This window comes from Hevea brasiliensis, chromosome 3, assembly GCF_030052815.1.
Source record: "Hevea brasiliensis isolate MT/VB/25A 57/8 chromosome 3, ASM3005281v1, whole genome shotgun sequence".
Classification (NCBI taxonomy): Eukaryota; Viridiplantae; Streptophyta; class Magnoliopsida; order Malpighiales; family Euphorbiaceae; genus Hevea; species Hevea brasiliensis.
The window spans coordinates 26088539-26160627 of record NC_079495.1 but is presented as its reverse complement, the minus strand read 5'-3'; the positions used below and the strand labels follow the sequence as shown (position 1 = coordinate 26160627).

Sequence of the window (72089 nt, the reverse complement as noted above, 5' to 3'; positions counted from 1 at the left end):
AAACATCAAGAATAATTAAATGAACATAGGATTTTATCTCTATTTACTTAGAGGAACAGATTCCATCTTGATCAACACCTACCTCCATATATAACTAGTAGTGTAACACCCCTGATTTTTTATATATTATTATTGGGCTTCGTGTAGGTATCCTCAATTCGCGGAAATTCGACAGTTGTCCGGATCTGTGAATTTCCGGCGAACAGCACTACCATCAAAAGTCTCCGAATTGGATCGAGGTTTTGGCTACCCCACCATTGTCAGGCATCCCGAGCGCGTTCCCGAAGTCGGAATCGGCAAAGGTAAACCCGAACCTTGCTTTTTCGTAATTTTCTAGTGTTTAAATAGGATTGAAAATCCATAAAATATTCATGGTAGCTTAGAAAATTACGATTCTTTTGCAATAGCTTAGTAATATTTCTAAGGATCGCAGGCGTAGTTTTATAATTTTAGAGCTTATTTGAGCGCTTTTGCAAAAATGATCAATTATAAGGACTAAATTGAAATTTTACATATTGTGATGAATGATTGATTTGATGGGCCGGGAGGGGTGTGTGATGTGATTGAGTTGTGGATATATGGATTGTGGATATAGAAGTGTGTTTTGAGCCCTTTGCGAGTTGGGTAGGTCCTAGGTATAGGGAGACTCTGCGGATTTTACACGACTTAGGACGTATTGGGTCTTTTCTTGATTTGTATTGAGTCATTTGTATTAAATAATTGCAATATAATTGTCAGGTGAGCCGGGACAGCCTTCTTCCTCCGCCCAGCCGCCACAGTGATTGCCGTCAAGTCTGTGAGTAAAATATTAATTTTAACTGTAATTTCGATATTATTATATGTTCAGCATGCCCATGCATCACTTATATGCATATATTTATGTAGTTAAACTCTAGGCACGAATTATGTTGCATTGATAACTGTTAATGTGCCATGAGTGTTGTTGTGGTAATTTGGAGCAGTGTGCGTGCGTTGGCGTGCGTGTGATGTGGTGTGGACTATGGATAGGACGGGTAGACACGGCTTGAGTTCTTCGCTGGGACCCGGTCCTTCGGGGTAGACACGGCTTGAGTTCTTCGCTGGGACCCCGATTTGGTATTTAAGTGGAAGTCAAGTGAGTTCTTCGCTGGCACCAGATTGGATTTAAGAGAGCTGTATAGGGGATCAGCTCCCATATACTATGAATGATGTTACAGGGTGTGTGAGTGCTCCAAATTACCTTTTTGATGCTAAGATGTGAATATGGTGTTGATGTTGCATTTCACTCTACAGGTTGCATTAGTTTCAGATAGTTATAGAGATTATAGTTAAGATTGATATTTTACTCTCTGAGTCGAACGCTCACCTGCTCAAAAATTTTTACACAGCCAGGAGGATATTTTATTACGATTAACACCTTTTCTACTTGCAGGTGTTTATCAATATTTGTGTAATTTTATTTACTCCTAGAATTTCCGCATGTGTTAGAAGTATTTATTGATTATGGTCTGTAATATTATTATCATGTTGGACCTGTAAACGTATAATGATATGCATGTTTGATGGATTGGATGAGGGAGCTGAGCTCCCATTTATTATTATGAGGATATGAGTATGTGGAGGGTGAGCTGAGCTCCCCAATTGAGTATTTATTGTGTTTACAGGTCGGGTGAGTCGAAAACTCCCCGTTGGAAAGTCCATTTTATGGCGGACTCTGTCCGCTTGTTTTCTTGATCGGGCCCAAATGGGCCTTAGAGTTGGGTTAATGAACAGTTAGGCTTACTACGGGCCTCGGGGCTTTAGGGCCAGTCCTAGTCTTGGTCCGGCCCATAGGTTGGGTCACGACAAATGTGGTATCGAGCTTAGGCTCCATTCTTAGGGAATGTTTGTCTAAAATGTTGGGAAGAGTCTACTAGGAGTCACATGCGGAGTATAGGATTACATTTTGTCTTTTCTGTAATTCTTTGTTTCTAGATTCTACGTTATACCTCGGGAAATATAAGATTACCTCGATTAGTGTCTTGATTTTCGTGAGTACAGAAATGTGAAATAGAGTTAGTAGACATGTGAGATCTATCATGAGGATACGTACTCCAAGAAATGTTATATTTTTGTCAGTATGGGTTTAAATGGTGTGCCCATTTCGTGTAAGACACGAGTACATAAAAGTGAGTCTTAAAAATGCAGTTGCCCTAGATAAGGATGAGGATACCACTCTGGCGGTCATCGTTAGATGACCCAAGAATAAGTTTGTGATAATAGAAGATTCGGGAGAGATAAGAAATTAGGAGACCTAGTGCATCGGGGCGTATCGTAGTAACTATACAATGTTCTCGATGTCGCTCTGTAAGTGCAGACATTCTGATCGACATGAGATTATTGTGTAGAGCTGCGTGCATCCCCGTGGTGCTCCATAATGAGGGTGTTTGAGATGGCTTCGCTTTGGTACGTTATGCTGCAGCAGTTCTATATTTGCAGAGGAGTTGGGAACTCTGGCAAGAGTCTAGAGTTAGAATATTGAAAGGTCACGGTTGGGTGATAACTAGAGTCGGTGACTCGATTACTGACATGAGCTAGAGTTACATCAAGAGTTGCCATCGGACTGCAGGTTTGGACTAGTTGCAAAGTAAAGGTGACACTTATAGAGTGAGAATAGTATACCTTGTGTGTATCAAGATGGAATAAAGTACAACTCTACTACCTAGAGAAGGTCGAAACTATGAATTGATGATTTATAGAGCTATGATATGATAAAAGAGTCATTAACTTGACATGGTTACGGCAAGGTGGTAGATGTAGTACCTTTGTTGCAGCAAGTTAGGATATAGTCCTATCTTTTGGAATGGATCGAAGGTTATTACCGATAATGATGACTTATGGAATAGTGTCCCGGATGGACCGTAGAGTGTGGTAGAGTAGTTGGCTCGGGTATCACGGAGAGGATACAAGTTCCATTATAGGAATCATATATAATCGGATCACGATGGATGTAAATCCTTTGAATTGGATGACGGGTTTGGGTGCGAAATCTTAAGTTTTGGAATTGAGTAAACATGGAAAATAATAATAATAATAATAGTGTTAAGAGTAATAAATTAGCGAAGATAAATCACGAAGGCCAATGGATAAAGAAAGTGCAGAATGAAAGTTTGGGCAATTGATTGCAGATGCAATATAATCTAAATGCTAGTGGAAGTACTAGCTAGAGTGGTCAAAGGACCAAACTGAGTAGCAAGACATATGATAACGCTGAAACTCGAAGATATAGTTAGCAAAGTACAGCTATTATGTTAGGAAGAAGAATGGAACCAGGATAGAATAGTCAAGTTCTATTTTGGGTAAGACAAAGGAAATAAATGAAAGGACAACCTAAAGCGCATAATAAAAGGAACAAAGTTAAGATATAGGATAGGCTAAGTGTTATTCTTGGCAAGGAGAATGACAAGGATGGAAAACCCAAAATGGGACCACATTAGTGAGAAAAGTGATGGAGGTATGGAATACAATAATAATGAGTAAATGTTAGAAGGTGTGCGATGGTATTGCGGACTACCTAAATAGGTAGAGAAAGAGAAGTTAGTAAGCGATAAGTTGAATAAAAGTCGGTCTAAGGGATCAAATAGGTATGATGAGAGGAAAAGAATGATAGATAATGACACATAGGTTTTAGGTTAGACTTTTGAGATAGTGAGAAGGTAGTTAGAGGTTAGTTATGAATGTCGGCAAACATTTTTAGTGTGATCAACGAATCACTTTGTAGTGAAGCAATAACAGAAGGACAATAGTAGGGGTAGAGCGAAAAGTGACAAGTCCGGATGGTTATAAATCAGTAGAAAGTTCAAGGATCAAATTAATGACCCTAGATAAGGGTGGAATTAGTGTTGGAATAATTTATTAGTGAGAGAAATCTTTCAGAATCAACAAAAGTTAATGGCACAATAAAAACGATGATAGATATGAATCATAGGTCGAGTATAAGTAAAGTTAATAAATTATAAAATATTATGTCAAGAAGGAAAATGGTACGGTAAAAGGGTTCATGCAGATGATACCTTATAGGTAGAGCATAATTGTGCTAGGAGATGATGAAATTTGGAGAGAAAGACCAAGAAACTTAGGTGAAACGTTATAATATGACAATCGGGTGTAGTTGAATATAAGAGGATATTTTCTTTCTTTTCAAGTTTATCTTGTGCTTTTGGTTCTAGAAGGTTAGATAAGGAGCAATGAGTCAAGGAGACCTAGTTATTGAGAGTTTAGTAGGCACAAATTCATACATAATTTCTGATATGAGAATGACAGTAAGTGCATACCTAGTATTAAGTATGAAAGGATGAGCAGTAATGAGAGTTAAATTGAGTTAGCTACTAAGGCTTGCAAGCTGTTTTAAACTATGAAATTTGGAGGAAGTACTATTTATGGTTGAGATTCAATAGATGAAATTGTTGCTGATGGGTAATTTGAGGTTGAAGTTTAGAAAGCTATGGGCAGTATATATGATTATATTAAGGAGAATGAACACGTGAAGTATCTTGTTTGGAATTAAGGCATGACACATATTTCCTACAGCCGTGTTAGTTCAGATGGAACTTATAGTTTATGGGGCTCATATTCATCCAGGATAAGCAATTTCCTACTAAGGCTGATAGGGAATGATAATGTTCTGATAGTTAAGTTGGAAAAAAAAAAAGGGGATACAAGAAAAAAAAAAAAAAAAAAAATTTCTATGGGTAATTATAAGTGTTACATAAGGTGAAGAATGTGCTGGTAGGAGTAAATCATAGGGTTAGAATTCTTGAAGTAATGAAACTAGTATTCAAGATAAGACTAAGAAATAAAAAGAAAGTTAAAGTTGATGATGGGATAGACATCTTTGAAGGAAAAGGTGTAAGGATGAGATAGGACTAAAATTAAGGAATAAGTACAGCAGGTTGAAATGATACCAACAATACCAAAAATAGGAAAAGGGAAGTGGATAAGATGCAAAGGACAGGAAGAGAGCTCGATAGAGTCAGTTATAATGATGAGGATAAGGAGTGTCTAACCATTGCCCCTGTGTTAACACTACCTATGAGCGGTGAAGGATACAGGTGTCTTGTGGCGCCTCAGAGTTGGCCTAGGGTGTGTTTTGATGCGGAATGGAAAAGTAGTGGCTTATGCTTCAAGGCGGTGAAGAGGCATGAGCGTAACTATCCCACCCATGATTTGGAAATGGCGGTGTATTCTTTGCACTAAAAATGCGGAGACACTACGTATGGTGAAGTGTGCGAGATATACACCGACCATAAGAGTTTGAAGTACATCTTCCAACAGAGGATTTAAACTTGAGACAGAGGAGATGGATGAAGCTTACGGAAGACTATGATTGCCCCATCAGTACCACCACAGGAAGGCCAATGTAGTAGCAGATGCTTTAAGCGAGAAAATCTTACAGCGGTTTGGCGCACATTTGTGAGAGAAGAGGCTGATTCAGGAGGTACATGAGTTGATGGATCAAGGTTTAATCCTAGATCTTTCGATGATGGGGTATTGTTGGCTCACTTTTGGTGAGGCGGACTTGAGGACAGAGTTAGAGTTTCCCGGCCAGAGACCAACAATTGATGAAGATCATAGAAAGAGTACAAAGGTGAAGGTGGTGAGTTTGGGTTTGCCAATGATGGCGCCCTAGTGCAAGGTTCTAGGATATGTGTGCCCGATGTGGACAACCTCGGGAATGAAATCATGCGAGAGGCACACTATACAATCATGCTGATATCCACCTGTGTTCCACCAAGATGTACCATGATGTGAAAGATAGCTATTGGTGGAATGGCATGAAGAGAGACATAGCGACTTTGTGTCCAAGTGCTTGACTTGTCGGAAGGTGAAGTTTGAACACGAGACCGTCAAGGAAGGCTGCAAGAGCTCCCTATCCCGTAATGGAAGTGGGAAATGAGTACTATGGATTTTGTGATGGGTTGCCTCGTACCACGCGAGGATATGATTCGATATGGGTAATTGTAGACCGCTTGACCAAATCGGCTCACTTCTTACCTTAAAGACTACATACTCGTGGCACGGTATGCGGCTCTACATTCGAGAAATAGTCGATTGCATGGAGTTCCGGTTCCATAATATCGGCAGAGGGTCCCGATTCACTTCTCGGTTTTGGAGAAAGTTGCGGGAGGCACTTGGCACACTGATTGAACTTGATGCGGCTTTCCACCCTCAGACAGACGGATTGAAGGGCGATCCAAACACTGGAAGACATGCATCGCAAGAGTGTTTTGGATTTTGGAGGTCAATGTGATGATCAGCAAGAATTATTGGAGTTTGCATACAACAACAGTTATCACTCCAGCATAGGGTTGTCACCCTATGAGTCACAATATGGAAGAAAGTTTATGTCTCCTGCGTGTTGACAGAAATGGGGGCGAAGGTGCATGATGTAAACCTAGTGCGGTACACTTGAGAGATAGTTTCTTTAATTGAGAGCAGAAACGACTTTCGATGGCGAGAAGAGTTATCACGGACCAGACGGAGGATGTGGAGTTTGCGATGGCGTATGTATTCTGAAGGTTTCTCCAATGAAGGAGTCATGAGATTTGGAAAGAAGGGCAAGTTGACACCTCGGTATATTGGACCTTTGAGGTTCTTGATAGAGTTGGAGCGATTGCCTCACGGTTGGAGCTACCACCCAACCTCTCTCACGTTCATCCCGTGTTTCACATCTCCATGCTCGGAAATACATTCCGATCTTTCTCATGTCTTTGCAATGGATGTGATAGAGCTAAAGAGAACTTGACATTTGAGGAAGCACTGTAGCCATAGTGAACTACCAAGTGAGACAGTGAGATCAAAGCAGATCCCTATGGTTAAGGTTTTGTGGAGAGTCGATCGGTGGAAGAGTGCACTGGGAGTTAGAACGGGACATGCGTAGCAAGTACCATATCTGCTCAATGTATAATCATGTGCTTTATTACGCCTTGTGTAAAATTCGAGGGCGAATTTTACGTAAGAGGAAGAATGTAACACCTCGATTTTTATATATTATTATTGGGCCGTGTAGTTATCCTCAATTCGGAAATTCGGCGGTTGTCCGGATGCGTGAATTTCCGGCGAACAGACCGACTACGAAAAAGTCTCGGGTGGATCGAGGTTTTGGCTACCCCACCATTGTCGGGCATCCCGAGCGCGTTCGAAGTCGGAATCGGCAAAGGTAAACACGAACCTTGCTATTTCGTAATTTTCTAGTGTTTAAATAGGATTGAAAATCCATAAAATATTCATGGTAGCTTAGAAAATTACGATTCTTTTTGCAATAGCTTAGTAATATTTCTAAGGATCGCAGGGCAGAGTTTTATAATTTTTAGAGCTTATTTGAGCAGTTTTTGCAAAAATGATCAATTATAAGGACTAAATTGAAATTTTACATATTGTGATGAATGATTGATTTGATGGGCCCAGGAGGGGCTGTGTGATGTGATTGAGTTGTGGATATATGGATTGTGGATATAGAAGTGTGTTTTGAGCCCTTTTGCAGGTTGGGTAGGTCCTAGGTATAGGGGAGACTCTGCCGGATTTTCGGCACGACTTAGGACGTATTGGGTCTTTTCTTGATTTGTATTGAGTCATTTGTATTAAATAATTGCAATATAATTGTCAGGTGAGCCGGGACAGCCTTCTTCCTCCGCCCAGCCGCCACAGTGATTGCCGTCAAGTCTGTGAGTAAAATATTAATTTTAACTGTAATTTCGATATTATTATATGTTCAGCATGCCCATGCATCACTTATATGCATATATTTATGTAGTTAAACTCTAGGCACGAATTATGTTGCATTGATAACTGTTAATGTGCCATGAGTGTTGTTGTGGTAATTTGGAGCAGTGTGCGTGCGTTGGCGTGCGTGTGATGTGGTGTGGACTATGGATAGGACGGGTAGACACGGCAGGTTCTTCGCTGGGACCGGTCCTTGGGGTAGACTTGGCAGGTTCTTGGGACCCGATTTGGTATTTAAGTGGAAGTCAAATTTGAGTTCTTATTGGCACAGTTTGATTTAAGAGAGTCAGAGGATCAGCTCCCATATACTATGAATGATGTTACAGGGTGTGTGAGTGCTCCAAATTACCTTTTTGATGCTAAGATGTGAATATGGTGTTGATGTTGCATTTCACTCTACAGGTTGCATTAGTTTCAGATAGTTATAGAGATTATAGTTAAGATTGATATTTTACTCTCTGAGTCGAACGCTCACTCCTGTTCAAAAATTTTCTGAGCCACAGGAGGATATTTTATTACGGATTAACACCTTTTCTACTTGCGAGTTGTTTATCAATATTTGTGTAATTTTATTTACTCCTAGAATTTCCGCATGTGTTAGAAGTATTTATTGATTATGGTCTGTAATATTATTATCATGTTGGACCTGTAAACGTATAATGATATGCATGTTTGATGGATTGGATGAGGGAGCTGAGCTCCCATTTATTATTATGAGGATATGAGTATGTGGAGGGTGAGCTGAGCTCCCCAATTGAGTATTTATTGTGTTTACAGGTCGGGTGAGTTGAAAACTCCCCGTTGGAAAGTCCATTTATGGCGGACTCTGTCCGTTTGTTTTCTTGATCTGGGCCCAAATGGGCCTTAGAGTTGGGTTAATGAACAGTTAGGCTTACTACGGGCCTCGGGGGCTTTAGGCTGGCCCAGGTCCTAGTGCCGGTCCGGCCCATAGGTTGGGTCCTGACAAGTAGGAGCCAACACATGCCCATATACCCATACACAGTACAAATATGAAAGCAATATCAAACTCAAACTACCTATATACAAGATAACTGTGCTATCTCAGGTCTAAATATTATATGCACTGATATGATTTATGACAAAATATTGACAAGAGTAAACTCCATGTGCTTTTCATAAGTATCACTGGTTCGGACTACTTATCATTTATAAGTGCCTATCATGTTTGTTATATGGCATGAGACTCACCATTCCATCTTATTTATATCTCATATAAATAACTTGGGAACAAATATGCATACAATTTTTCTGGATAAGTCATGTCCTTATTATGAAGTATCCTCGATTGCGAACCTATTTATGATACTTTGTGCTAGAAATATTGTCACTCATATTCTTAACAACTTAAGAATAATATTTCTAACAAAATATCAATGGACCTTTTCTATTACACATAAATATATTATGTAAACGAAAAAGTGGAAATGCCTTTTATTAATAATAATATGTACAAGATACATACTAAATTATATGCTCTAGGGCATACTACTAACACGTACATCCATACATATAGGTACAAAATACATCCAAAGGAATCACAAGGGTATACCTAACGTAAATACCCACAAACAATACCAAAATGCTGCTTTTAAGTCTCTCATTCGGCAGCCTTCTCCTTTCCCTTACCTGCGACAGCATAAAGAAGCTATCGCTGAGTATATCACTCAGTGGTGCACAACTAATAACTTTAAAACTTAAGGTAAAATATAATTTGTCAAAGCATAATAAATCACATTTTTCTCAAGCATGAAAACTTCATAATAGTTCTAAGTCCATAAGAGCCATTTATTGGAGTAACATTTCAATGAGAAATCATACTTCGTAAATCACAATTCACAAAGCATTAGTGTTGCCAACATCAACACACAGTTCAGGCCATGACACAAAATTTCATGGTCAGTGCGGTGTTATACACCACGACAAAGCAATCTCAACCTCACTAACCGTTATTAATGAGGGAAGGGCTAGCCAGCTAATGAGTGCTCATGTAGTCTTACCCCACAAACCGTTATTAATGGGAGACATAATCAATATCAATTATCAACCCTAAGTAGCCGTTACTACTGGGGAATTCCGAAAGGGACTGTCATGCTAACTGTGATTTCAAAATAGTTTCCAAAAATTTTTCACTCAACAATCACATTTATAAACCAATAAACACATTTAAATTCATCATAATATCCAAATAAAGGTGGCAACACCCAAATTTCTTAAATACAAGAGAAAAACCATATTTTAATCAAAGTAAACTTGTTCAAAGCAAACTCATTCAAATAAACACATTCCAAGCAATTTATAAGTTTAAAAATGAAGAAAACGTTAGTTGTGCACAAACCTTCAATGCTCTCCTTTCTTGTTACCTACTTCTCCTTATCCGTTCCAACTTCTTTTTCTACTGAAAATACACAAATAGAATACCTCAATACCAATCTCAATTGTTGCCAAGAACTCATTATATGCATGTCTAATGCATCCCAAGTTAGCTTTGAAAATTTTAGAATATTTTGGTTTTGGGACAGCATGGTGCCCCAATCTTTGAACCTAATTTTTACCTAGTTTCGATCGTAATTTGGTGAGGTGTTCTTCATGAAAATTGTTCATTTAGGTCTTAACTTTATTTTCCTTTTTGAATCACCTAATTCAGAGCTGTGTAGCTCAAGTTATGACCAAAATATGGTTACTGTTCACGTCACTATTCATGCTACAGAATCAGCTCTAGTAGATTTATCAATCCAACTTTGTTCAGCAATTTGATCAAGTTAAGTCCATAATTTGATCTAATGTTCTTCATACGAAATGTTCTACTATGTCTTAGATTTCCATCGGTTCAAGAATCACCTAAATCTAGAGAGAGTTATGGCCATGCAAATTTTACTGTTCATATGGTAAATATGCAGTTCAACAGATTCGATGATTCAAATTTGCTCAGCAATTTGATTGGGTTAAGTCCATAATTTGGCCTCAAGTTCTTCATATGAAATGTTCTACTATGTCTTAGGTTTCAATCGGTTTAAGAATAGCCTAAATTAGAGTTTTCTAGAGAGAGTTATGGCCATGCAAATTTTACTGTTCATATGGTCAAATTCTGTAGGTTCCAGAATTGTGTCTCTAAGTTCAAGCCAAGGTTTAGGCAATTTCTGGGCAGTTTCTGGGTGGGTCTCTTCATGAAAATTCTAGCCCTATGTCTTAAGTTTCATTTCCATTGGTTTCACACCAATTAGAGTTGTGTAGCTCAATTTATAGGCTATCAAACACACTGAACTCAGTGTGCAAATTCTGCCTTAGGTTTAAAATTTTCATTTCTTCAATTATTCCCTCTAACCAACCTCAATTCACACTTAATTCACCCAAAATGACTATAATTTAGCATTGACACATCAATGGCACTTCCTAGCACAAAACCCACAATTTTCAAACACCAAAGTTTGTAATTTTCCCTAATCCTACCATTTCGTTACTTCCATTCATCAACCCAATGTCAATTCAAACTAAATAAACCTCAAATGATCATAATTTAACACTACACACACCAATTTCACTCTTTAGCACCAAAACCCAATTTTCTCATGAACCCTAATCTCCCATAATTAAATTTATGCAATCCCATGAAATCTTACTACTTCCAATCATGCATACTACTTCACTTTAACTTAGATTTATCATCAATTTAACTAAAAATACATCAAACCCTAATTTTTCTCCCATTTGGCCAAAACCTTAGTTTAGGTTTCATACATGTTTTCTTTCATTTTCTTATGAAATTTCATCATAAATTAACTTCATTTCAAGCTTATACAACTAATCTAAAATGAAAAGAAACTTACCTCTTGTTGATTTCTTTCCAACTTCACTTTTCTTCCAATTCTTGTTCTCCTTGCTTTTAATCTCTCAATCAAAGATTTCTTTGATGTTTTCTTTTCGTGGGCTATGGAATTTATGAAGGAAATTTAAGAGAATTAAAACTTGGGAGGGAAAATCAATGAGGGGAAGAAGTGAAAGAAGAAGAGAAAAAGAGAGAGAGAGGAAGAGAGAGGAGAAGGTGGTGGCATCTTATGAAAAAAAAGAAATGAAGAAGACATCTGTCTTCTTATATATATATATATATATATATATATATATATATATATATATATATATATATATATATATATATATATATATACCCAAAATTAGCTTATTAAAATTATAAATTTTAATTGTGTCATAAGGATAATTAAACTTAAATTTTTATTTCTTTTTTTTTTACATTTACACTTAATTTTTCCTTTTAATTAAATAATTAAATTTAACCATCAAAAGCCCATAAGTCTTTCATTTTAATTTTGTCATAATGGAAATGAAAGTTTAAGTTTTTATTTCATAAATTTTTCCTTACATATTTTTACTTGAATTTTTCTTCAATTTTTACCCCATAATTCAATTCATTAATTTCATTTAATTTAATTGACATTTTGGTCAAAAGTCAACTCTTGAGGTGAATTGACCAAAATGCCCCTCATTGGGTCATAATCCTTCTTTTTATAATACTCGATGAGTCCTTAGCTTTTTTTTGTTCACTAGAATTTTTATTGTGTCTATCTCAATTAATTTTCTATTTATTTTTGGTCCTCAAGGTGTCTTTGAATAGTATTTGTCACGGACCAAAAATGGTACTATTCATAACTCCGAGGTTCGGGGTATTACAAAGTCTTCCGTCCTGGCCAGGAACTTAATCTTGTCAAGAACAGCTCAAATCCGCATAGGACTTTTAACCCTGTTTACTCAAGGCTAAGGATCCCCTCTTGACTGAACATTTGTCCCAACATATGACTAATCTGAGCCAACACACACCGAAGTATCCATACACAGTACAGATATGTAAGTGGTATCAAACTCAAACCACCCATATAAGAGACAACTGTGTCATCTTAGGTCTAAAAATTATATGCACTAGTATGACATGGATAACATTTTATTAACTCGAGTAAATGCCATGTTCATGTTATCTGAACGTAACAAGTTCGACCTACTTATCTTATAAGTGTCCACTGTATTTATCCCGATATCTCATATCAGATGGCATGAGGCCCACCATTCCATATTCAACAGTATCTCATACTGATCAATGGAGATAAAAAGAGGTAACAGCTCTTTGGATATAATGTGCCCACCAAAATATCCTTTAGCTGCGAACTCTGATTTATAACAAATGTCTCAGGTATTCTGCCACTCATATTCTTATCTCATAAGAATAAAACACATAACATATTGCTAATAGACAATTTCAAATAAATATGGTATTAAAGACACATAACATTTAAATGAAACGTTCATTACCATTATAATATTTACAATGTTATTTACGAGTTACAAGATTAGTGCATGCTCTAGGGCACACATAACTAACAATCTCCCACTTGGCCTAGAGCCATTCACTACAGTATCTAAGATCCATCTTCTCAAGATGTTTGTCTAACTGTTGTTGCGTCACGGCTTTGGTCAATGGATTAGCCGGGTTGTCAGCTGAAGCTACTTTCTGCATGGTTATATCGCCTCTTTTAACTATCTCTCTGATAATATGAAATCGTCGTTCTATGTGTTTGGATCGCTGGTGAGACCTAGCTCCTTTGCCTGTGCAATGGCTCTATTGTTGTCACAGTAGAGAGGAACTGCTAACTCAATGGAAGGAACCACTTGTAGTTCTGAAACGAACTTCTTGATCCAAATAGCCTCTTTTGCAGCATCACATGCAGCAACATACTCGGTTTTAGTCATGGAGTCTACTGTTGTTATCTGTTTGGAACTCTTCCAACAGACAGCTCCTTCATTGCACAAAAACACAAACCCTGAGATAGATGTAACACCCCAAAAATTTTAAATTTTATTATTTTATGAGTATTATTGATATTTTAATTTTATTTAAATTTTAGGAATTTTTTTGAGATTTTTCGGATTTTAAAAATCAGGTTCGATTTTCCGAAAATATAAACTTTGATGATTTTTAAAAATTTATTTAAAGACCACGTGGCAAAACTAAAAATATATTTGGAGTCTACGTATTTTTCTGAGTTTTCTGAAATTTTTTCGAAATTTTTAGACCTCATTTTCGGTCCCGAGACAGAGTAAAAATTCAAAATTTTGTATCTTGAATCGAACCGGCCGAATCGAACCGGACCGGATCGGACCGGTTGAATCGGACCGGCCTTTTCTTTTTCTTCTTCCCTTCCCCGCACGCGTCCGACCTCCTCCCCTTCTCTCTCTCTTTTCTCTCTCCTCCCTCCTCCCCTTGCCGCGCCGCCACCTCCCTTGCCTACCCACCTCGCCGGCGCCCTACCTTAGCCCTCCCCCACGGCCGGCCGCCGCCTGGAACGCCGGAAAACGGCCCCAGAAATGACGCGCAGCGCGCGCGCGACTCCTCGACTTCCAGGCCAAAATCCGGCCGATCCGGCCACCAATCGGACCGGGTCATGTGTCTAAAATCATCTACTCATCGAGAGCTTTCCATAGACACCAAGAACACCGAAATCCATCAAGCGGTTTGTCCAATTTTTGCCCGGGAAGTTTTAGCCCATTTTGATTTTCGGGCTAGATTTCTCGCAAACCGTGAATCCCATGAGAAAATCGAGAGTACCAGAGCGCTCCATTCGTCGAGAGCTTCGCGGCGACATAAATTTCGAATTTTTCCGACACCATTTTTCGGTGGGTCCCACGGAACTTCGCAGTGTCTTTCCGAGCATTAAATGAGCTTAGAAAATTCTGAAAAATTTATGTACTAACCCCCGTGTTGTGGGCTTCGTGTAGGTATCCTCAATTCGCGGAAATTGGCAGATTGACCAAGTTCGCAAATTTCGGACTGCATGCACTGCTACGGAAAAGTCTCCGAATTGGATCGAGGTTTTGGCTATCCCCCCATTGTCAGACGTTCCTAGCGCGTTCCCAAAGTCGGAATCGGCAAAGGTGAACCCGAACCTTGCTTTTTCCTAATTTTCTAGTGCTTAAATAGGATTAAAAATCCATAAAATATTCATGGTAGCACAGAAAATTATGATTCTTTTTGCAATAGCCTAGTAATATTGCTAAGGACCGCGGGCCAAAGTTTTAAAATTTTTAGAGCTTGTTTGGGTAGTTTTTACAAAAATGATCAATTATAAGGACTAAATTGAAATTTTACATATTGTGATGGATGACTGATTTGATCTGCCCAGGAGGGGATGTGTGATGAGATTTATTAGTGGAAATATGGATAGTAAATATATAAGTGTGTTTTGAGCCATTTTGCGAGTTGGGTAGGTCCTAGGTATAGGGAGACTCACTGGATTTTCGGTACGACTTAGGACGTATTTGGTCTTTTTCTTTGTTTGTATGGAGTCAAATTTATTAAATGATTGTAATAAAATTGTCAGGTGAGCCGGGACAACCTTCTTCCTCCGCCCAGCCGCCTCAGTGATCACCGTCAAGTCTGTGAGTAAAATATTAATTTTAATTGTAATTTCACTATTATTATATGTTCAAGCATACCCATGCATCACTTATATGCATATATCTATGTAGATAAACTTTAGGCACGATTTATGTTGCATTCATAACTGTGAAAGTGCCATGTATGTTGTTGTGGTAATTTGGAGCAGTGTGCGTGCGTTGGCGTGCGTGTGATGAGGTGTGGACTATGGATAGGACGGGTAGACACGGCTTGAGATCTTCGCTGGGACCCGGTCCTTCGGGGTAGACACGGCTTGAGTTCTTCGCTGGGACCCCGATTTGGTTATTAAGTGGAAGTCCGAGCTGAGTTCTTCGCTGGCACCAGGTTGGATTTAAGAGAGCTGCATAGGGGATCAGCTCCCATATATTATGATTGATATTACAGGGTGTGTGAGTGCTCCAAACTACCTTTTGCTGTTATGATGTGAAAATATTGTTGCTGTTGCATTTCACTTCACAGGTTGCATTAGTTTTAGATAGTTATAGAGATTATGGTTAAAATTGATATTTTACTCTCTGAGTCGAACGCTCACTCCCGTTCAATATTTTTCCAGGCCACAGGAGGATATTTTTGAGGTTAACCTGCTTTCTTCCTCGCAGGTCGATTATTAATGTTTGTATAAACTTGTTAAATCTTAGAATTTCCGCATGTGTTAGAAATGTTTATTTGATTTGGGTCTGTAAACTAAATTATTATTTTGGACCTGTAAACTTAATATTCTATGCATGTTTGATGGATTAGATGAGGGAGCTGAGCTCCCATTTATTTTTATGCTGATGAGTATGTGGAGGGTGAGCTGAGCTCCCCAATTGAGTATTTATTGTGTTTACAGGTCGGGTGAGTCAAAAACTCCCCGTTGGTAGGTCCATTTTATGGCCGGACTCTGTCCGGTTGATTTCTTGAAATTGGGCCCAAATGGGCCTTAGAGTTGGGCTGATGAATAGTTAGGCTTACTACGGGCCTTGGGGGCTTTAGGTTGGCCCAGGTCCTAGTGCCGGTCCGGCCCATAAGTTGGGTCGTGACAATTGTGGTATCAGAGCTTAGGCTCCAGATTCTTAGGGAATGTTTGTCTAAAGTGTTGGGAAGAGTCTACTAAGGGTCACATGCGGAAAAATAAGGTCCACATTCGTCTTGCATTGTTATCTTTGCTTCTAGTTTCTGCTTCATATAATTATGTATAAACATGAGTCTATAGAGCTGTGTAACATGCTGTTTTGAATTTTGTGGGCTAATGCTGCTGAATTTCAGGAAAATGCGTAGAAGGTGAGAGAGGCGCCATCGCACTGTAACCAGATGTGCCTGACGAGGTGTCAGCACAGGATGAGGCGCCTGCCCCGAGGAGGTGGGGTAGGAGGCCTAGAGCTGCTCAAGTAGAAGAGCAGCTGCCAACAGTTCAGGATCAGTCTTTCATGGCACAGGGTCCCATGGACCCCATGGCAGCTACTCTAGCTGGATTGCAGAGAACCATCGACATGATGGCGCAGTATATGGTCCACCCCCCACAGCAGCAGCAGTCCACCGCACCAAGAGGGGAACCTTACAAACAGATAATAAATTTCAAGAAATTGGTGCCTGGTACTTACGATGTGTCTGATGATGCATATCGGTTTTTGGATTCCTGCACAGCAGAATGTAATTCTGATTGACTGATAGGAGACTAATAGAGTGTATGCAGCATGTCATGGGGCCTATGCCTAGACAATGGATGAATGACTACATATTACATCGGATGGAGGGTTTGTCGTGGACTCAGTTTGTGGAACTGTTCATCAATCGGTTTGTGCCAGAAAGCTTCAGAGATCAGAAGCAGTGGGCCTTTGAGGCCTTAAGACAGAATGGCAGGTCTGTAGATGAATATGCTACAGAATTTCTAGAATTGAGCAGATATGCCCCTACAGCAGTAGCTACAGAAACTATGAAGGTGAAGAGATTCCTAAAGGGGCTTGACAGGAGGTATGCAAACCTGGCCATGATGTCTGATCAGTCTTTTGACGTGGTAGTTGATCGAGCCAGACAGATTGAGATTAGCTATGATGTGGATGACAGTGGAAGGGCAAAGAAAAACAGAGCAGAGGGTTCTTCAGGTGTTCCACACATGGGTACTACGGATAGTAGTGGCCAAACTAATTACAGAGGAAGAAGCAGAAATAAGAGGAGTGGATTTAGACACAAATTCCGAGGGTTCAGACCATGGTACGGATCCAGCAGTGGTCACAGTTCAGGGTACAGCAGTTCTGGGTCTGGTTCGGGATCCTCCTTGGCACCATGTGCACAGTGTGGAAGAGGACATTCAGGACCTTGTATGATGGGTTCAAGAGTATGCTTCAGGTGTGGCCAACCAGGTCACTTTGCTAGGGAATGCCCCGTGTTCAGTGAGCCACAGATGGGGTCACAAGGTTCTGTTGCAAATGTTCCTCGCCAGTTGTATCCGGGTGCTTCCAGCATGGCATGCAGTCAGTTCAGTGGCCAACAGGGTCGAGGACAAGGGGGACGTGGATTTGGAGGCAGATCAGGAGGTAGAAGTCAGTATCAGGGTTCTGCCACTCAGGGTAGGGGTCAAGCTCGGGTTTTCACCCTGACCCACCAGGATGCTTAAGCTTCAAATGCAGTGGTGGCAGGTATTCTTCTGGTCTGTTCCTATGAGGCTCGTGTTTTGATAGATCCGGGTGCTACGCACTCATTTGTCTCCCCTGTGTTTGCCATGAGGTTGGGTAGAAACCCTACAACCTTAGAATGTCCTTTGTCGGTAGCTACCCCACTTAATGACAACATAGATGTAGATATTATTTTTCCTGGTAGCCCAGTAGTATTGGATGGAAAGATCCTCCCAGCAGACTTGGTTCCTCTACCAGTGATTGATTTCGATGTAATCTTAGGGATGGATTGGTTGGCAACTCATTATGCCACCTTAGACTGCAGAAATAAAAAGGTGTATTTCCACATACCTTGTGTGGAAGAGTTTAGCTTTGATGGTGACAGGAGCGTGGCTCCATATAATTTGGTGTCAGCAATTAGCGCTAGAAAAATGTTGAGGTGTGGATGCCAAGGGTATTTGGCATTGGTGAGAGATACATCTGTAGAAGGTGCCAACATGGAAAATGTTCCTGTTGTCAGAGAATTCATGGATGTCTTCCCTAAAGAGCTTCTAGGGTTGCCACCAGAAAGGGGAATAGAGTTCTGCATTGATGTTGTTCCGGGTACAAACCCCATATCCATGCCACCTTACAGGATGGCCCCAGCAGAATTAAAAGAGTTAAAGGAGCAACTACAGGAGCTGTTGGACAAAGGTTTCATACGTCCGAGCACTTCACCCTGGGGTGCTCCTGTTCTATTCGTGAGAAAGAAGGATGGGTCATTGAGGTTGTGTATTGACTACAGACAGCTGAACAAGGTGACTGTGAAGAACAAGTATCCACTTCCTCGGATCGATGATCTGTTTGATCAGCTCCAAGGGGCTAGATTCTTTTCCAAGATAGACCTGCGATCAGGCTACCATTAGTTGAGAATCAGGGATGAGGACGTGTCCAAAACGGCATTCAGGACAAGATATGGTCATTATGAGTTCTTGGTGATGTCTTTTGGACTCACTAATGCACCAGCAGCCTTCATGGACTTGATGAACCGGATGTTCAAGCTATTTTTTGGACCGTTTTGTCATCGTATTCATAGATGACATTTTGGTATACTCTCGGACCAAGGAAGAACACGTGTGGCACTTGAGAATGGTGTTGCAGACTTTGAGGGAGCACCAGCTATATGCCAAATTTTCAAAATGTGAATTTTGGCTAGAAAGCATCTCATTCTTGGGACACGTGATTTCTAGTGATGGCATTCAAGTGGATCCCAAGAAAATTGAAGCTGTAACTGATTGGCTTAGGCCTACCACAGTCACTGAGGTGCGAAGTTTTCTGGGTCTAGCTGGCTACTATAAGCGTTTTGTGCAAGATTTTTCCAGGATAGCGGCTCCCTTAACTAAATTAACTCAGAAAAATGTTCCATTCATTTGGACAGATGACTGTGAGAGGAGCTTCCAGAAGCTTAAGGAGTGTCTAACCACTGCCCCTGTGTTGACACTACCTATGAGTGGTGAAGGATACACCGTGTACTGTGACGCCTCCAGAGTTGGCCTAGGGTGTGTTTTGATGCAGAATGGAAAAGTAGTGGCTTATGCTTCAAGACAGCTAAAGAGGCATGAGCAGAACTACCCCACCCATGATTTGGAAATGGCGGCTGTAGTATTTGCACTGAAAATCTGGAGACACTACCTGTATGGTGAAGTGTGCGAGATATACACCACCACAAGAGTTTGAAGTACATCTTCCAACAGAGGGATTTAAACTTGAGACAGAGGAGATGGATGGAGCTCCTGAAAGACTATGATTGCACCATCCAGTACCACCCTGGGAAGGCCAATATAGTAGTAGATGCTTTGAGCAGGAAATCTTCTGGCAGTTTGGCGCACATTTCAGTGGACAAGAGACCGTTGATTCGGGAAGTGCATGAGTTAATGGATCAAGGTTTAATCCTAGATCTTTCAGATGAGGGGGTATTGTTGGCTCATTTTTCAGTGAGGCCAGACTTGCGGGACAGAGTTAGAGTTTCCCAGCACATAGACCAACAATTGATGAAGATCATAGAAAGAGTACAACAAGGTGAAGGTGGTGAGTTTGGATTTGCCAATGATGGCGCCCTAGTGCAGGGTTCTAGGATATGTGTGCCCGATGTGGACAATCTCAGAAATGAAATCATGCAAGAGGCACACTATACACTGTACAATGTCCACCCAGGTTCCACCAAGATGTACCATGATGTGAAAGGTAGCTATTGGTGGAATGGCATGAAGAGAGACATAGCAGACTTTGTGTCCAAGTGCTTGACTTGTCAGAAGGTGAAGTTTGAACACCAGAGACCGTTAGGGAAGCTGCAAGAGCTCCCTATCCCAGAATGGAAGTGGGAAATGATCACTATGGATTTTGTGACTGGGTTGCCTCGTACCACACGAGGATATGATTCGATATGGGTAATTGTGGACCGTCTAACCAAATCAGCTCACTTTTTGCCTGTGAAGACTACGTATTCTGTGGCACAGTACGCCCGACTCTACATTCGAGAAATAGTCAGATTGCATGGAGTTCCAGCTTCCATAATATCTGACAGAGGGCCCCAGTTCACTTCTCGGTTTTGGAGGAAGTTGTAGGAGGCACTTGGCACACAGTTGAACTTTAGTACGGCTTTCCACCCTCAGACAGACGGACAGTCTGAAAGGACAATCCAAACACTGGAAGACATGCTTCGCATGAGTGTTTTGGATTTTGGAGGTCAATGGGATGATCAGCTAGCTTTGGTGGAGTTTGCCTACAACAACAGTTACCATTCCAGCATAGGGATGGCACCCTATGAGGCATTATATGGAAGAAAGTGTAGGTCTCCTCTGTGTTGGACGGAAATGGGAGAAGCGAAGGTGCATGATGTAGACCTAGTGCAGTACACTTCAGAGATGGTTCCTTTAATCAGGGAACGATTGAAAACAACTTTTCAGAGGCGTAAGAGTTATGCACTTGCACGGAGGGATGTGGAGTTTGCAGTGGGCGACTATGTATTCCTGAAGGTTTCTCCAATGAAGGGAGTCATGAGATTTGGAAAGAAGGGCAAGTTGGCACCTCGGTATATTGGACCTTTTGAGGTTACTGATAGAGTTGGAGCAGTTACCTACCGGTTGGAGCTACCACCCAACCTTTCTCATGTTCATCCTGTGTTTCACATCTCCATGCTCAGGAAATACATTCCAGATCCTTCTCATGTACTACAGCCGGATGTAATAGAGTTAAAAGAGAACTTGACATTTGAGGAGCAACCTGTAGCCATAGTGGACTACCAAGTGAGACAGCTAAGATCAAAACAGATCTCTATGGTTAAGGTTTTGTGGAGGAGCCAGTCAGTGGAAGAGTGCACCTGGGAGTCAGAACGGGACATGCGTAGCAAGTACCCTTATCTGTTCAATGTGTAATCCTGTACTTTATTCTGCCTTGTGTAAAAATTTGAGGACGAATTTTCTGTAAGGGGGGAAGAATTTAACACCCCAAAAATTTTAAATTTTATTATTTTATGAGTATTATTGATATTTTAATTTTATTTAAATTTTAGGAATTTTTTTGAGATTTTTCGGATTTTAAAAATCGCGTTCGATTTTCCGAAAATATAAACTTTGATGATTTTTAAAAATTTATTTAAAGACCACGTGGCAAAACTAAAAATATATTTGGAGTCTACGTATTTTCCTGAGTTTTCTGAAATTTTTTTGGAATTTTTGGACCTCGTTTTTGGTCCCGAGGCAGAGTAAAAATTCAAAATTTTGTATCCTGAATCGAACCGGCCGAATCGAACCGGACCGGATCAGACCGGTCGAATCGGACCGGCCTTTTCTTTTTCTTCTTCCCTTCCCCGCGCGCGTCCGACCTCCTCCCCTTCTCTCTCTCTTTTCTCTCTCCTCCCTCCTCCCCTTGCCGCGCTGCCACCTCCCTTGCCTACCCACCTCGCCGGCGCCCTACCTTAGCCCTCCCCCACGGCCACCGAACGCTGAAACGGCCCCAGAAATGACGCGCAGCGCGCGCGCGACTCCTCGACTTCCAGGCCAAAATCCGGCCGATCCGGCCACCAATCGGACCGGGTCATGTGTCTAAAATCATCTACTCATCGAGAGCTTTCCATAGACACCAAGAACACCGAAATCCATCAAGCGGTTTGTCCAATTTTTGCCCGGGAAGTTTTAGCCCATTTTGATTTTCGGGCTAGATTTCTCGCAAACCGTGAATCCCATGAGAAAATCGAGAGTACCAGAGCGCTCCATTCGTCGAGAGCTTCGCGGCGACATAAATTTCGAATTTTTCTGACACCATTTTTCGGTGGGTCCCACGGAACTTCGCAGTGTCTTTCCGAGCATTAAATGAGCTTAGAAAATTCTGAAAAATTTATGTACTAACCCCCGTGTTGTGGGCTTCGTGTAGGTATCCTCAATTCGCGGAAATTCGACAGTTGACCGGGTCTGCAAATTTCGGACCAGACAGACCTGTTACCGGAAAAGTCTCCGAATTGGATCGAGGTTTTGGCTATCCCCCCATTGTCAGACGTTCCTAGCGCGTTCCCGAAGTCGGAATCGGCAAAGGTGAACCCGAACCTTGCTTTTTCGTAATTTTCTAGTGCTTAAATAGGATTAAAAATCCATAAAATATTCGTGGTAGCTCAGAAAATTATGATTCTTTTTGCAATAGCCTAGTAATATTGCTAAGGACCCCGGGCCAAAGTTTTAAAATTTTTAGAGCTTGTTTGGGTAGTTTTTACAAAAATGATCAATTATAAGGACTAAATTGAAATTTTACATATTGTGATGGATGACTGATTTGATGGGCCCAGGAGGGGCTGTGTGATGTGATTGAGTTGTGGATATATGGATTGTAAATATAGAAGTGTGTTTTGAGCCATTTTGCAGGTTGGGTAGGTCCTAGGTATAGGGGAGACTCTGCCGGATTTTCGGCACGACTTAGGACGTATTTGGTCTTTTTCTTTGTTTGTATGGAGTCAAATTTATTAAATGATTGTAATAAAATTGTCAGGTGAGCCGGGACAACCTTCTTCCTCCGCCCAGCCGCCTCAGTGATCACCGTCAAGTCTGTGAGTAAAATATTAATTTTAATTGTAATTTCACTATTATTATATGTTCAAGCATGCCCATGCATCACTTATATGCATATATCTATGTAGATAAACTTTAGGCACGATTTATGTTGCATTCATAACTGTGAAAGTGCCATGTATGTTGTTGTGGTAATTTGGAGCAGTGTGCGTGCGTTGGCGTGCGTGTGATGAGGTGTGGACTATGGATAGGACGGGTAGACACGGCTTGAGATCTTCGCTGGGACCCGGTCCTTCGGGGTAGACACGGCTTGAGTTCTTCGCTGGGACCCCGATTTGGTTATTAAGTGGAAGTCCGAGCTGAGTTCTTCGCTGGCACCAGGTTGGATTTAAGAGAGCTGTATAGGGGATCAGCTCCCATATATTATGATTGATATTACAGGGTGTGTGAGTGCTCCAAACTACCTTTTGCTGTTATGATGTGAAAATATTGTTGCTGTTGCATTTCACTTCACAGGTTGCATTAGTTTTAGATAGTTATAGAGATTATGGTTAAAATTGATATTTTACTCTCTGAGTCGAACGCTCACTCCTGTTCAATATTTTTCCAGGCCACAGGAGGATATTTTTGAGGTTAACCTGCTTTCTTCCTCGCAGGTCGATTATTAATGTTTGTATAAACTTGTTAAATCTTAGAATTTCCGCATGTGTTAGAAATGTTTATTTGATTTGGGTCTGTAAACTAAATTATTATTTTGGACCTGTAAACTTAATATTCTATGCATGTTTGATGGATTGGATGAGGGAGCTGAGCTCCCATTTATTTTTATGCTGATGAGTATGTGGAGGGTGAGCTGAGCTCCCCAATTGAGTATTTATTGTGTTTACAGGTCGGGTGAGTCAAAAACTCCCCGTTGGTAGGTCCATTTTATGGCCGGACTCTGTCCGGTTGATTTCTTGAAATTGGGCCCAAATGGGCCTTAGAGTTGGGCTGATGAATAGTTAGGCTTACTACGGGCCTCGGGGGCTTTAGGCTGGCCCAGGTCCTAGTGCCGGTCCGGCCCATAGGTTGGGTCGTGACAATAGACTTTCTATCATCAATGTCTGATTGAAAATCAGAGTCTGTAAATCCTTCTAGTTGAAGTTCACCTCCTCCATATATCAAGAATAAATCCTTAGTTCTTCTCAAGTATTTAAGGATATTCTTGACAGCTTTCCAGTGTTCCATGCCTGGATTGGATTGAAACCTGCTAGTCACACTAACAACGTAGGCAATATCAGGCCTAGTACACAGCATGTCATACATTAGGCTTCCTATAGCTGAAGCATAAGGAACCTTGGCCATCTTTTCTCTTTCTTCAGGAGTCTTGGGAGATTGTTCCTTAGAAAGGTGAATCCCATGCCTAATTGGTAATAATCCCCTCTTGGAATCAAGCATGTTGAACCTCTTCAACACCTTTTCCAAGTAAAGCCTTTGGGATAAACCTATTACTCTTTTCGGTCTATCTCTATAGATCTGAATTCCCAGAATATAGGCAGCTTCTCCAAGGTCTTTCATAGAGAAAGTACTTGACAACTAAGTTTTTACAGATGTTAGCATACCAATATCATTGCCTATTAATAATATGTCATCCACATATAACACTAGAAAGGTAGTTATACTCCCACTAGTCTTTTTATACACACACAGCTCATCAATGTTTTGAATAAAACCGAAAGTTTTAACGGCTTCATCAAAACGTTTATTCCAGCTTCTAGAAGCTTGCTTAAGATCATAAATGGATCTCTTAAGCTTGCACACTTTGGAACCTTCCTTCAATTCAAAACCCTTGAGTTGTTCCATGTATATATTTTCCTTAATAACACCATTGAGAAAAGCAGTTTTGACATCCATTTGCCAAATCTCATAATCATAGTGTGCTGCAATGGCTAAAAGAATCCTTATGGATTTAAGCATGGCTATGGGAGAGAATGTTTCTTCATAATCTATTCCTTCCCTTTGGCGAAACTCTTTCGCTACAAGCCTAGCTTTGAAGGTCTCTATCTTTCCATCAGAACTAATCTTCCTCTTGAAAACCCATTTACATCCTATGGGTACAATACCCTCATGTGGGTCCATAAGATGCCAGACTTGGTTCTTTTGCATGGAATCCATCTCAGATTTTATGGCTTCTAACTATTTTGAAGAGTCTATATCTGATATAGCTTCTTCATAACTAGTAGGATCATCTCCATGATCAACTCCCTCATGAATAAATAACTTTTGTTCATTCTCATGAAGAAATTCATATCTCTCTGGTGGATGAGATATTCTACTAGATCTATGAAGTACCGGTGTTGTGGATGTATTATCTATAGGCATAGGCTCTCCCACTAGATCAATATCCATGGGTGCAGGTTGTTGGTCATTTATAAAATTCTCTAACTCTAATTCTGTCTTCCTTCCTATACCACCTTCTTGAAGAAACTCTTTCTCCAAGAAAATTGCATCTCTACTTATCACAACTCTTTGTGATTATGGAAGATAGAAATAATATCCAAAACTGTCTTTTGGATATCCAACAAATCTACCTCTTTCGGACCTAGTTTCCAATTTATCAGTTTTTAGCTTCTTGATAAAAGCTAGACAACCCCATATCTTAATATGTTTAAGGGATGGTTGTCTTCCATGCCATATCTCATAAGGTGTGGAAGAAACTGATTTAGTTAGAATCCTATTAAGAATATATAGTGCAGTTTCTAATGCATATCCCCATAAGGAAAGAGGCAAATCAATGAAGCTCATCATGCTGCGTACCATGTCCAACAAAGTACGGTTTCTTCTTTCTGACACACCATTCAACTGTGGTGTACCTAGAGGGATCAATTGTGAAATTATGCTCTGTTCCCGAAGGAACTCATCAAACTGTGTACTTAAGTATTCACCACCTCGATCAGATCGAAGGGTTTTAATACTTTTTCCTGTTTGATTTTCTACTTCAGCCTTGAATTTTTTGAACTTTTCAAAGGATTCAGATTTGTATTTCATTAAATACAAATACCCAAATCGAGATTTATCATCAGTGAAGGTAATGAAGTAGTAATATCCACCTCTAGCCATTTCTCTAAATGGCCCACACACATCACTATGTATGAGTTCTAAAATATCTTTAGCTCTTTGCCCTTGTCTCATAAAGGGAGATCTGGTCATTTTGCCCTGAAGGCAGGACTCACAAGTTGGTGATGGTTCATTTCCTAAAGTGGACAAAATCCCCATCCTTTCCAACTTAGTGATCCTATCTTCTGCTACATGACCTAATCTCAAGTGCCAAAGTTGTTTTAGATTAAGGTTGATATTTTCTGTTGCATTAATTTCATATTCAGTGCTTGGAGCTATTTTGCATTCATTATTAACATAATAAAGTCCATTTTGCAAGTAACCCAAACATACAATTTTATTACCATAATAAACTGTACATACATCATTTATGAATCTAAATTCATAACCGTCTCTAGTCAAACTAGATACAGAAACGATGTTTTTATACATGTTGGGTACATACAAAACATCCTTTAAATACAAAACATTATCATCAAAATTACTATGTACAATAAGAGAAGTAGATCCGATGGTTTTGGCATCAACACTTGATCCATCATCAATCTTCAGCCTCACTTCTCCAAGATCCAAGCTCTTATGATTTACTAGTTCCTGCACATCAAAAATCATATGTGAATTAGAACCAGTATCAATGACCCAAGCAGAATTAGTATGATAAGCAATACCAGAATCGAAGAAACAAGAAACAGCTATACCTTCAGAAGGTCTTGCCTTCTTGTTCTTTACCAACTCTAGGTATTCTAGGTAATTTATTTTCCAGTGCCCATCCTTTTGACAGTGGAAACACTTTCCCTTGTCAGCAGGAGCTGCTTTTGCCTTCTTCTTCATTGTTTGGCTCTTTTTGCCCACTCTACCAGAAGGGTCAGGGGCAGAAGATGGCTTCTTTTTATTGCTTTTCTTCTTCTTCTTGGTCTTACCAGAAGAAGAAGAAGCAACAAGTGCCACTTCCTTTCCCTTCCTACTAGGCATATTGCCTTGGGCAATCACAAGAATGTTCAGAAGACCAGCCAAAGTGCACTCCTATTTCGTCATATGAAAGTTTGTGATAAAACTTCCAAAAGACTCCGGCAAGGATTGAAGGATCAAATCCGTTTGAAGAGAAAAGTCCATGGAAAAATCCAATGTCTCCAGCTACTCTATAAGCCAGATCATGGTATGGACATATTCTCCCACATCCTGGCATTCATGCATTTTCATTCTGAACAGTTGTTTAGATATCTCATATCTAGCCAACCTACTATTTTCACCAAACAACTCTTGAAGGTGACTCAGTTTTTCAGAAGATGTTTGCATTTTCTCATGCTGCTTCTATAACTGATTAGTCATTGAAGTAAGCATATAACACTTAGCTTACATGTCATCTTCATGCCACTTTCTCAAAGTGTCATGTTTTTCTTCTGTGGCCTCAGGTGGTAGTGGACTAGGAATCTTAGAATCAAGAACGTATCCTATACGCTCAAGATTGAGAACAATTCTAAAATTCCTTAGCCAATCAGAAAAGTTAGGTCCGGTGAGCCTATTGTCATCTAGTATGCGTGATAACGGGTTGGACCTTTGTGCCATAATTATCAGATTCAATTACTACAGAAAAAGGCAAGATTCAAATTAGTTATCTTGTATCAAGTAAATTAACTACCAATATGATTATAGTCTTTTAATCAAATTGGTCCTCCTATTAACTTGGCGAATCCTACACTTCCATAGTAGAAAATAGAAATCCTAGTTGGATAGATTTCTAGTGGGTGATTGAATTCTTATATATTGTTAACCATCCTCAAATCACATTTTCTTGGATACTTTTAACAACATATAAATGAACAACACTTGCTCATCACATCTTATGTGAAATTCAATCAATAAATTTTGGCTCTTAATACTCAAAACCTCAGGTACATCCATTTTTGGCCTTTCTTACATTAGTTAAGTTGAGCCTACTAGACCAGTGAGTATGGAAGTTTGAACCTTGATGACCTCAGGTACATCCATTCTTGATCACCAAAGTACCCACATGCTCACAACATCACATGCTTTAACAATTAAATTTAGAAAATCTCTTAGACTACAAAAACCATCCCTATATAACCATAGCCAACAATCTAAGTATCTAAAATTTCTAAATTTAATTGCCCTAATGGAGAGCCATGATATAATTACCATAATTATATCATTACCAACTTAATCATTTGTTGGAAGATTTTGTGGTCGATTTAATTACTATTAAGGTCTCACTTTGTGTGACACCCCTTACCCGACTACAGTGTAGCCGAGCAAGTTATGCCACTCAGTGTGCCGGAGCACTCTATTTTATCTGATTTCATTACAGTCCTTGATTTATTTATTCAAAAACTTTATTGAAGATTTAGGCTATTTTTACTTTTATCAAAATCTAATTAAATTGGAAATTTCAAAAATTTTAACGATAATCCGACAAAGTGTCTTTGTAATTTGACTAACAGTTCTTCCAACTCGCCAAAGACAATTTCAATATATACTCAATTTCTCAAACTTAATAGTCTCAAAATTTTCAAACATAATGTATCTCAATACAAGATCCAGATTTCTAGAATCTCATTAGATTTTCAATATCTCAATATTCACAAGTATAATCTCATTATAACTCAAATTCAATTCACATACTAAAATACTTACTTTGAATAGCTTCCATAATTCATAGGTTAATTACATGAGTTTATTTTGTACAAGATATACAAATAATTTACAATGTGCTAGGAATGAACAATATACATAACATGTATAAAATGAGCCCTATCTACATGCATTCCGAGGAGGTGACAATCTTGAACTCTTCTCGACACTTCGCAGATCCGGACTCCAAAATCTTAGTCGATACCACTGGTTTTTACCTTCGCACTGCGAGGAAGCAATTCCATCGCACTAAGCATTTCTGCTTAGTGGTGCAATAATATAACAAGAAATAATATATACAAATAAAGAAAGAACAGAGCATAATTTGAATGCTTAAGAATCAATTTAATTTAATACAATGTGTCTAATGTTAATTATCTTTTGTTCTCATTTGTTTCGCTTTGGAAGCGTTTAATTCGAAATTCACGGTGATAATGTACGATATACGTAATTAATAAAAATACTCAATTTATATTCATATGGCAATAGAAGGTACATTTAAAATATTTAGTTAAGTTATACCTATTTTTGCAACTCTCTTATCATTTTACTTAACAATTTTTATGTGGTTTGGATCATTTCATAATTGTAACTAATTCTTTTGAAGTCTTATTAACTCATTTATTTGATCTCTAATGTTTTTAATTACTAATAGTCTTAATTTATTTCAATAAATTACACTGCCCAAGTGACCTACGACAGGCTGACTAAATCGATAACGGGTCGTTGGCACCGACACCGCGGTTTCGCCGTCATACCATGGGACGCAGAACGTCAACCATGTATGCAGTGAGTATGGCTAAAAAGCCATGATATCACATAATCAGGCATAAAAGCCATGAATACGGGCATAAAAGCCATGAATACAAGCATAAAGCCTTTCGCAGTACTGCTAAAACAATACCCTATTGGCATGCCAAACTATCCAATCTGACACACATGTCTAGGCAATACAAGGGCATATAATATCATCAAATATTAATATGTTGTGTTTTATGTCTTTATTATTTCACGATAAATTTCATAATTTGTACATTGATCATAATATTCATACATTCCTTACATCATTCCTATTGATCACAATTCACAATAATGGTATTCATATACCATTGTACTCAAAATATTTCTCCTCTCTACAATAATGAGAACTAATGTCTCATTCATACATTAATATGGTTCATTTATTCATTCATTATGTTATTCATATTGATCACAATTCTAAGCAATGGTTCACATGTACCATTGTATTCAAAACATTTTTCTTTTCTCATTTATACATTCAAGAATCTACTTATGTAATTACAAATTTTATATTTCAAGTTGAGTTACTAATATTGTATGAATTCCATTTGTGATGGGCATATATGCCCTAACTATCTATTCACATCAATTAGGTGACTTATTTTTCATGTTTCAAGTAATCCATGAATATTTCATGGATTTCAAATTTATGGCCTAAATTTCTTTTTAACAATTTTGACTAGGATTCATAGTCCATATTTGTCATACAATTCTAAGCATTTAAGCTTAGAATTGGTTCTAGGTTTTCATCTTAATTTACTAATCATTTTGATTACTATTCACCTTACTAGTCAACCAAAATGTTGACTTTTTCATACTTAGTGGATATATTAATTCTAATTACACCAAGATTCCACATTTTGAGTTTTACATTTACTAGTATTAATTGCCAATTGCAATTTAAAGTCCCCTAGATGCATTTCTAATTTCAAATTTTGAATTTCAAGTTTTGGTGTCACTATTCACCCCATTGGTCAACAAAAATGTTGACTTTTACATAGACAATAGGTACATTGGTTTTAACACTCCCGATGTACCACATTTTGCATTTAAAACTTGTTGGAATCAATTACCAAATCCATTTCCAAGCTTATTTCAAGTTTTCATGTCACTATTCACTTCATTAGTCAACTAAAGTGTTGACTTTAGTATAGAAAATATGTACATTGACTTTGGCACTTCAAACATACTACACTTTTCATTTAAAACTTGTTGGTTTTGGTCACTTTCTCAAAGCTTAGGTCATTTTGGCAAATTTGCCAATTTTCGGTTTTGGTGCTCCGAAGTTGCACTGTTTCATTGGTCGATTTACTGTTGGAATTTGACAAAACTTCCTTCATAGAAAATGTTCCTTATTTTGTCTAGTTGAATTTCCTTTTTTGAATCACTCCATTTGGAGTTTTGTAGCTCAAGTTATGGCCAAAATAAGTTTACTGTTCACGCACTAATCGCTCATGCTGCACTTTTGGGTTTTGGCAGATTTTGGTCCAACTTTGGTCAGTAATTTGATCAAGTTAAGTTCATAATTTGGTCTAACTTTCTTCATATGAAATGTTCTACTATGCCTTAGGTTTTCATCGGTTCAAGAATCGCCTAAATCCGAGTTTTCTAGAGAGAGTTATAGCCATCCAAACATTACTGCTCAAATGAAAATCTGCAGAGTTGCAGGTTTGAACAGTAATTGTGACTGCCATTTGGGTTAGGTTCTGGTCATAATTTGGGGTAGGTTTCTTCATGAAAGTTGTTTGTCTATGTCTTAACTTGTTGCTGTAAAAATTTCAGGTCAATTGACCAAATCTACAGTGAGTTATGGCTAAATGAACAGTTACTGTTCATTTGGTCATTTCTGCAGGGGCTGTTGCAGGGTGTCCGGATTGGGGCCAAGTTTTGGTCCTCTTGCTTTGGTCTTTTGGGCATGGTTTCTTCAGCAAAAATGTGCCATTACAAGCCTAGTTTCATGTCCAATTGGCCAAACATCAATTGGACCTACACAGCCAAAGTTATGGCTGTGCAAGTGGACTGAATTTTCAGTCCCTCTGCTGCACTAACAAGGCAGCCTACACATTCACTTGGCTATACTATTTTTCAGTCCAATTCATGGTCAACATACCTAAAATGGTCACTAATTGACCCTTATAATGTTCTTTCACAATTCCATAAGCTAAATCCAAGTTTCACTTCTCAAAACCCTAATGTCCAATTTAAATTATCCATAAACCTCAATTAGCACACTAATTCAACATCCATGCATATTCATACCTTAAACATCATTTCTATCCATTCTAAATTCATTAAAACAATCAACCTCATCCTTCCTTAGGGCTGCCAAAAATTAAAGATGCCCTAACACATATAACTTACTTCAAACTCTTACAATTTCTTAACTTAAAATGATGCTTTAACAAGGATTAAAGGAGTGAGAGTGAAAGGATAGCACTAACCTCACTTTAACCTCTTGTAGGGCAGATTTCTTCAAGCTAAAACTTCACTTTCCTTCTTCTTCTTGGCTGCCAAAAGCTTCCCCAAGTGATATGGTCAAGGTTTAATGAAAGGGGTTAGGGTTTAGTAGTGGAAACAAGAGAGAAATGAAGCTTAAAGGAGCTTTAATGGTGGAACCTCTTCTCTCTCTCTCTCTCTCAACGTTTTTTAGGCTGCCCAAGGTTGAAGATGCAGATTGGTTTTTCATATTTTTGGTCTCTTTTATCTCTTTTAATAAGTTTAACAAATTGTGATTGGTGGAGGAAATTTAAATGACATCATATGATGTCATAATTAGCATTTTCTTTCATTTTCTTTTCTTCTCTTCTCTACTCATTTTCAATTCAATTTCTAGTAATGTTTATTCATATTTTATGTCATATTAATTATTTACTCAACTGGACAAGTCGGCCAAAAATCACCTCTGAAGGCGAAATGACCAAAATGCCCTCCGTTTGGCTTAACGGGTCAAAATTATTGGTACCGATTGAAAAATTTTTCTAAATATTTTCTTGGCATTCTAATGCCATAGGAACCTTAATGACCCTTCTCTGGAGTCCCAAAAATTATTTTATAATTTTTCCCCCGGGTCTAGGGCTCCTCGTTGCGAGAACCGCAACTTCCCTCTGGTTACCCATCGCTTGGGCACTGGCTCATTTGATTTAGTTGTATTTTATTTCTAACATTTTTACTAAATTTTTCTTATTAATATTTGAGTTAATTATGGTTCCTCGCTTTAGTTCAAATATTTTTCTGGACGTTCTAGCTGTCCGGACCGACACCGGTCACCGGAACAGTAGAATGTACGGAGTTGCTACAGTGAGGGTGTTACACTTTGCACATTATCCATTTGGCATACATATATCTCATGCAAGCATCCATTCATATACATCTCATGCATACATGGATAATAAATAAAATGGTATGATCATGGACTTTTTAAGGGATTCATTTCTGCCCCACCAAGAATTGAATTAAGGCATTTCCTAGGTGCATTTCATCTATTCTATTACAAGAGATGCTGACGGAGCACATAAATCAACTCTTGATCTTGATGTGCTCCAACTGGTCCCACCAATGATCTTGATCTCTTCATGCTTCTTGCAATTTAATTACAAAGTAACCCTTGGCATACCAAGGTGAATTTACAAGAATATGAACCTTATAGTCCTTAAACAAATGAAATTAGATCCTATGCAATATAACACTTATATTACATGCCACTATAAATAAAATTAATTATTACACCCCAAAGAAGAATAAAAGAAATAAATCCAATCACATTGGTCTTTCATTGTCCATGATCATCCATTATGCATATTAACATTTAACACTTAAACATAAATATACATGCATAATTAAATTGAATATCATATACCCAATTTATAACTAAATTTGAATCTCATTCAAATTAATCTCAAATTTAGGAACCCTTCCCAAAATCAATTTTCATGAAAACAATTTTCAAAATATTATTTGTATGATTGGAAATCGTAGTTAAACAATTTAATTAGGTCTAGGCTTAATTTAGGATCTCAAATTACACAACAATTGCATAAAAACCCTTTAATTTGCCAAAACATGCCCTCCATGTAAAACACACCTTGTGTGAAAACAACACGGCCCATATAACAGTTACACGGCCTGAGGTGCCGAATTACACGGCCCGTGTGGTGCCAAAGCATGGCCCGTGTAATCTTCTACCCATTATTTTATGCCACAAACCCAGAAACACGGCCCGTGGCCTGGGACATGCCCAGGCCATGTTTCTTGCGGCAAAGATAATTTTCTTAGGGTTTTTCAATCCAAATCTCATTCAAATCACCCCAAATCTCATCCAATCACACAATTAAGTCCCATAAACAATCCTAATGGCAAATATAATAGCTCTGATACCAAATTAATGGTGTTGGGAAGCGTGGTTAGGGCCTTAGAGGATGGATTTCAAAAATTTTATCGAGGGTTTCATGCATGCATACAAGTGTATTATGATCCTAGCCTTTCTCTAATGCCTTAAAGCATGTCAAAACACTCTTTTAACATGCATTTGTGAGTCATTTGCCATTAAGGATTGAGGTTTAACAATTAAACCTAGCAAAACCCTAACTAAAAGAGGGTTTAAAGACAACTAACCTGAAAGGGAGTAGAATTAAAATTTTTGCTCTCTTTGGTAGTCTCCAAGAGCACCACTTGTTGCTCCTTTAGCTTGTCCACCATAAACTTCCACCAAGATCACCTTAGGTAGCCTAAGTCCTCTCTTTGATGCTTGCCAACCACTAATAATTAGGGTATTTGCTTTAGGTGATTTCTATGGATGTATTTGAGCTAGAAACCTTTTCTAGTGTCTTTGATTCAAGAAAGAAACAAGCTTTCTTTCTATCATCAATGGAGGAAAAACATAAGAAGGAGAGAGAGAGAGAGAGGTTGTCATCCAAGGTCTCAAAAATGAAGAAGAAGCCAATTCTTATTATCTTGTATTTATATACAAGAGACAAAATCCATTAATGGAGTGCCACATATAAAGCTCCAATTTAATCTAGCTTTTTATGTGTCTTAATCTCATTATGACACTTGTCAAGACAAGATTAAATCATCAACAATCATCTTCCATCACATGGAAGACAAATGGCATACACCCATGAGTGACATGTGTCACCATCTCATGGTGACACGTGTTACCTTGTAAAATTACCGTTTTTCCCTTGCAATGAATTTTGAGTTCTCAATCCAAAATTGTAATTTCTCCCTCAAATTAATTTATATCACATATTAATTAATTAATCTCACAATTGAATTCATATTTAAACTCTTTAAACATAAATTCAATTTATATAATACATCAAATATGCAAGATTCAGTTTCAAGTCATGCTAGGGACTTTGTAATCTTATTGCAAACCAAATCTATTTAATTAATTAATTAAACTCTTTAATTAATCAATTAAATCATAATTTACTTGGTGGTTAACTTGTGTAGGTGTGTGACTTACTAGGCTCATTACTGATTGGCAATGAGAAATGATATTAATTCTTAATATCATTGGAACTCTTCCAGACTGCAAATGATTTCCCCAAATCATTTTAGGCATCTCATAGGACATGGTTAATACCTAGCATAGCATGCCATGGCCACCCAATTAGCAATAAGGTTTACCTTAAAATGAACCTTTAATCATATGTTACCATGCACTAAAATCCCTTCGTATTATGTCCCAATTCCATTTAGGGTCATAGTTGAGTCAAACCCCTTTTATGGAATCTTATGCACTCATTTGAAATCTGATTCTTGACATATAAGACTTTACCATCAGGACACACCTTTCCTGATAAAGTCGTCCGTCTTGGCCAGGAACTTAATCTTGTCAAGAATAGCTCAAATCTGCATAGGACTTTTAATCCTTTTTACTCAAGGCTAAGGATCCCCTCTTGACTAAACACCTATCCCAACATATGACTAATATGAGCCAACACATACCGAAGTATCCATACACAATACAGATATATAAGTGGTATCAAACTCAAACCACCCATATAAGAGACAACCGTGTCATCTCAGGCCTAAGAATTATATGCACTAGTATGACACAGATAAAATTTTATTGACTCGAGCAAATGCCATGTTCATGTTATCTGAACGTCACAAGTTCGACCTACTTATCTCATAAGTGTCCACTGTATTTATCCCGATATCTCATATCAGATGGCATGAGGCCCACCATTCCATATTCATCAGTATCTCATACTGATCAATGGAGATAAAAAGAGGTGACAACTCTTTGGATATAATGTGCCCACCAAAATATTCTTTAACTGCGAACTCTGATTTATAACAAATGTCCCAGGTATTCTGCCACTCATATTCTTATCTCATAAGAATAGAACACATAACATATTGCTAATGGACAATTTCAAATAAATATGGTATTAAACACACATAACATTTAAATGAAACGTTCATTGCCATTATAATATTTACAATGTTATTTACGAGTTATAAGATTAGTGCATGCTCTAGGGCACACATAACTAACAATCGTGGCCATGGTCGAGGAAGAAACATACATTTTAATTGTGGTGATCATATTCATAATTCATTAGAATATAAGAATACATCTCACTACTAAAAGTGGAAAAATACATCTCAAACCCAAAAGTGAAAAAAGAATAACGAGAAATAAGAAACAGGACAATATAAAAATTCAAAAGAGGTATACTAACGATATGGTGTGAAAAGACACTAGTTGCGTGCCTGTCGTACACAAAAACATCTCGTTGATCTTTATCAAGCATCACTAAAAAGAAAAGGTCAAAATACATAAGCAAAATTTATTTTAGAAAGTGATGACGTTGATATTGATATAACCACCTGGATGTAGCAGAATTCTTTGAGCATCTTAAAGGAAAAATTGATCATTTGATTATTGATGGAACTGTCAATTAAGTCATTTAAATGCTTTTATTTTTGCTTGATCATCTTAGTTAATATTATCATGATATGTTATTTGTCATATTTTGTTTAAGGTAGTTTTTGTTATATCATATTAATAATATTGTCATCTTTTTATTTTGGTAATGATGTTTTAAAAAAGTCTTATTTTGTTTATTTCTCATATTGTATTTTTTTTTTTTGAAGATAATATGGATATGGATAGTCCAAAGTTTTTGTTTGGATTAGAACTCAATGATAAAAATATGTGTCTAGTTGACAGCGCAACTACACATACCATATTTAAAAATTAAAAATACTTTTCTCATTTGCTTATGGAAATGGCAAATATCCACACAATATCTAGTAGTGAAAATTTAATTAAAGGCTCTAGAAGAGCTATAATATTTTTACTTGAGGGAACAAAACTCATTATAGATAATGCATTATTTTCTTCCAAGCCTTAAAAAAATTTATTAAGTTTCAAAAATGTCTTCCAAAATGGATACTATATTGAGACATTAAATGAAATGAATATCAAATATCTTTATGTTACTAGTAATATCTCAGATAAGAAATGTATATTAGAAAAAGTAGTCACTTTGTCTTCTAGCTTGTACTATACAAAAATAAGTACAATTGAAGCACATTCTATTATAAACTAGAAGTTTACTGATGCAAACATTTTTATACTTTGGCATAATTGATTAGACCATCCTGAATCTATAATGATGAGAAGAATAATTTAAAATTCACATGGTCATCCTTTAAAGAACTAGAAGATTCTTACAACAAATGACTTTTCTTATGCTGCTTGTTATCAAAGCAAACTGATTATTAGACTATCACTAACAAGGGTTGGGATTGAATCCCCTGTATTTTTAGAATGTATCTATGGGGATATATGCGGACCTATACACCCACCTAGCTAGTGGACAGTTTAGATTATTTATGGTCCTAATAGATGCATCTTCAAAATGATCACATGTGTGTCTATTATCAACTTGCAGCTTGGCATTTGTGAAATTGACACAGATAATTTGATTATGACCACAATTTCTAGATTATCCAATTAAATTTATTCACCTTGATAATGCTACGGAGTTCTCATCCTGTACTTTTAATGAATATTGTTTAACAACTGGAATAACTATTGAACATCCTGTAGCATATGTTTATACTCAAAATGGCCTAGTAGAATCATTTATTAAACGTATCTAATTCATAGCAAGACCACTACTTATGAGAACAAAATTACCCATTTCTATTTAAGGTTATGCTATTCTTCATGCAACAACACTGGTTCGTCTTAGGCTAACAAATTATCATAAATTCTCCCCATTACAATTGGCTTTTGGTTATGAACCAAATATTTCTCATCTAAGAATTTTTGGATGTGTTGTATGTTGCCAATAGCACCAACACAATGCACTTAGATGAGTCCTCAAAGAAAAGTTAAGCTGCTACCTTGAACTATTGACAAAAAATTTATTTACAACTTGTTTTTCTGACTGTCAATTTTATGAAAAATTTTTTCTACGTTTAGGAGAAGAGAGGAAGGAAATTAAAAGAGAAATTAAATGGAAAGCTCCATCATTACATCACCTTGACCCTTGTGCAAGCATGTGTGAACAAAAAGTTCAAAAAATTATTCATTTGCAAAGAATAACAAATCAAATACTAGACGCATTTATTGATTCAAAAAGAATAACAAAATCACATATACCAACTACAAATATTCCAATTCAGATTGATATCCCTGTAGGACCATCTATTAGTGCTATTAATAATGAGTCTAAAGTACATCTGAAGCGTAGTAGACCATTAGATTATAAGGATAAAAATCCTAGAAGGAAGAAAACAACAAATAACACTATTGAAAAATCAAATAAAAAGGATCAAGATATTATTAATCATGAAAATCTTGCAAAAATAATTTTTGAAGAAATTCATATATCCAAACCTCAAGAAAATGAGGAAAAATCAATAAGTTTTGTCAATGCAGGGAGAAAATTAAATCGAATGGCAACAATAATTGATGATTTTTTTCCTATACCATTGCACTTGATATTATAAAAGATAGTGAGGATTTTAAAGTTCTATCTATTGAGAAAAGATATGATTGGCCAAAATGGAAAGATGCAATTCAATCAGAATTGAATTCACTTACAAAACGTAAAGTTTTTGAACCTACAGTCCAAACAACAAAGGGTGTGAAATTGGTAGGATACAGATGGGTATTTTTAAGAAAACGAAATGAGCATAATGAAATTATAAGATATAAAGCACACCTTGTGGCACAAGGTTTTTCGCAAAGGCCTCGTATTTACCTTTTGATACCTCATCAATTTGGCAGTACAAGAAAGCCTTGAAATGTATTTGATGGATATAGTTACAGCCTATTTATATGGCTCACTTGATAGTAACACTTTATGAAAATCCCTAAAGGATTTAAATTAACTGAAGCATATAAGTTAAATTCCTAGGAAATATATTCAATTAAGTCACAAAGATCTTCGTACAGTTTGAAGCAATCTGGGCGCAAATGATACAATCGCCTTAGTGCATATCTGGTAAAAGAATGTTATATAAATGACCTAATTTGACCATGTGTTTTCATAAAGAAATCAATATCTAAATTTGTTATTATTGTTATCTATGTTGATGATATAAATCTCATTGGAACTCTAGCAGAGCTCCAAAATGGTGTGGATTATTTGAAGAAAGAATTTGAAATGAAAGATCTTAGAAAGACAAAACTTTGCCATAGTCTACAAATTGAACATTTACAAGAAGGAATTTTTATTCATCAATCCACCTATACAAAAAAAATTTTGAAACGGATTTACATGGATAAAACACACCCATTGAGTACCCCAATGGTTGTTCGATCACTTGATGTGAATAAAAACCCGTTTTGGCCTTAAAAAAATGGTGAAGAATTCTTTGGTCTTGAAGTATCACATCTTAGTGCAATCGGTGCACTTATGTATCTTACCACTACTACAAGACTGGACATTGCATTTTTTTGTTAATATGCTTACAAGATATAGTTCCACTCCTACTTGAAGACATTGGAATGAAATCAAACATATTTTGCGATATTTAAAAGGAATAATTGATATAGGTTTATTTTATCTCAACAAATCAAGACCAGATATAATTGATTATGCAGATACAGGGTATTTATTTAATCCACATAAAGTAAGATCTCAAACATGCTATTTATTCACTTGTGGTGGTACAGCTATATCATGGCGATTTACAAAATAATTTATAGCTGCTACTTCTTCAAATCATGCAGAAATAATAGCAATTCATGAAGCAAGTCAAGAATGCATTTGGCTGAGATTCATGACTCATTTTATTTGAGAGAGGTGTGGCTTGTCTTATAATAACATACCCACAATATTATATAAAGATAATCTAGCATGCATAGCCCAGTTAAAGGAATGATTATCAATGGAGATAGAACAAAGTATATTTCACCAAAGTTTTTTTTCACACATAATCTTCAGAAGAACGGTGATATTAATATTCAACAAACTCTTTTAGGTGAAAATCTGCTAGATTTGTTTACCAAGTCTCTACCAACTGCAACAAAAATGGTGTACAAAATTGGGATGCATTGGCTTAAGATTTTAAAAGCAGATCATTATAAGAAGGAGTTACATTTTAAGCACAAAGAATATTATACTCTTTTTCCTTCACTAGGATTTTTTTTCACTGATTTTTTCCTAATAAAATTTTAATAGGACATATTTTTTTGTTTAATGGACATCTAAAGAGAGTGTTATAAATCTATATTCATGATGGATATTCATTTCGATTTTTAAAAAATCCATCTATCTTCCCCATAAGTTTATTTAATTTCTCATTTAATATTATGTCTCTTGAATATAATTTATATGCTATAAATAAGGTTAAGTGACCATCATTTTTTTGACTCAATCTTTTACCTATACAATAAAATTCTCAATTTTCTCTCTACATATTCTTATATTTTATTATTATATTTTTATAATACTTTTCCATTAATTCACGGACTTTCAAACATTATTACTTTTTTTTTTTTCAATTATAACTCTCCCCCTCAGTTAACATTCCCTCACCCATCCAAACAAGGCCTAAAAAAATACTGTAAGCCCTCATTGACGCAACCGCACCACCTTGAAGCCGCCCCCCCGCGCCCGCCCGCCCGCCCGCCCGCCCGCCAGCCACAGCCATTGCCGTTCTCACTATCGCGATCCCTTTCTTTTGCCACTTCGAAGCCATCGCTGTCGCTTTCGCTCACCATTGTAGTTCTCCCTAATTGTCGTCGTCGCAGTCTTTCACCACTTCGAAGCCATCGCCGTGGCTGTTCTAATTGAACTGAAGGATACAAGGAGCCTTGCCACATCTCGAGCTCTGTTCAGTTCAGTGCGATTGAGGTGGGCTTTCTAACCTGAGATTTATTTCTTGACTATTCTTCTGAATCAAGTCCTTAGATTAAGCTGAAGTGTTATGGTTTTAAACCCTTGATTAAGCTGAAGTCCATTTTTCTCAATTTTTGAATTTTTCATCAAAGTCTCTTTGCTCTCAAACTCTGAGATTATAAGAAAGCTTTGTAGCATATTAGAATCGAACACACAATTGATAAAGATTTCGCTTGAACAGGAAAGATGGCAACTCGGCTTCAGATGGCTGTGGATGACTCAGTCCTCTTGCGTGTCACTCATTCCAACCTCAAGACCTTCTCTGCCAGTGTTCGCTTCTCCCTTCAGGTTTTCCATTATTGTCATTTGATGATCGTTATTGTTATTATTATTATTATTATTATTATTAATTTGATTTTCTTTCTTCTTCAACAAAAATTTAGTCTACAGTAGAATCTGTAAAAGAGAAGCTGTGGAGGAAATGTGGGACATCAGTTAATTCAATGTCCTTGGAGCTTTATGATGACACTAACTCCAAAATTTCTGATTTAACTGATAATTCCAGACCCCTTGGTTTTTATTCTCCTCTTGATGGGTTTGTCTCTTTCATTCTCTTAATTTTATTTTTGAAGTGTTTGTGATTTGTTCATGGTTCTAATTTTAGTTGGGTTGTTAATGAAGATCCTTAGTTTATTGATTTTTTTTAAAATTTTTTTATTGAAAGGTTTCGGCTACATGTAATAGATCTTGACCCTTCGTCAGTAACATCGGGTGGATGGCTGGAAGACACTTCATTGGTGGAGAAATACACAATTTCAGAAGAGGACTATGACAAACGCAGTGGTGAGTTTTGAAGAACAACATATTCTTTTGGATGGTAGTGGATACATTCTTTTCATGTTTTTGATATGGTACCACTATGTGATAACCGGTGAAGATTGACAAAATTGTGTTTAAGTGCGATAGACTACAATGACTGATTGATGTAGTAATTACAAATCTTATGGCTTAGATGGGCTAGATTTATTATTTATTTATTTATTTATTTATATACTGGGCTATTCCTGCTATGTTACTCTATACTCGCATTGATTTTGAAGTCTTATTTTTTATGCTTGACACTTTTATCTTGACTCTATGCTACATCTTTTTCATTTTGTTAATAACGTGATTTTGATATTCTAAAACTTAGCAAATGCACTTTATCATGAAATGCTCCAATTCCTTTTCTATTTAAACAATTCATGGACATAAGAGAGTGTTACTGATAGTTGTCATTGGAAACCTAATTTTATGTTTAACTTGCTAGCAAATTTATTACTTCATGTTTTTTAGGCACTTTCAGAAAATTTAAAGAAAAATTGGTCTCTCAAAATCCATCAGCCTTTGAGCCTAAGGTAAGAATACTGTTATTTGAGCTTTTCCTTGCTTTTGGTTTTTTTTTTTTTTTTTGGTGGGGTGGGGGTGGGGGGGTGTTTTGGGGGAGGAGAGGTGGGGGCTTCATATTTCTTCTTCTGCTTCTTCTTCTTCTTCTTCTCCTTCTTTACAAAAAGGACAAAAAAAAAAAAAAAAAGAATCGAATAAATAGGAAATACCAGAAAGGAGGGCCAAATCCAAGTGAGATGTTGTACTCAATTGATTGTATTCATCTTTCACTCACAGATAACTGACAACTACGTGGAAGACCTTTGTGCACATATCAAGGTTAGTAATTCTCTTTGTATTTGTAAGTGTTCATAGTTTTGGCCCTTTTGGGAACAGTTAAGTGTGGGATGCATAATATATGTAAACAATATCCTAACAGTAAATCTCAATTTAAAGATTCCAAAGACATCTGCATTCCATTTTACTTCATACCATTTAGATCCTGGCAAACGGCCTCAGAAAATTAGACGATAATTGTGGATAAGTTCATCTATCTTCTCTTACCTATTATGCCAGACCATAGAGTTGAAATCACATCCTGATTGTGTTCTTTGGAAAAGATTTAAGCATCATATAAATTGTGAAGTTAATATAAATTTATTTGTCATGAGAGTAATGTAAATAAATACTTGTCTGTAGGGCTTTTTTTTTTTTTTTTTTTAGGTTATTAAAAGTCACTTATAAGTTATAACTCTATCGCCTAAGGTTAAATGTTGCTTTGGCCCATTGAAAATGTCAAAGTTGTGGTTTCCTCCTTAGAACTACCATATTAGTCCCAGTATCTTCCAAAAGATTTTGTTCTATGGATTTTGGAGAAGTAGCATTTGTGAAAACAAATTTGATTCTCAAGTTTTTGCAATGAAGAGATATGTGTATATGTCTATATCACACTATTCATGATGGCATCATGGACGGATTAGACCATAATGTGGTTCAGCATAGTGGGGAATTTGACACTGCAGATATTGATGGACAAGTTTTAAGTCTTTATACTTCAATTTTCTATCCTTTTTAATTGCAAAGAAGGAATAATGATTTTTTTTATTCAATTTCTATTCTTATACCAAATATATGGTAGCATTTTCCTTGTCTACTTACATTGCCACACCTTTGTTTTTCTCTTTCCATTTACCCAATTCTTGAATAATTAGGTGGGAGACAGATGTGAAGTTGAACCAGGGGAGAAAAGAGGGGTTGTCAAATTTGTTGGTCGAGCAGAATCTCTTGCACCAGGTTTTTGGGTTGGAGTTCAATATGATGAACCATTGGGGAAACATGATGGCATGTATGTACATTAATCATTCTCTCATTATTTTTAAAATTTTTCAAATACACATCTTTGCTTTATCTTCTCTAATGTCTTATATGAGTTGATGTTGTTTATTGATCAACTTTTTCCTGACAAACAATCTAATGCAGTTAAAACAATCTTACGTGTAAGTGAATAGGTTATGACCAATCTTATGTGTGAGTGCATAGGTTAGATCAAATTTAAGGGTTGAGGCCATAATACTAATGTCATTTTATTCTCTCACTGAGTCACTCATTATTTGTCTAACATAAGATGAACTTTTTTGGTTATTTCATTGTTTAATCTTGTTCTGAATTTACTGTCTTATCAAGTCATGACCAAAATTATTAATTTGGTAGTGGGATTCTAGTACCTATGGCTCTTTGCTGATCACTTAGATTGTCCCCTTGTCCATTTTAAGATCTCTCTCTCTCTGGTGATTATGTTCTGCATTTTCATTATTTGTTTCATTATCATGTTTTAGGGTGAAAGGAGTACGCTACTTTGACTGCCCTCCACTTCATGGTGCAATGGTTAGGTCTGATAAAGTAAAGGTTTGTGGAAAACTATGTTCTTATATGTTGAAACTCTTGCATTGCTGATGAAAGAATTAAAACATAGAGCACTTTTACAGTCTGATGCCATAATGAATTAGATGCAGTACTCAACTCAACTAAGCCTTTATCCAAAAAATTTATTGGGGTCGGCTATATGGATTTTTTTTTTCCACTCTAAACGATTTTGGTTAAATTCTCAGAAATGTGTAATGCTTCTAGGTCATGTTGTACTACTCTCCTTCAAGTCAGTTTAGGTCTACCCCTTCTTTTCTTTCTATCCTCTAACCCAATGTGCTCTACTTGTCTGACTGGAGCTTCCGTATGTCTATGCTTCGCATGACAAAACCGCCTTAATCTCTCTTCTTTCAATTTATCCTCAATTTGTACCATTTCTATCTTTTCTCTAATACGCTCGTTACAGATTTTATCTAGTCTAGTATGGCTACTCATCCACCTTAACATTCTCATCTCCGCAACTCTCGTCTTAGACACATACGGCTTCTTCATTGCCCAACACTCACTACCATATAACATGGCTGGTCGTATGGCTGTACGGTGAAATTTTCTTTTCAACTTATTGGGAATCTTGTGATCACATAAAACTGCAGTGGCACATCTTCACTTCAACCATCCGGCTTTAATCTTATGATTAATATTCTCCTCACATTCCTCATCTATTTGAAGGATTGAGACGAGATATTTAAAGTGATTACTTTGGGGCAATACCATTTTATCCAAACTAACTCTTTCTCTATCATAAATTCGGCCTTTACTGAACTTGCAATGCATGTATTTTGTCTTCGTTCTACTTAACTTAAAATCCTTTCACTCTAGAATATTTCTCCAAAACTCTAGTTTTCTATTGACTCCTTCTCACATCTCATCTATCAGAACCATATCATCCGCAAACATTATGCACCAAGGGATACTCTCTTGTATATGTTTCATTAATTCATCTAGAACTAATGTAAAAAGGTAAGGGCTCACAGCTGAATCTTAGTGTAATCCAACTGAGATAGGAAAATCTCTTGTGTCCCCTCCCACTGTGTGCACAATAGTGGTTACTCCTTCATACATATCTTTCAACACCTGTATGTACCTAATAGATACCCTCTTTTGTTTTAACACTCTCTATAAGACATCTCTTGAAACACTATCATAAGCCTTCTCCAAATCGATAAAAACTATATGGAGATCTTTCTTCACATCTCTGTATTTCTCCATCAAGCTTCTAATGAGAAAGATCGCTTCCATAGTTGAACGACCGGGCATGAAGCCAGATTGATTGGAAGAGATAGAAGTGTCATAACGTAGTCGATGTTCCACAACTCTCTCCTACAACTTCATGTTATGGCTCATGAGTTTAATTTTCCTATAGTTTGAGTAACTCTGTATGTTTCCCTTATTTTTAAAAATAGGTACTAAAATACTCCTCCTCCATTAATCAGGCATTTTCTTTGAGTTTAGAATTTTATTAAACAATTTAGTTAACCATGCCACTCTCACATCTCCCAAACACTTTCACACTTCAATTGGTATTCCATTGGATCAACAGGCTTTACTCACTTGCATTCTCTTAAGTGCTTCTTTTGCTTCTAAAGATCTAATCCTTCTATTGTAATTTACATTCTTTTTTATTGCTCTGTAGTCTATATCCACGCTATTACCACTTTGACTATTGTTAAAGAGGTCATCAAAATAATTTCTCCATCTTTCTTTAATGTCCTCATCTATCAGCAACACTTTTACTTCTTTATCCGTAATATATCTAACTTGATTGAGATCTTGACATTTCTTTTCTCTCCTCCTTGCTAATCTATAAATATCTTTCTCCCCTTTTTTAGTTTCAAGTTTTTCATATAACTTTTCAAAAATCTGCACTCTTGCTTGACTAACCACCTTCTTTGCCTCTTTTTTTGTTATCTTGTACTGTTCATTAGCATCATTATTATTATACTTAGGTAATTTTTTATACCATTCTCTTTTTCTCTTCATTGCCTTTTAGACTTCCTCATTCCACCGCCATCTCTCTTTTGAGGGTGGTCCATGTCCTCTAGACTCTCCAAGTACTTTTCTAGCTACTTTTCTAATCTTTGATACCATTGGCCTCCATATCCAGCTTTCATGCTTCAGACTCGAGAAGCTTATTTTTGAACTTCACTTGCTTTACTCCTTTGAACTCCTACCACTTTGAACTTCACTTGCAGTAGTTTTATTTATATTCAGAGTCTAGGGATATTTAGCATTAGGTTGAAGGTTGCAAATATATGGGCCATTAGGACACTCCTTTGCTATTGAAGCATGTAGTGATGTGTGTTTTCCATAATGCCTTTATCTGATTGACTGCCCTGCTAGGACACACTTGTTAAACATTTATTAATATGGAAAGTTCCAGGACTGCACACTTTGTTAGTAACAAGAAGCATGTTCCCTTTGGAAAATGGTGGGAGATAGTATAGAATATGAGCACATGCAGTGTACATGCAAAGGGAAAACGATGTTCAACTTGAGGGACTTTTGACAGTTTTGGTTTCCTCATTAGAATAGAACACATCAGCAGCAATTTTGGTATCTTTTTTTTATTTTTTTTTATCCTTTTATCAAAGAAAATTATATTATTGAAAAAATCTGTTTTGTTCCTTGATGTCTTAAAATAAAAATGAAAAATAGTTGGCTACAACTGAAAATCACAAAAGATTGTTTACATGTTTCATAACAACAACAACAAAATACAAGAAACTGAGTTTTAAGGTACCTCGTTGATATATTTGAGCTAGTTTTGGGACTTCATCCCAGTTGCACATTTGGGACTTCTCCTAGTTGCACAAAATACAAGAGACCGAGTTTTAAGGTACCTCGCTGATATATTTTAGCTAGTTTTGGGACTTCATCCCAGTTGCACAAAATGAAAGAAACTGAGTTTTAAGTTCATATGTTTCAGCTTGTTTTGAGAGTTAATCCCAATCATTTATTGCAAATTTATTGGCTGGCCTAGGGGGATCACAGTGAAGTTGATTTCATTATCTATTCTATAAGCTCAACATAGGTCAATTTATGTTTCTTGAGCATTAAAGTTGTGACAAGTCTGCTGAAAAATTTTATGGCTTAGCCAGTCGTACTTGTTATAAATTATTCTGCCACTGTTAGGAACAGGGACATGACAAAACATGTTCTACAGAGAACATTGCATAATTAATTAACTCTGATGAAATCATTTTAACCATAGCCTTCGGCTATAAGAAATAAATCATGCCTTCATTCTCCATGTCTTTGATGTAATGATATTCATTTAATTCCATTACTTTTGAATGACAATATCTTCTTCATTTTGGGGTTCCTTGTATCTTAGTAAATCAAGACATTTTCCAGGTTGGTGACTATCCAGAAAGAGATCCCTTTGAGGATGAAGAAATATGAACTAGAGATGGCAAAATTGTCCTTTTCCTGTATGCGTTTCATAATCATCACATTTTTTTAGTGTGAGAATTGTGTAAGTTCAATTATTATTATTATTTTTGAGGGCAAGGGGTAGGGTGTTGGTGTTTGTATCTGAGCATCTGAGTATCTGAGCAATGTTTTTGTATCTGAAAATGGCAGAATATGATGAATTACTCTTCCTTCTTTTTTCTTTTTTGGATATATGATGGATCAATTTTCACTCACTGCATTAAGGTGAGTATTGATTCCACCTTTTCGATTCAGCCAAAGGCAGATCATCCACATTAGGACTAGAATGAGTTTTCTAATAAGATAATTAGAATGAGTTCCTGAGAGATTGTGAAGAAGACGATGATATAAATATTAATAGCCCCAATCCAAAAACGGGAGGTATAACTAGTAAACAATCCGCGTTCCTGCACTGCGGGAACGCGGACACAAGTGGTGTATGACTATTGTCACGAGGACACCAGCTTGTGCCGTGAGATATTGGGTGCATTGATTTCATTGAACCAGTATTGAATGAACAGTACCAACGAAGGTCGTCTATTGGTAGCTTGAACAACGCCCTTAGGATAGCCATAATAGACTGAATGGGATCCCTATGATCAACATGTTCTGAATTAAACAAGGCTTGATTTCTTCTATGTCGATCTCTATTAGAGGTATCATTGAATTAATAGTCTAGTGATCGAACCTAATAATTGAATATTTCTCTATGATGAGACCGGAATTGCATTTGAAAAATAGCTGAGGTGTAGTCGCAAAAGTTGAAGGTAGGGACAAATGGATTGGCAGATTAAGAAAGCTAGGCTTGAAACTCGACGATCTTCACCACGGATGAGTCCCCAATCTTTTGGAAGACAACTATTTGGTCGTTAGGCTTAAGCAATCCAACAGATTTACCATGATTAAGGGCAAGGTTCAATCCAGACTCTTCACTGGAAGCACCTGAAGTTGCCTGCAAGGGAAGAAAAACAAAATATAAATATCAGATAAAAAATAGTTAAATTAATTATGAAAAATAGAATATAAGTTCATTTATTTCATTCAGTTTACCAAATACTGACTTTTTAATATCCTAATTGTATGTCAAGAGATTAAAGGATAAAGGGAGCGGTAAGCATAATATAGTGATACTGCATAAATGTCAGACTTGGAAACTCAGGTTCAACTTCTCCTTCCCTTTGTCACAAGAGTGTCTCAATCCCATATTAGAAAGGAACGGAGGTTCTAGGCACCTTATAAGCGGGTGTGCAGTTTTGGGGAGAGGGTAATGACCCCGTGATGATAGTGGTATCAGAGTCAATCGGACCTCTTTCGACTCACGCCAAGTGCCCTAACAGAACGGGGTAGGCTGGGTGGCTGGTGGCAATGAGGGCATTGCCGGAATTGGGTGGGGGAGAATGTCACAAGAGTGTCTCAATCCCACATCGAAAAGGAACAAAGGTCCTAGGCTCCTTATAAGCGAGTGTGTTGCACACCGGTGCAACTTTTGGGAAGAGGGTAATGACTCCGTGACACCTTGCATATGTTAAAAAAAAAATCTCATTTATATCATTAAAAAAATTATTTTATTTTATTTATTTTAGTTTTTATTCAATAAACTAGCATGAATTCTTGGGTTTTGAAAGTCAATTGAATAAACCTTTTTCAGTTTGCTATTTACGCATTAGTCACTGAACTATCAAATGCATTTGCTTTTTAGTCCTTCACATTTAAATAAAACTTTTTTTTTTAATCTCCCATGGCCTACCTTTTCAATTTTTTAGGAATTCAAAAATTATTCCATTTAAAAATTTTAATAAAAGCTAATGGAATAAAGCTTATAATATGTGCACTTATTTACCATTACGAAGAATTTTCTTTCCCTTTTTTCTTTCTTACTAACCAAGATTAAATGAACAATTTCCAAATAAGGAACTCAAAAAAGAACGATCAATAAGCTTTATCTCAGTGGTATTAAAATTGTCTCCAGACGTGTAAAAGTTCAAGTCTATGTCGGAGTCAATTGTAAAAAAGAGAACTAAATGGAAAAAAAAGGGGAGCATCTGAACTAAGAAATGCTATAATGCTTACCACATTAGGGCTTGCAAGAATAGGGTAAATTCCTCTAACACCAAGCAAGTGACGAGCCTGAACAAGAAAGGAGTAAGTCACTTGGAATGAAAATCCTGTGACCATTGGTTTCAATTCAAATCCACAAACCCACCAGAGTTACCCAAAAATAAACTAAAAAAACTAGAAATAGAAATTGTGAACTTAGCAGAAACATATTTCACTACATCTTGGATGGTTTTTGTTGCTGAAATAATGGGAAGAGGGCTTAATTTTACCTGTGCAGAACCAGTGAAAGTCCATTTCAAGGAATTCGATCTGAGACGAGGAATGACAACAGCAAACACAGGCACTGGTGGCCTATACTTAGCAATCAACCTAAAAAGTATGAACTTGCAAGAATCAGCTGGTAATTTAATTGGCATTCTTAAATAGTTAGCACCTATTTGAAGACTACAAGAGCTGTATGAGAATATAGAAATTTGAAGCACCTTGCTGCTCTCCCAGAGGATGTGAACACAACAATTAGTGCCGCCTTGACCTTAATAGCAGCACGTACCTTTGATAAAAACATAAACAGTGTCATCATGAACTACTCATGCATTTTGATGAGCCTATTTGGGGTTAAGGTTCGTTCTTGCTTATCAGAAAAGCGCCACCCTTTTAGATGTTTTGGAGATTTTATTTGTAAAACATGTTAAGTTTGATTGAAAAACAAATTTTATTGGCATCTAATTGACTCATTCAAGGTGGTGTTTTTTCAGCAGTTCAAACACGGGTGCGAAACAAACTTCCCAAAGAATAGTAATAAAAAGATACCGCTGATGAAGCAACAGATTCGGCATGAGACATAGGCTCTCCAACATGTTTGCTGATTCTCTTAAAATGAACAGAATGATTGCGCACTGTTTCAGCCTGCACAAACATAAAGAAGAACAATAATATTTGGATGATATTAGGCATTAGTACATATATGAACCGCAAATGATTTCAAACTTCAAAGTTGATGGTGGTAATTCCTAAAATGCTACTGAGAAATTTTCAGATAATTTGGCTAACATTGATTACTAGTGATGAGGAATTAGGCTATGTTTGATCTTTGAAATCACATCATTGGTCAAGCTGTGATGTTTTTAGTATATAATGACATGCCTAGCAATAAATAACATGTGGTAACACAACTCAGAATTCTACTCCTTGAAATGCAAGAAACAACTAGTCTTTTGATCTGGATATTGATAAATTAGCAAGAACAGCTACCCATGTTCAGAAATTTTACTTTGTTTCCTCAAAGAATATTTACAGTTCCAGAATTGATTTCTCTTGCCATTACTATTGTCTCTGATGAGTTACCTTCCTTCTGCATTTCTACTGTTTAATGCTTCACCATTTCCACTAATTTAACTATTTAAGCATTTTTTACTTTACATGCCTGTAATGTAATTGGAAAATTTGATAGTGTTTATACTAACCTCAGCACAAATTCTCCCCACAATTTTTATTGTCTCAATGGGATATAGTCCTCTAAGTGTCTCAGCACCCAATAAAATACCATCAGCACCTAAGAAATTATGCAGTAAGAAAATTTCAAAATAATAATAGTATTACTATAAGGTTTCCAGCTGCCAAGAAATCAAGAACATGAGGTTTAAATGTGTCGATTTTACATACCATCAAGAACAGCATTGGCAACATCAGTTGCTTCTGCACGAGTTGGTCTTAGATTTCCCGTCATGCTATCAACTACTCGAGTAATTATGACTGGTTTCCCTGCCATGTTACACTTATATACAGCAGACTTCTGAAACAAGAAAACCTGCAATGAAGAGATTCCAAAAGTTACATTTTGGCTCCATTTGCATAGATAAGAATTTGAAATAAAGTGGTTTTAAGTTTGACGCTTTGTAGATGTTTTATGATTTCTCTTGAAATACAAATCCAAAACTATATTCATTTCAAATGCACACCTCTCCAAATGAATGCTATAGGAATTCTTTTGTTAGATAAACAATCTGGAGGAGAACATAGCTTCCTCATCCCTCCCAAAGAACTCAGAATATTACACAAGAAAACCAAAACCAATGAAGTAATGCTGGAGATCAATATCGACTTCAACCACATGATACCCTTATGCCAAATGAAACAAGCCTTCAAATCAGAGTTCTCAAAACATATTCTCTGTTGGAGATGCTAGCAATAGCAGAGAACACACACAAAACAGAGGAAACAAAGAGGGGAAAAAAAGTTGCAGGAAATGGAGTTTCCTTGCTCTGTCATTGATAATTCAAAAGTTAATATATCTGTAGATTACATCATTAATTACAAGTACAAAAGTGATTGACTACCCATACTTACACCATGTAAGCATGGTTACATTGTCCTACGCTAATCATCATTACTTGTGCACAAGGATTTTTACCTAATCCCACTACCAAAGATGCATCCCCATGATAGAAAAACAAACAAACAGCAAAACAAAAAACCAAAAATACAGAAAATAACTTAAATTATCTATGTAAATTCTTAATTCTAAAATTCTCATAATTTTGAATAAGATTTTCAGTGAATAAAAGATTAAACTAAATATTGGTAGGAATAAAACTGATGATGCTTATGGTTTGCTGAGAAATTAAGATAAGAAGCATTCACTATGCTATTATTTTCTTTCAGGGAAACTTCCATCTTTAGCCATTAAGTCATTGACTATACTATTATTTACTCAATAAAGAATGAGAAATTGTAAATTGGTATGCTATTGAAATTAAAGAAGAATTATTGACCAAAAATATGACCTTTTCTGGGGGAAGGTCAATTCCCAAATTTCCACGACCAAGGATAATACCATCTGCTTCCTGAAGGATCTCACAAAAATGTTTCAAGCCCTGGTGCAATGAGCAAAAATTACATTGACATGTTATGGAACACTTCAATAATAATGATGATGATCATCATTTTCAATAACAAAAATTATGGATTACAATGATAAGAGTTTTATATGCATAATACTAACAATTGCCACTATTAGGTGGAAAGCTTCTTTATTCAATTTTATACATATGCAATGCATTAGCTCACCTCAACAGTTTCTATTTTGGCGAATACTTGAGTCTCATGGAGATTATTTGTTCTAAGAAAAGCTCTAAGCTGCAAATGGAACAAATATGTTTAATTAGCTCTGACCTCTCACTCACAAAGAGAACAACAACGAATTTATTTCCTTTTCAACTAAAGCAAACTTCTTAGTAATGAAGCAGTAATTCTGAGCTCAAAGAAAATTATAACAATATTAACCACCCGATGCATAATGGTAGACTAACCTCTCGCACATCTTCTACATTGCGAGTGTATGATAGAGATATGAAATCAACATTGTTACGTGAACCCCACTCCGAAATAACCTATCATATCAACAAAGAGAGAGGATGAATATTTTATTTATCAAGTTGTCTAATATATAAAGGGAACAATGATATAGCTAGGGGTGCAGTGGAATGTGACAGAATAGATTTCTTTTATCCATTAATCTATTGCATATTTGCATCCTTCATTTTGTTTCCTTCTACTATGGTCTATCAAACATAGTTTCACTAAAATATCCTATTGAAGCTAGGATCAGCTCAAGTTATAAGCTTATTTTGCTCTATTGATAACCAAATAATACAAGCTCCCTAAAGTGGTACGACTGTCTATGCTAGCAAATAAATAATTTGGCTAGAAAAATTGCATTGTTATTATATAAAAAAGCAAATGTAATGAAGTTTTGAATTAATTGTTTTAGAGAAGCATACAAAATCAGGAAAATTTTTTTTAAAAAAGGCACTAAACAACAAAGCATTAGGATTTCAATCCATTGAGACATAGATACAACACCCTTATACATTTACTGCTAAACAATGAGCTTTAGCTTATTTGTACTGGAATTGTCTCCAGCTCCAGTGTTGTAAGATCTCTAGTTTGAACCCCAATCAAAGCCAAATCAACCAAAAAAAGAAAAAAAATTATTGCTAACTAGACAATCCTCTATGCAAAGTAACAGTCACGTGAACTCCTTCTGAGCATCAAAACAGAAGGATAACTCTTAAAAACATGGGGAGAAGAAGTTTAGTATGGATTAATTGTACCTTTTTATCCTTATCACTTAAATTTGGCAAACTTTCATACACTTGAGAAACATGCATTAATATAAAGCCCGCAAGAGTGGCAGTGTTTTTTATGAGACACATGACATCTTGGCCATTTGTCTCTAAAACCTGAAGATCAAGCAAAAACTTTAGCTGAAAAAACTGCCTATCAAAACAAGCATTTTAAAAAACAGAAATAGGGCATCAAAAGAAAATTTTCACCTCAAGCCATACAGAGTTGTTTTCGCTTCCTGTGAAGAGATACTGACCAAGAAAAACAGTGTCGCCCTTCTTCAGAATCTGTAATTCATAAAGGGAACAAAAGACCAAAACTTACCTGATGTATGATAAATAAAAAAAAAAAAAAGAGCTAATCATGTACAATGCATTATGTTTTGAAAACAATGCAAAATTCTCCATTTATATATTTAAAACCCTCCCATTGAAGCTTTTTCTCCAGGTTCATTCAGATTAAGTATATACTCCAACAAAGTTTCCTTGGAATAAAAAACTTAATTTGAAAAAAAAATTGTTAGAAATAACTTATGAATGTCTTCCAACACATACCTTGGAGAGTCCAGAATAATCTACGGGTAAAAACTCTGCTGATGGTTCTCTAGAAACATCTGAAGTAATAGTTATATGGTCATCAGCCTTCAGCTCAATTGGTTTCCCATTCTGGTTACAAATTGGAATTTCTGGGCCTACAGTATCCAGCATAACCTGAAAAATGATTAGTTGGAGAAGAAAGATAGCAGGAATTCAGTAACCTGAAAAATGATTAGTTGGGGAAGAAAGATTGCAGGAATTAAGTCCATGACAAAAAAAAATTCTTCTTCTCCAATGATCTGTGACCCAGGAAGCTATCTACTTAGTACATCAATTGGATAATCCAGAGCATGTTATAATATGTCAAAATATGTATAATCTTCCACTTACAGCACATAGTTTCTTAGCATTTTTCATAGCTAGCCTCAAATTCTGAAGAGTTTCTTGGTGGTAGTCACTATCTAACCATGAAAAGTCGAACCGTGCAACTGGCAATATAGGAAGGGGAAAGAAATGAACATAGCTTTATGAAATTTAGAAGGGAAAAGGCACAATGAAGAATTCAAACGCACAAGAATCACCTGACATTCCTGCATTTAGACATGCCTCAATGGTTTCAACAGACCGCGAATTTGGTCCAAGTGTTCCAACTAATTTGGTTAGCGAAGGCAAATGGCTCTGCAGGTTTCAAGATAAAAACAAGTATTTTTATTTGTCTACAAACAAATAGCTTTGCTTCTACTATTTTAATAATGATAATGCTTAAGAATAAAAATCAAGGCTGTAGCTTATCACTTTTGAATATGTACCCAATAAAAAAAATCCGAACAAGCTGTAAACTTATCTAAAGTATAGCATATGGAGAGTGATTTCAGAGTTCTACAAAGTTAGAACATATTAATAGCATACTGAATGTTTAACTAGCACAAGATTTTAAAAGAAGTCTTGCAGAGAAATGCCAGTAAGAGTATAAGAAGTTATTTCTCCTAAGGATGATGAAGATCCAGATCTTGATGGATACTAATCCCCTCTTCAAGAAGCATGGAGCTTGCTGATGAGAAATTTAATTTAGGATCCCTTCTTTCTTTCAAGCCTTGAAAATTCTAAAAGTGAATTTTATCCTGTTGTCTCTTGTTTCAAAGGCGAAAAGTCCAATTTATGAGTGAGTTTTCATCTTATTTGCAGAGATCATACTATTCATCAATGTTTGCTAACACTATAGTTAATATATTGCAGGGTTGCATGCCTTTTTTCTGTCAGTAGCTAAAGCTTTCAATCTGCTTTAAGGAAGGAAGAAAAATATTTGAGCAAAATGTTGCTTGCTCATGAAACCAAGGAGCATTAAATTGGATATTGAAGGATTCCTAATAGCCTATACTCCAGTGAAATGGGATTGATTTTTGCATTAGAAATTCTAGTCTTTCTACTGTCCAAAACTGGATTCTAGGTGGGTTATTTTGCAGGCAAGCAACCCATCTATATACTTCAAACAGCTATGGAAGTCTTTATTGAACTGTTGATGTGTCAGTATATGAATGTTTCATTTACAACCATCAGAAACCCTGAAGCTTTGAAGATACCTCATATTATTTTTGTATTGACTTTTATCCCTTTAGCACTCCATCTTAAACTGTTTTTTGGGTATTCAGAAAAGAGAGAGAGAGAGAGAGAGAGAGAGAGTTCTGCAGAAAGCTGCTAGAAACTGCTGTCATGTTATGAAATTTATAACTAAACATTAGAAATGGACACTAAAATTGAAAAATTTGCAAATGAATTTCACTATGGAACTCATTTATACATTGTATTATCATGTTAGGATTTGTATATATCAACACAAGTATTCATTTTAAAACATGTAGCATGTATATATAGTTTAGAACTCATTTACAAAATTTACTAATCTCTATAGAATTTAACCAAGTATAATAAATTCCATGAAACTAAGAGTCATTCAGGAAAAATTGCTAAAAGGCAAAAGTAGTTTTGGGATTTGGGTTGTCAAATGTTTATGATGCTCTAACAAAAATTAGATTCAAGGTTATTAATACTGGGAAGCTCAAGGGTGTACCAGCTCCAAGACCAACTTCCAAATATGGGTGTTAATTTTGAGAGATAAGTGGATAGGGAGCCTTTACATGTCATTTACTGATTGGTTCTCAGCCAATCATATTTATTTTCTTTTTCTTTTTCTTTTTCTTTTTTTTTCCAAAGAGTGAATAAATCCTTTTCTATGTCTAATACTTAAATAAATTTAAATTGCAAGAGTGGATTCTAGATCAACCAATGCATGAATATGCATAGAGCATATAGAAAATTGATGGGTGGAGAGAACTTACAGGTTTTGAAGAAGTTAGCACTGAGGAGAGCCTAAGAGGCTCTTCAACTTCCATATGTCCTCCCTGCATTTTTGAGAGAAAAGATAGGTTTGTTCGAAGCAAGGTCCTGGTGGGTAAGTAGAGTGAACTGAATGGTGCATGCAGTGCCCTACTAATTATATTGCCTTAGGTAGTGGACTGGACACTCAAAGTGTTAGGTGGGGGAGTGTGGTGAAATTTCCAAAACACCCATTTTCTTGTAAGATGAATATTTCATATGATTGCTACCCCAATTGGACTCCACACAATTTTTTTAAAAAATGACTGATGTAGATATTGTCTTGAAATGATGCTTAATTTCACTATTATACTCATTGGGATGTTCAATATAATTTATTTTTAATTTTTTTATAAGTCAATTAAGAAATTTCAATTTAAATTTAATTTAATTAATAAAAACTAATTAACAAATTGAGATTATTGATTTTTTTATCTAAATTGAGAAATTAAGAAATTTAACCCAAAAATAAAGAAATTGGACTTTTTTATTTTGGTTTAAATCAAGATTTTTTGTTTTTGCTAAATTAAGTTTAAATTGAAAATTTTAAGTTAATTTAGACAAAAAAATAAAAAATGAGCTAAATTGAACATTTTTAATAAATAAATATAGGTGAAATTGAATATTTAACCACATTGTCTTTAATGAGAATAATTAAGAGTTATAAGTGAGAAAACACATAGTAAATTGAATGAATCAAATTGCCATAACATTATACATATTTTTATTAATTTTACATAAATCTCAATATAAACAATTTATTTAACAATTATAAAACTTATTTTCATATGAAATGGAGTTTATATTAGATGTAACTTAATGTTAAAATCTACAAAATTAGAAGAGTAAAAAATTTTAAATAATTAGAAGGATTTTTTCACCAAAAATTACAAGAATTGAATGATGAGAAAAATTAAAAAAAAATAAAATAAAATTATAGGCATAGAAAAATACAAAATTATGTTGAATTTAGCAAAATATAAAGGGTATCTATGGTCCATTCATGTGGAAAAAGGTGTCATGTGCTTATGGTGCAGTAGTTGAGACTTGGGCAGTAGTAGTTATTAGATAGGCAGCTACATCATTAAAATCACATAATAATCTCCTTAATAGTTGAAAATGATTTCAAAAAGTCAACAAATACATACACTTGCATAATTGTTTGAAGGTTAATAATTTGATCCTAAATTGCATAATAGGTAGCTGAGAAGAGCTAACCTCCCAACTAACCTCTTTTTTTGTTTCCATTAGGCCATCACTTGGAATTTTGCGGATGCCAAATATTTGATTAATTTCTTTTTAAGAAACAGTCCATTGAATTCTTGCAATTTTATGGTACCCTCTTTTTCATGATTCCAATTTAACGTCAAAAAATTCTAACTTTTTAAGGCTAAATTAGTTAAAATTTTGTAATTTTCGATAGCTAAAAATAAAAAATAAGCTTCAACATATGAGAATTATAATTTAATTTTTATTAATATAATATTATGTATTTTTTCATTAATAAATATGATAAAAATTATTAATTATCATTAAATGATGTTATTATAATAAATATGATGTTTATGTGGCATTTTGTGTCACTCACGTATCACCACGTCAATGCTATTTAATGATAAAAAAATTAAAATAAACCTTTGTGAGGTAAATACATTGAAAATTAACTTTTGAATTAAATAAATTCTTATATTTTTTAAATTACAGTTATATAATATTTATATTTAATAAAATATTTTTTTTTAATTTGAAATATTAAAAATTATTTATTATTTTTTATTAAAATAAAATTTAAAAAAATTGAAAAGTTGGACATAGTTAATCTTAATTAGAAAGTATAGGTGTTCGACCTTGATTGATAATAAAGGATTTTGTTTTTTTTTTTTAATGATAATTAATAATTTAAACCATATTTGTTAATGAAAAAAACACATAACATCAATTAATAAAAATTAAATAAGATTATTAAAATTATTGTTAAAAAAATCACTTTTTTAGATATATTAATTAGAGCGTATTAAAAAATAATTTAAAATTAAATTTTATAAATTTTAATTATAAAAAAATTAAAATAATAAAATATTTTTTAAAATTAATTTTTAATAATATTTAAAATAATATTTTTATTAAATAAATAATTTTATGCGTCCAAACATAATGTACCAGAACTAATTATGAATAAGTCATCGATTTTAGATCAATGTTGCGATAACTATTGTCAGGTCCATTGGATTTATTCGGTGATTTGTAAACTAAAATCAAACTGAATTTTTAATTTAAATAAAAAAGTAAATAATAAAAAAAATCAGTGATTTGACCAGTCAATTTAGTAACACGTGTTTCTACCAGAAACACAAGAATAATACGTGTAATTCAAAGAAAACTGAAAAGTAATCTGGCCTATAATTTATGAAATATAAATTAAAGCTCAACCTTTATTTAATAAATTAAATTTTATAAAATAGTTAGGTCCAAAATAAATTAATCTATTAAAATATCTTCATTTATGAAATAATAAAATTTTTAATATTTCATAAATATTAAAAAATATTTATTCATATATAAAAAGTATTATATATTGAAAAAATAGATTTAATAATATTTAAAATTTGAATATTTTTTGCATAAAATTTAAAAAATATTATTAAAATTATGTAATATAATTTAATAAATACTGAAATTTTGTTTTAAATAATTGAAATTTAATTAATTAAATTCTAATGATTATATTAATATATATATATATATATATATATATATATATATATATATATATATATTAAAAAATTTTCTCTTAAATGAATCAGAGTTTCAATTTTCTGAAAGTAGAGAGAATATTCTTACTTAAATCACTAATAATAATAATAAAACAATATGCATGAGTTTTTAGCATGCTTTAGAAAAACAAAAATAAAGTAAAATAAATAAGTAAATGTTGGCAAATTATAATATATTTTCAATGCATTAAAAAATAATGTATGTTATATGTATAAAAAAAATTATATAATTATTAAAAATTATATATATTGAATAATTTTCCATAAATGTTATCCAAAATCCCTGAGGATGAGGTTTCTGTTGTTAGCCAGACGTTGCAGTCACAGTCTAAAGTGGGATCCAAAGGCTTCCAACTGGAAACATTCATTTAAGAAACAATTATGCACTTGTTTGGATAGATGGAAAAGGGAGGGAAAAAAATAAAAGAGGGAAAAAAATAAAGTGGAATACCCACTTTTCCTTATTTGGATAAGGAAGAAAAATAAAGGTAGGAAAGAAAATATTCATCATTTTCTTCTGGACATTCTCTCTCCATTTTATGGAGAAAAATTAAGAATATTTTCCTTCCTCCCCATGATGAATCCAAACAGGGCATTTATATCCATCATCTCCTTTGTGTATCTTTTATTTTTTTTTTCTTTTTAGTATAATTGACTTCCATTAACACTCAAATTCAAAAATTCAAAGTTTGAAAATAATCTTAAATGTTACTGAATTAAAGCTCATTGTTTTATATTTCTCATATGAAGAAACTCTGGAGCATACTAATTAAGGCAATTTGGTTTGGCAGTGGTTGGCTTGAAGCTATCGTCAACAGCTTTTCATCAATGGTGGACCTCTATTTGTTCATTTTTATTTTATTTGTAAGGTCATTATCAAATTCTATGAGGCATGTCACTTTTTTTGGCTGGCATGTATGGAAAGCTAAGCTAGCAACATGAGTATTTTTGAAGATTCAACCCCACTCCCAAATATAACTATCACAAAAGCTTCGTCTTCTTTTCAAGAAATCAATCAATACCACCAGCCTTATAGTTCATGTTTCCCTTCCTAGACCAGGGCAGTGTATTCCTAATCCTCTAATAATTGGGAAAATCCAGCAAGATTAATGTTGATGCATCTTTCAAGCCTCAAGATCATCAAGGGAGGCACCTATATGGCAGAGCATTCACTAAACCATGCTCATTCCCCCTTCCGGCAGAAGCTTTTTGGCCTTAAAATTAGCAATAAAATTCGATGCTGATGCTGGTTTTGGTTTTTCAATTGTCATTTTATACTAGCCATTCAGTATGTAGACCAACAAGCCCAGTGAGAATTAGAGGCTATCATTCTAGCCATTCAACATGCAAACCAACGATATATTTCCACTGTAGCACCACTGAAAATACATTCACTCAACAGTTAAGCTTACATTCTTTCGCATATGGTATTGATGAGAACTCACAAGTCGCATGCATGTTTGCAAGTATGTATGCATGTCTGAGTGTGTGTAAGTGGGTGTGTGTGTAAGGGAGAGAGAGAAAGATCACCAAAAATTTGCATCAATAACCATAAATCTACAAATAGCGAGCATTCCAGATGCCTGGATTACTGGACACTGGAAAAATAAAGAACTAAGGAGAATCACCTTTTGCATCAAACTTAAATTTCTACAAAGCTTTGATGCCCTCATACAGATTAAACTGAAGTACACAAGCAAATCATATTTCTTTATTAGTACAATGATTCTATGTAGTAAGTGCAATAATTACATGGGAATTGGAAATGACTTCAGATACGGGTAAACTTTCCAAAAAAAAAAAGGATATAGGGGAAACTTTATCCTTAAGTCACCTATATCTACCAGTTGGTAATATTTGCTTTGTTATCAATGAAATACTTTCAAACAGAGGCTCTCAGTCATAACCATAACAAAAGTTTGTTTCATATTGGGAAAGTGGTCAAGTTTCAATTGACTTTTTGATGTTTAGGTCTAACATACAAGTAAACCAATGTAGGAATTTGCACAGAATGTCTGTGAAAGTATCATACTGCATTTAAGACTTTACTGAACCACCTAGTGAATCATTTAGATTTCATTTGTAAAATCCCATCAACTTAGTCCAATAACAATTTTTTTGAAGGGTGCACTAACATCCAGTAAAAATTAAGGATTATTGGCCTAGGAAATTATGGTGCCATCTTGATAATTCATCTTATGCTTCTCAGAAAAATGTAATTCTCAGGAGCTGAATGTGTTGCTCTTTAGCAGCTTTGAATTTTTGAGACTAATATCATGTGATCCTTCCGCTAACGAATTTCATTGATTTACTTAGATACAGTCCATTTGGTCTGACTGTAATGAGTGGGTGATCGTTGCCAAATAGATGAAAACAACAGTGTGGAACAAAATTTATCAACAACATCAACAGTGCCATTATCATATCCAGATGTGCCTATGGCAACAAAGCCTTGGATTCCAGTGCTTATTAAAAGCAAAATTCCTACTTGAATGGGCTTATTTATTGTATAAAAACAGTCGAACAAGTCTCAAGTAACCATAATTGTCAATTTATCTCTTTTATCCAAATCAAATAGAACTGATTTATCATGATTCAGTAGAGATTTTTCTTAAAATATAATGAATTGAAATAAACATTGTATCATTCTCAAATTCACACCTCAAACCAAGGAATGGCATTTGACTCAAAAGTGACAAGCCCAAAGGATTTCGATTATTTTAGGTAAAACGCTATCCAGAGTCATAAAGAGACGCACCATGTCGGTAGATATATCACCTTTAGACACCAAGGCATTGATAATAAATTCCAGAGCTGCAAGATCTCCAATAGTTGATTCTATTGCAAGATTCAAAAGATTCTTAGCAGTTTCTATTGGATCTTTCCTAGCATAAATATTAATAAATGCATTCTCCACAGTACAGTACCATACCATGTCAAAATTCTTGAATCTTATATATACAATAGTTAATATTAAGATTAAGAAAATGTTATCAGGTTCCATTCTTGCCATTATTTCCCTGGCTTGAGTAAGAACAAAAGTTCTCCAGTGGCAATATCTTATGGAGGCATTCTTCTGCACCATAAATTTGGAACTGTTTGCACCTTGTTAAGGAAGTCAACTATATATGTATTCCTAATTGTATAGTAATTATATCGATTCTTTCATAAACTAAAGGATAAGGATATTTTAAAATTTTCACATTTCTTTTATAGTAAAAATTTCAAGATTGGACATATATTATAAATAATTAATGAAATATCTAGTTAAGTCTTATAATTTCTTTGATATATTCATTTTAAATGTATACTTTTTTTGTTAATTAAGTTTTGATTATAGTTCAAAACTTCAAATCCATACTCCATCTAATATTTTTCATAAAACAATATCAGAAAATATTAAGACATCTATTTATCTATATATGTCTATTTTTAAATATCAACTCACAATAAAATAATGAATGAAATGATAGATTTTCTAATGCATTATTATTATTTTTTTAATTGCAAATTGCTTGGAAAAAAAAAGGGAATTGCCCAACTGAATTTCATTAGATGGATTTAATTGCTCAACTAGAATTGTCAAACAATAATTAACCAATAGAACAAAAAATTAATCATAATTATAATTAAAAAATCAAATCTTTTTTCAGATTTGCTATATATTATTCTATGGCCTCCTTCTTTGATTGATTATACACACACAAAAAAAATTATATAAAGTAGGAAAGGAAAAAATATATTTTATACAAAAAAAGACAAAAATTAAACAAATAAAAATAAAAATTATAGAGTTAAAGCGGATTTAGTAGTTAGGCCTTGCATATAAAGCTAGCCAAATGATCTAAGAAATTGTAGAGTAGAAAGAAGGAAGGGGTGAAGTGAGAAGAAAGAGAGAAATTGCAAATAAAATAGTTTCCTTTGTCGGCTGAGTAGTGGACATATGAGTGATGCAGCTGTTTTAAAAATTTTTTAGGGTTAGGGAGTAAAATTATTAATATACCTCAAACTTTTTTAAAATTTCAAGGAGGAATTTCAAGGGGGGGGGGGGGGGGGGGGGGGGAGGGGGGGCAGTGCCCCATTTGGCCCAGCTTTGCCTCCTTCCTTGTTGCTAACATTGAAGTCAAGGTGGTGAGAGAGGGAGGAAACATAAACTCCCAAGTGAAACTCATAAACCATATAAGCTTGTGCCCTCATTTTACTCAAAACCCACCTTCAATCTCTTATTTTTACATGCGAAAACAAGGTTAGGGTTTTGAAAATTTCTAATTTTGATTGACTTAAATCTAAAATTCACAAATAGCTCAAGAATAAAAATAGAGAAACATGGACCCAATTTGCTAAAGTAATAAATTCAAAAAATTCAATGTATCAATAAAGTCATAAACCGCCTAAACCCATCTAAGGCTTTTCGTAAAGGGACGTGAAAGAGGTGTACAGGCCAGAGATAATGAGTTGAGAGGAAGAAGAAGATTTAGGTTTGAGGTTCTATTGATGGGTTTATTTGGAAAAAGGTGTGGATTAGTTTGAGCGAACAAAGTCATTTTGGGCTTATTTGAACATTCCCAAAAAGTATAAGGGTAAATTTGAACTTCATTCTTATTAAAAATAGAGTTTTAAATGATCTGACCCACTTATGAACTACTTGAAGCTCTACTTGATTTAGTTTGATTCAGCTTGGTTTTTAAACAAGTCAAGTTCGATTTAATTGAGAGCATGAGTGGTGGTTAGATTATCACTTTCCACTTCTAAAAGAAAGAAGACTGCATTTGCAACAAGTTGCATATCGTACAATATAGCTTGTGCCTTTAGTGTATTGGAATCGCATAAGGAACGAATATACTTTCTTGCCACTATAAAAACCTACCCAAATTCATCACAAATTATAACACACAGTCCTAGATACCCTTCAGTAGATATGGTGGCATAAGAGTTAAGCTTAGAGTAAGGCTATTGAGGCAGAATCCAAGATGATTGACCAACGGAGAAGGAAGGATTGATGTCGTCTTGAACTCATTCTAGTAGGCCATCCTCATAGAGATAATAGTAAGCAAGTTTGGTGTTTTACCTTAGAAAATGACAGCATTACGTTCTTTCCATAGCCATTAGGCCATTTTTGCAAATAGCTTTACACACAGCATTACAAACCATTACATCGCTGCAAAGGAAGTTAGAGACACAAGGGACTCATATACGAAGGAATTTTACTGTACAAGGTCTACAGTGGAGAAAATATGATGAAAACATGGTGAATCGAAGGAAAATTACCGGAGCGGGGTGAGGAGCCTAAAAACGCTATTCAAAATCGCGTGTAGGCTATTGCCAATAGTGCAAAACAGTGTCGAACGCTATTCAAAATGGCGTGCAGATAATGAACAGTGCCGGACGCCATTCAAACTGGCGTGCAGAAGTGTGAACGCCATTCAAATAGCGTGCAGAAAGTGCCGGACGCCACTCAAACTGGCGTGCCGAATACAAAACAGTGACGAACAGTGGCGGACGCCATTCAAACTGGCGTTTCTCACCCGCACGCCATTCTCAATGGTGTCCAAGCTGTGGCCCAAAAAATATTTATTTTCATTAATTAAAAAATGAATTAATATGTAACTCTACTTTATTTACATTGCACTTATTTAATATTTACATTATATTGATAATATAAAACTGATTAAAATTTTTGTATAGTAAATAGAATTTATTGTTTAAAATTATTAAAATTTAATTTATATGTAAATAGAATTTATTGTTTAAAATTATTAAAATTTAATTTATATGTAAAAAGAATTTATAGTGAAAAATAATAATTACCGTCAATTAAAATAATTTACATTTTATTATAAATGTGGATAATTAATTTTATTGATTGCAAATATTAAATTGAAGTATGAAAAGAAATCTGTTTTCTTTGATTAGAAATTTTTTTTTTTTAGTACGAAATTCATGATTAGAAATTTTTACCATACATGTGTACTTTGCAACAACTTAAATTTATTTAATATTATTAACAAAATTAATGTGTAAAGTGTGATTTTGTTTATAGATAGAAAATAATAATAGATATAATATTTGAACCATATGATTAGGAAATTTTCCTATTTTATTTTTTAAGACATGTTAATTTTGTACAAAAAAATAAAATAAAAAAAGAAATAAATTTGTTTTTCTTTAAAATATTAAAAGTTAAGTCATATGAGAAAAAAAAATGGTAAACAAAATTTATTATCCTCAATTAAATTAATTTCCATGTGATATTAATTTTTATTCTTATTATAATTACTTTTTTATTTTCAATTTAATTATGCAAAATATATTAAAAATTTGATACTAGCACATTGTAGCAATTGACCTAAAGCAAAATATAAATTACAACAAGTATTCATAATTAATATACAAATGAAAGCAAAAATTTAAGTCAATCATGTGCCACAACCCGGTCTTCGTGTATGTTGTCTCGGTCTAAGAACTCGATGTTGTCCCCCTCGTTGATGTTCTTCTAGATCACCTTGTGCATCTTGAGGTTGGCTAAGTTGCCCTTGTTGTCATCCCGATAATTCCCCCCTGCAGTATAATGCACAACACTTTGTTCATGGTGTCCAAATAGACCCGCACCAGATGGAATATAGCCTAAGGCACAGACTGATATGGTGCAAAGTATTGATTTGAACTATATCCACTAAATTGACTAGAACTATAATGTGATGGTCTAATGGTAGATGGTCTGCCAAAAGAAGCAAATAAGTCGATGAATAGTATTTGCGGCTGCTGACTCTCAGTATAGTCATATGGCATCCAACCAGTGTATGAGGGGGGGAAGATTCTGAATAAGGTTGGAATATTGTGGATGGACCCGGATCAGATGGTGCAAGAGTTGAGGGAATAGGATCAGAAGGATCACAAGCTGATGTCATGCAGTAAGGGTGAAATGCAACAGGTGGTGGCAAAACATCATCGAGCGGAGAGCCTCGATGCACTGGGTGTTGACGACGTCAAGCAGGATGTGATTGACGTCGTCCTGCTCTATGTGAGGGCTCAGGTTGGTCCTCTTGTAATTCATCATTAAAGGTTACTGCTTGAGATGCGGACTGAGGAGGTGGCATTTAATAAAGCCGACTTTCTTCCTCTAAAGCAATCATCATTTTCCTTAATGTACGCTTAACTTCTGCCACATTTTGTGTTGATGGGTTCTGTAATTTTAGCAAACAATCTTCAATTGCTTCCTCCTGTAAAAATATAAGGTCAATGCATTTCTTACATTTTGGGTTTAATAAATATAAAATTATTAGTACTAAGTAATTAATAATGAAAAAATATGTGTTGTAAAGGATTACCACACAACCAATAGCAGCTCCACTTATTGAGATCCAACGTCTCGCAACTCGACGGTACCACTCCATATACTCAGAATGATGGTGGAGTGGTTGAGTCATTTCTTGCCCTTGAATAATGTGTTGTTCTCGCCTATTCCAACGATTAATATATGCGGCATGGTGGTGCGCCCCGTTACTCTCACTAACTCGAAGAGTAATGTCATGCAACTCATCTATTTGCATGGGTGGTTGTGGAATTGTAACGCCCTCACCGTAGGTAGTCCGTACATTTTACTATTCCGATGATTAATGTTTGTTTGGACAGTCAAGATATCTGGAACTATACTTAAACTATATTGAGGAGGCATAAATTAATGAAATAAATATTAAAAAAATATAGGAAAAATTTTAAGAAATAAAATAAAATTTAGAGAATTTATTAATTGGTCTAAATAATAAAAATAACCCGATGAGTACCATGAAGGGCATTTTGGTCATTTTCACCCCTAGAGGTAAATTTTGACCTAAATGTCAAATTAAAATTAGGAAATAAAATAATTAACATAAATTAAATTTATGAATTTGAATTTGGAAAATGAGAAGAGAAAGAAGAAGAAAAGAAAAGAAAAGAAAAGGAAAGAAAGGAAATAGATTTATGGCATTTAAAAAAAAATTAAAGTACAATAATTATAGAATATATATAAGACACAAGAGACAAAATTCACCAACCACAAGTCTTCTTCATCTTCCTCTTCTCTCTCTTTGAGCCGACACCAAGGAAGCTTTCTCTCCCTCCATTTTCTTCTTTCTCAAAGCTTGATTTTCCATGCTTTCTCCCCATAAAACCTTAATCTCCCTTCACAAAAAATACTCCCCATACCCTAAGGAAGCTTTAGATACCCATTTGAAGACGAGAAATTGAAGTTTGCAAGTTGGGTCACAAGGTAAGTGCAAAAATACCACTCCCTCTCTTCTTTAAATCTTGTAAGAATGATGAGATGAGTGAGTATTCCATGAAAATGAAAACAAATAAAAAGAAATTAAAGAACCCTAATTTTGGCAGCCATGAATCTTATGAGGTTTGATGTTTTTAAATGATATCAAAAATTTACAATGAATATGTAGGATGCTCCGGCACCGAATGTGGCACTCCTCGCTCGACTACACTATAGACGGGTGAGAGGCGTCACAAGAATAGGTTGGGCCAAACCAAATTGCCTCATCACTCTGTCAGGTTGGTGCCATTCAACAATATGGAAGCAAATTAATGACACCACTGCCTTCCAAATGGGATGGCCTTGGATACATATGTCGTTCAGCTTATCCAATAATTCTTTAGTATATGGTTCCCATGTAACCTACAAGTGAATTTTAGTAAAACATCAAGTAATTATAAATGTAGGAAAAATATAAAATATTATTTTAAGTAAGATTTATTAAATTTTGGTTTACATCTTCAAGTCGCATCCTGTTAAGGTTGTACCGGATTTGTGGAAGTACATGAGTTGTTACGTTGGTGATCTGTTGAGCTCTACTCCACCTGTTAGTTGATAAGAAAATTTAAAATGTACTGTAACAAAAATCAATTTAATCTTTTCTTAATATATATATATATATATATATATATATATATATATATATTAGTGACATACCTTGCACCTAGGGGTACATCATGCGGTGCTGATGGATCTCTAATTAATGGAGAGATTATTTTAAATCTCTCCTAGACCCATATCTGCAAAATAAATAGTGGTCCTGAAATCTCCTTTGTTTTAGTAACAGCAATAAGACAAAGCTCACGATAAAGGAAGGCTAAGCAAGCTCCACCCCAACTGTACGTCGCAGCTTCCCTCAAGTCTTCTAAAAGGGGTAAGAACATCAAGTTTACACGTGAGTTTGTCTTGTCAGGAAACATCGATCCGATGAGTAGTAATATAAATGCTCTTGCATGCCATAACAATGTTAAGTCATCAGCATGAAGTGTAATAGCTCCAAACTCATCATTTAGCCATGCTAATTTTAGTGTATGTCATCGAATCATTTCTGAGGGTGGTCTAGCGCCCAACAATAACTCACAAACTTTTGGCCGATCCGCCCGTGACATTCCAGTAATAGCTGAACCATGTACTGATAGACCAGAAATAATGCCAATATCCTGAAGACTGATTTTGCACTCACCAATTGGCATCATAAATGTATGGGTTTCCAGTCGCCATCGCTCTACAAAGGCAGTAATGAGATGCCAGTCAAGTGAAAAAAATCCAAATCTAGCAATACCAATAAATCCCGAATCAATAAGATGAGGAACAATTCGATCATCAATGTCAGAATCAAATATGTTCCCCTGTCGCCTGCACGTAAGCACTTCATGCTCAATTGTACTATTCCAAATCCCTTCAGAACGGTGTTGGGGCTGGAGTCGTAGAAGTTTTAGGTCAATTGGACCTAGGACAATGTAATCTCTTCTTTCTTATTGTGCAGCCATACCTATTCATTGCGGCAAATATACATTTTCAATTTGTTTTTTTTCAGATTTACAACAATGCATATATTTCCCTGGTACATTGATTATTATATAAATGGTATAAAAAACATGTAATAAAAGTATAAAATAATGTAGATCTATTTCAGAGTAAGGTGGAGGAGGGACAATAGGCATTATTGGGTTTGCAATATGAGTGTTATAGTACAAAGGCAAATCTACTACCAGCTCATTATCATGTTGAACATCCTCATTTACATTCGAGTCATCACTATAAATCCATTGTTCATCAGAATCCTCTTCGTTCCCATCATCATTGGGGCAATAATCATTGGAAGAAGAATTTGAATCATATAACCATTCACGCGGAAAAATATCTTCAAATTCATTGATAACCCCTAAAACCTTATACTCAACCGTACTGCCATGAATTTGAGATGATTGATAGCTTAAAACCGTGTCATCACTTGCATGTGCAAAAGCACCTACATCAGTACTAGGAGCTTTTGATGGTGCCGCTTCATCAACAACATTTGCGGTTGCATCCGGTCGAAAAATGTCAATATATAATTTAATCGATGACATACCTCCAATTTCATCAATGAAATTAAACATAATATTTACATCATCATCGTTAAACAAACTCATGCAGTCCCATTTCACTGAACCTTCTTCCACAATGGGTTGTCTAAATAAGATATCCGATATAAAATCACACCCAGCTTTAAGACCAACTCCACGTACTATTTTCATACCTAAAGTATCAAAATCAATGCGTTTACCAATACTAATGATAGTTGATGAACCCCCACAGTAGTCATAGCTTTCATTATCCATAATAATTTTTTCCTCCCAATATAAAGTAGCAAAGGATGGAATTGACATTTTCTAATTAAAAAAAAATATTATTTTAATAAAGCATGACAGAAGCTATAAATTAAAATTTATATATATAATTATAAAAAATATTTTTTATATTAAATTAAATTAAATATTTATATGAATAGGTTCAAGTGTCATATACCAACCCGGTATAATCCGAACACTACTGCAACCCGTCAATAATATTAATTTAACTAAGTCGAACTCATCCCAAATCCCATCCTATTATGATTTGGTCTTATACACAATCCGCAAAAGCCTAGCCCGTTGCCATCTATAAAGATGACAAAGGATTTTTATTGGAATTTTTACAACTAGTAAGAATTGCTACAACTGCTTCCATAAGGATAATTGGGTTGAGAAATTCTAATTAAATATTCAAAAAAATAAGCATTGTATTTTTTTACTCATTGTATTAAGCTATTGTATTTTTTTAAAATTATAAATTATCGGACATATAATTATTATATTTTTAATTTTTAGGCATTACTTATATTTTGAATTTTCTATGAAATTTTTTGAGAAAGTTAAACTATTATTTTTGGTTTATGTAAAATTTTTCAATCAGAATATGTAACTATTTTATTTTTAAAAATTAAAATTATGTATAATTACTATATATTTTGTATATTTCTTTTTTTTTTGTCTATTGAATATTTTCCTACTTGTATAATTTATATTATATTTTCCTATAATTTATGTTTATTTTTTTAATCACGATATTCAATTAGTTTATTTAAAAATAAAAATTACCTATAATTACTATACTTTTATTTTCGGCCATTATTTATATTTCAAATTTTTTATGTTATTCTTATATATTTTCTTAATTGTATATACAAAATATTATATTTTCCTACATATCCTTAATGTAATATATTATTAACTCATTTTTCTATGAAATTTTTTATGATCTTAAAATAATAATTTAGGTTTTGTAAATTTTAGCTTTATGCAAACTTTTTATTCAACATATCAAAATATTATATTTTAATATGAAAAATTGAAATTTAATAAACGATGCACTTTATTTTCGGCCAAAATCTTTGATTTTTCTAATTTTTTTTATTTTTAAAATATTTGATGTTAATAATACACATTTTAAAATTATTTTTTATAATATTTTGTTAATAATACACATTGTGTTAATAATATAATTTTCTAATTTTGTTATGTCTCTATTAACTTTATTTCTCTGCTACACACTTTACAATTACAGTGTCAACTTAAATTTATAAAAATAATCTATATATTATTTTCAGGTTAGCTATAACCTACTCAAGTATTCAAATAATTAAATTAGATATAACATTAAAAATTCATATAAAACTATGTCCCTAAACACTAATAATATCACAAAAATCTACTTCATATCATAACACATGCATGCATGCATTCTTATAAAAATTATTTTAACAACTTTCTCTAATAATAAAAACATTTAACACTCAAATATTTCAATATATTACAAGTAAATAGGTTATCCAACTAACAAAATACATACCTTAAATTTTGAAGGACAAAATTCGGCATAAAATTTTTTTTCAATCTTCACTTATCTTGCTCCAACTAACAACCAAACTAAACATTTTTCCTTCCACAGCTGCAGCTCCTCTCGTTGTTGCTGGTCTACCAAGCAGGAAGTGTGACACTAATTTTTTACCAACAACAGAGAAAATGAGAAGAAGAGTGATGATGAATTCGGAAGAGTGATGATGAATTCAGTTTCGTTTGTGTGATAAACTAAGCGAGGGTGTGTATATAGGAAATTTGAATTATGGACGCTAATATTATTGGTGTCCCAGGCATCTGCACCTCTACAGGATTCGGATTCCCTGAGCCAATCAGGCTGAAAGACGTGAATCTGCACGCCATTAACAATGGCGTCCCACTGTCTGCACGCCATTTATAATGGCGTCCTGTGACCGACGACATGACTGCATGGGCAGGAGACGTGACTCTAGCTTCAGACGCCTTTTGAATGGCGTCCTACCTCGGGACGCTAGTTTGAATGGCGTCCTACATCCGGACGCTAGTTTGAATAGTGTCTCGTCCATCACTTTCCACGTCCCATTCTTTACCTTGTTTTGGTAATTTGAATTCTGAAAACCCTCTATT

General features: G+C 35.3%; 2 protein-coding genes across 4 annotated transcripts; one reads left to right on the top strand and one right to left on the bottom strand.

The window, feature by feature from the left end:
- Positions 1 to 40587: 40587 nt before the first annotated feature.
- LOC110638326 (tubulin-folding cofactor B) lies at positions 40588 to 47604 on the top strand. 2 transcript variants are annotated; one of them, XM_058143965.1, is made up of 10 exons: positions 40590 to 40619; positions 40663 to 40729; positions 40956 to 41062; positions 41158 to 41309; positions 41439 to 41557; positions 42050 to 42111; positions 42377 to 42418; positions 43291 to 43424; positions 43915 to 43984; positions 47357 to 47604. In XM_058143965.1, exons 3-10 carry the CDS (start codon positions 40961 to 40963, stop codon positions 47402 to 47404), a joined length of 729 nt encoding a protein of 242 aa, XP_057999948.1. In that variant the 5' UTR covers positions 40590 to 40619; positions 40663 to 40729; positions 40956 to 40960; the 3' UTR covers positions 47405 to 47604. The 2 variants fall into 2 exon arrangements, with proteins under 2 accessions (XP_057999949.1, XP_057999948.1); XM_058143966.1 differs by lacking the exon at positions 43915 to 43984 and having other exon boundaries at positions 40588 to 40619.
- A 305-nt stretch (positions 47605 to 47909) lies between these two features.
- On the bottom strand, positions 47910 to 56646 carry LOC110638324 (pyruvate kinase 1, cytosolic). 2 transcript variants are annotated; one of them, XM_058143963.1, is made up of 16 exons: positions 56490 to 56646; positions 54735 to 54831; positions 54544 to 54641; positions 54172 to 54327; positions 53827 to 53904; positions 53605 to 53733; positions 52801 to 52881; positions 52559 to 52627; positions 52276 to 52365; positions 51155 to 51299; positions 50956 to 51044; positions 50303 to 50398; positions 49975 to 50042; positions 49762 to 49861; positions 49505 to 49561; positions 47949 to 48386 (listed from the first exon to the last, which is right to left on the bottom strand). In XM_058143963.1, the coding sequence occupies exons 1-16, from the start codon at positions 56556 to 56558 to the stop codon at positions 48234 to 48236; spliced, it is 1575 nt and encodes a 524-aa protein (XP_057999946.1). In that variant the 5' UTR covers positions 56559 to 56646; the 3' UTR covers positions 47949 to 48233. The 2 variants fall into 2 exon arrangements, with proteins under 2 accessions (XP_057999947.1, XP_057999946.1); XM_058143964.1 differs by lacking the exon at positions 56490 to 56646 and having other exon boundaries at positions 47910 to 48386; positions 54172 to 54308; positions 54735 to 54794.
- Between the last annotated feature and the right edge of the window lie 15443 nt (positions 56647 to 72089).

Excerpts from the sequence above, each read along its gene's own strand:
- LOC110638326 (XM_058143965.1), top strand. The coding sequence starts at position 40,961 with ATGGCAACTCGGCTTCAGATGGCTGTGGATGACTCAGTCCTCTTGCGT. Across the intron at positions 41,063-41,157 it reads GTGTTCGCTTCTCCCTTCAG|TCTACAGTAGAATCTGTAAA; the intron begins GTTTTCCATTAT and ends ACAAAAATTTAG. Across the intron at positions 43,425-43,914 it reads TTGGGGAAACATGATGGCAT|GGTGAAAGGAGTACGCTACT; the intron begins GTATGTACATTA and ends ATCATGTTTTAG.
- LOC110638324 (XM_058143963.1), bottom strand. The coding sequence starts at position 56,558 with ATGCAGGGAGGACATATGGAAGTTGAAGAGCCTCTTAGGCTCTCCTCA. Across the intron at positions 54,328-54,543 it reads ATGCTAAGAAACTATGTGCT|GTTATGCTGGATACTGTAGG; the intron begins GTAAGTGGAAGA and ends ATCATTTTTCAG. Across the intron at positions 52,882-53,604 it reads TAAGTGATAAGGATAAAAAG|GTTATTTCGGAGTGGGGTTC; the intron begins GTACAATTAATC and ends TTGATATGATAG.